The sequence below is a fragment of the Vigna unguiculata genome, chromosome 7 (assembly GCF_004118075.2).
Source record: "Vigna unguiculata cultivar IT97K-499-35 chromosome 7, ASM411807v1, whole genome shotgun sequence".
Taxonomy (NCBI): Eukaryota; Viridiplantae; Streptophyta; class Magnoliopsida; order Fabales; family Fabaceae; genus Vigna; species Vigna unguiculata.
Genome location: NC_040285.1, coordinates 22,027,020 through 22,094,876, shown reverse-complemented (window position 1 = coordinate 22,094,876; position 67,857 = coordinate 22,027,020). Strand labels below are relative to the sequence as shown.

Sequence of the window (67,857 nt, the reverse complement as noted above, 5' to 3'; positions counted from 1 at the left end):
ATTTAATTTTTATTTCATTATTTAAATATCATATATGTAATTGTAATATTAAAATATAATAATATAAATAAATGCCAACGACCCGTGCGTAGACACGAGTCTCGTACTAGTCGTAAAAGTTTAAAATTATATTCACTTGTAGATTTTTTTTCTTTTCGCATCCATACAAAATATCCCCAGCCACCTGTTTTTTGGGTCCAATTCCAATTCCTAAAGACGACACATCATCATATCCAGAAACACAATCGTTGCTTATCCATCACGGATGTAATCAGTGACAGAGACATAAAGTTTCTGAAAAGACAACGACAACAATAACAAACTATAATGCTAGATTTCTCTTTATCTTTAGTGTTGAGATAATTTCACTTTTAAATATTTGAGGAAAGAAAAAATAGATACGTATAAAAGTAGTAGCCATTATCGATTTATTTTACTAAAAATTTTCATCTTGCTATCAAATTGGGATGTCAAAAGTCAAATAAAGATATTGAGTAAAATTGTAAAGCTAATAATGAGTAGTAACAAATTTGAAATTTATTTATTAAAATATAAAAGTAAATAATATTACGATCAAAATTACTTTGTAGTCTTTATAGATAGAAGAAAAAAATATTTATCTTTTGAACTTAAAATACCAACTATTGCTGAATCTCGTTCAGGTTTAACATCAAATGTTACATAGTCAATTGTTCTTACTGATTATGTCTATTTCAGAGGCTACTACTTTTTTAATGGTTTGGTTTTTTCTACCATTTTTATTAATCTTTTTGCTTAAAGGTAGTTGGAACATTGATTCGGTTGCTAATACTCATGTAACTCATTTCTTATCAGATTTTTAATTTTATACATGCTAGTAATAAAATAATTTTATGTGTAAATTCAGGATGTGTAATTTTATGTATGTTAAAATAATAAACGTAATTTTATGTCAAGTGCTTAAATGATAGATGTAAATTTATGTTTGATGCAAATGGTCATAAGTAAATTTTAGTATGTATTTGTCTTTTTTAATGTCAAAATTTAAGTTTGTTATGACTTTAACCGTAAAGTCACTTGACATTGAAAGGTGTCATATGTGATATTAAAGGTGTCATATGTCAATGTTAATATCACGTGTCATCTCCTTAAATTTAATTGTTTGTTATGAATTAATGATTGTCCATTGATTTGATACATTTACTGATATGATTCATTACTCTTTATGGTAAATATTTGTATTAACTAAGTTGATTTGTTTCCTTTATGGATTACATATTGTATCTATAAATAGGACTCTTCCTATCAATAATAATACACAGATGAGTTGTTTTCTATTGTTTCTTTCTCTTCTCTCTTATCTACTATTCTTTCTTCTGCCTGTTATTCGCTTTATTTCATAACACGTTATCAGCACGATGCTCCAATTGAGGACTAGTGGAAGTTTTTTCTCTCCAAGGATAGTGCTCTGCGTGTCTCAATCCAGGCTCTTTCTAATCCTTTCTCAATTTATAATTTTACCTTATACTCTCCCTCTTGTGATAAGAATTGTTTGACCTTATCAATTTTCATCTCCGTCTTATTATTTATTTTTATTATGTCGATGATTATTATTAATATTATTATTTTGATGATGATGATTATTATTAATATTATTATTTTATGTGTTAGTTCTAAACACGCGAAACGTTGCAAAATTTGGATTTGTGACCCTTGATATTGTAAGGAAGAATTCCTTATATTGGATTTTAAATGTTGAAATACATTTAGATGCAATGGATAATTGGATACCATTAAATAAAGACATAAAGCATCTAAGCAACTAATTTGCTCATGCGACAAAAATATTGTGAAAAATGATTCACAAATATTATGAATTTATTTCATGCCTATGTATATGGCTGGCTGGACAAAGCAATAAAGCTTTTGATGAAAAATCATGAGATCCGCCTAATCTGCTCCATTCCCAGAAGTGAATGCAGCAATCAATATTATGAATTTATTTCATGCATTTGTATGGCTAAAAAAAGCAATGAGTTTTTGATAGAAAATCATGCAACCTGTCCAAATTGGTTCTGCTCCATTCCTAGAAGTGAATGTAGCAACATTTTATTTATATTTTCATGATCGTGATCGTGATCTTGATTATGGACATGGTTATAAAGAAATTTTCAAAGACACATTTTGTCACTAGAAGTAGCACAATAATGTGAAAAAGAAAGGAAAAGAAAAATGTGAAAATATTGACAAAAAGATGAAAGTATATATTATCATTACGGTGGTAAAGGCCATTTGAATTGTACTTATTGTACACCAAAGCATCTTACAAATAATGAGAATAACATAGAAACACACTTTGCTTATGAAGATGGTGATTCTGATTATGGCCATATGGATGCTACTCATCTTGATATTGTTATTTTCTTTGCTAAAGCAAATGGAAGCATTGATCACCTCATTGATTATGGGAGTGTTAAAAAAAAATCTCATATTGATATTTACATTTATATGAAAAACGAATGTTTGCACTAGTACCAAAAGATATGTGTCTTATTGATAGTGCAACAACTTATACAATTCTCAAGAGTAATAAATTTTTCTCTTGTTTGATAATGTGAGACATCGATGTTAGTATTATTTATAGTACTACAAATATATTTGAAGACTCTAGAAGAGCTATTATACTTCTACTAAGAAGTTGAATAGAAACTTATTAAGTTTCAATGATATTTGTCTAAATGGATATTAAATTGAGACAAACAATGAAAAAGATATGAAATATCTTTATATCTCTGTATGATTGAGTTGAAAAAGAAAGTGTATTGGAGAAATTATCAACATTCTCTTATAGTTTGTACTACAAGTTTATTAGTACAATTGAAATGCATGTCATGGTAAACCAGAAATTTACAAATCAAAATGATTGACTTATTTGACATGATCAGTTATTATGATGCGAAAAAAAAGAAGGTTGAAAAACTCATGTGGACACGTTTGAAGCGTGGTAGACCTATTGGTTCCAAAGAACTCTTGAATGAGAAAGTGAGTTAATATGCAAAATGACCTAATCGAAAAGGTTGAAATCCCAAAAGATTCTTTTGACATAATTAATGGTTCGGTTCCAAAAGAACCTCAAGTACCTGAAATGGTTGAAATGATGAGATCTCAATAAATTGTGTCATGAATCATAGAATATGGAACCAAAATAAAGTTAACATTGACGAAACTTTTACTTATAACATAGCGATGAATGTTATGAATGACAATGAGGATCAATAAGCAATGATCATTGAAGATTGTCGACGAAGAAAAAATTGGCCAAAATGAAAATATGCAAGGAAGCATAATTGTATTTGCTTACTGAACGAAAGGTTTTTGGACGTATAGTTCGCACACCTGAAGTTGTGAAACTTGTTGGGTACATATGGATTTTTGCACAAAAAATCAAATTAAAAATGATGAAATTGTTAGATACAAAGCATAATTGGTTGCTCAAGGTTATTCACAAAACCTTGTATTGATTAGTGAAAAAGCATGTTCACTAGTATTGGATGCAACAACATTGCAATATTCGATTATCTTAGTTGCACAACAAGGTTTGCATTTACATCTAATGGATGATATTACAACCTATTCGTACGGTTCTTTTGAGAATCATATTTATATGAAAATCCCTAAAGGATTTTATTTGCCCAACAAGACAAATTCTAAAGAGGGTTATTCAATAAAATTGAACATGCTCTTTTATTGATTAAAGCAAGGATGTGTGTGGTATAACCATCTTATTGAGTTCTTATTAAAATAAGGATATGGAAATGATCCTTTTTGTCCTTGTATTTATATGAAAATATTAGAAAATCAATTTTTCATAATTATTGTTTATGTAGATGACATAAACATCGTTGAAACTACTAATGAGCTCACAAGACAATTGAAAGAATTTGAGATGAATGATCTTTGAAGGGCAAAGTCTTGTTTGAAATTAGAAATTGAGTATTTAAATAAAAGTATTTTTATACATCAAGAGGCTTATATGATTAAGGTGCTTAAAATGTTCTAAATGGACAAGTCATGTCCATTTTGCACTCCAATAATTGTGAGGTCGTTAGATGTTGATAAAGACTCTTCTTAGACCTCAAGAAAATGATGAAAATCTTCTTGGTCTAGAAGCACCATATCTTAGTGTCATAGAAACACTAATGTATCTTACAAATTATACTCGATCCAATATTGCATTTGCTATAAATTTGTTAAGCAAGATATAGTTCTTCAACTACAAGAAGAAAATGGTTTGGAGTAAAACATATACTTTGTTACTTTAAGGGTACTACGAATATGAGCTTATTCCATCCAAATGATTCAGATTCAGACCAATGGGTTATGGATATGCATGTTATTTTACATATTCTTACAATGTCACAATGATTGATCACAAACAAGATGTTTGTTCACATGTGGTAGCACAATGGTTTCATGAAGGTATATGAAACAAACCATAGTAGCAACATCGTCTAATCATACAAATTACAAGGAAAGTTGTGAATATGTTTGGTTAAGGTTTATAATTCAACATGTGCAAGAAACTTGGGACTATCCCTAAGAAAGATGGAATCAACAACCATACATGAAGACAATAGTGTATTGTTCAATTGAAAGGATGATATAGATATCCAAAAATTCGTTCATCTGAAAATATGACAAGTCTATTTGTAAAGTTTTTGCCAAGAAAAACTTTTGAGCAAATGACTCACAAATTCGGACTCACCTTAATGATGTAAGTTTACGTGAGGGGGAGAAATAGAATATGTGATGAACAATATTGTATTAAAGAATACAGAATGTTGTACTCTTTTTCCTTCACTAGATTTTTTATCTCAAAGGATTTTTCCTAGTAAGGTTTTAACGAGGCACATTCTTTATCAATGGACACTCAAGGGGGAGTGTTATGAATTAATGATTGTCCATTGATTTGATACATTTACTGATATGATTCATTACTCTTTATGGTAAATATTTGTATTAACTAAGTTGATTTGTTTCCTTTATGGATTACATATTGTATCTATAAATAGGACTCTTCCTATCAATAATAATACACAGATGAGTTGTTTTCTATTGTTTCTTTCTCTTCTCTCTTATCTACTATTCTTTCTTCTGCCTGTTATTCGCTTTATTTCATAACATTGTTCATATATTTGTCTCTTTTATTTATTTCAGTCTCATTTTTTTTTTAAATGGAGCAGTGTTCTCTCAAATGTTGAAACCAAATTTATTATATGTATAATATTATATCATATTTAAATTAAAATTGATTTTTTTATTAAATACTTTTGAAATTATTTTTTAACGATATTATTGGATTTTTCATTTAAATAAAATACTTTTAATCTTATAAAAATATGGATTAATAATATAATAGTTTCAAATATTACTCTTTTTGCAAATGAAACTAAAACTAATTATTTAATAAATATAATAATATTTGTATGATAAATAAAAAAGTATTGTCTTATTTAAAAAATATAGAATAAATATTTGTTTGACTTAAAGAATATTAAAATTTAAAATGAAAATAATTTTAAAAAAATTATTTTTTATTATATGATTAAAAAATAAAAATATACAATAACTTAAATAATTAGTATCTACAAATTATATTTTAATTCTTATTATTAATTTTATCACATTAATAATAAAATTTTAATAAAAATTGTAACTAAATTATATATATATATATATATATATATATATATATATATATATATATATATATATATATATATGAATCAAATTGAATACAAAATAACAATATTTAAAACTGAATTGTGATATTAACATTGACATGTGATACCATCAGTGTCATATGATACATCACAACTCGCACGAAATGATATTTCGTAACACTAACATTGATATATGATATTATCACTGTCTTGCAATGCATCACAACGTGATATGTGGATTATTATTTTTCAAAAAAATAGAATAATTTAAGAAAAAATGATAATAAAATAACAAAATATGTGATATGTATTGAACGTTGTTAGTAACTTACAAATCAAAATAGTCTTATTAATTTAATTATTCTAAACTTGAGACTTATTGAAATAAAAATTTAAGTGAAGAACGTATTGGCCGAAATCACTTGTTTTTCTTCCGTGGATGGCTAGGTCTTGGTGGCTGTGGCTTCAAAGGCATGAAAAAGGTATTCAATATACCCGCAATTTCCAGAAAGTGTTTGTTTCATATAGACCTATAGTTATTGGTGATTGCACAAATTAAATTCAAGGAATTACTTCCTGCACCTCGTTGTTTTTCTTCCAGGACCTAACACTTTTGGAATTTAATTTTCAGAACACAAAAATAATTCTGATTTTTTTTTTCGAACAGCAACCACCGTTCCCTATCTCGGAAATCGGTAGCTTTTTGGTGAAGTGGATGAAGAAATGTGATAGGGTCAGGAAGCAACACCCTTAAATTTGCATAAAATTTAATATTCTTGGCCTTTTTTAATCAATTATTAAGACAAAAATTTAATTTAGTGGGAAAATAATATTAAACTTACAGAATTAAGTTTTTAATTAATTAACAGTATATATAAAAATGTGGTTTTTAATTGTGTTCCTTAAAAAATTTAAAGAAGAAAAAGGATATTATTCAAAAATAATCTTTTATTATATTGAGAAAAACCTTGCTTCGAGTTTTATAAGAATATGTTAATAAAAAAGGTTAATCCAATAAAAAAACTTAGAAATACATGTGAGTATGAGTCAAAAGTTGAAATATCTGTCCCAAATTTCTAACTAGTATGTGTTATTTCTTTATTATCTCTTTTTCAATAACCAGTTTATTTGAGAAAATTTTCCGGAAAAAGTAAAATCAGTTGTTTTGTGAATTAAAATTAATTTGCTAAAATTATTAAGTTTTTAAAAATATTATATAACTTTTATAGTAAACGTATTCTAACAACACTGAAAGGATACGCCATAAATAAGTAGATAAGTTTATTTTAACTTAGAAAGAAATAATTTGTTGAAAACATAAGAAAAATGCGTGAAGGGGTGGGAACAATACCGATCTTAATTTCAACATCAACACACCAATAATGGAAAGACGAATCCCATGGACCACCCGTTTTGGCACATTCGTTTCCACTTGAAACAAATGTTGTCCATGATGAGGTTGAAATCAAATGTTTCGTGAGACGATGGAAGCACCACACACATGCTTCAGCAACGCTATCATTCTCGGTTTCTTGCTTCTGAATTTGGTTTTGGGGAGAGTTATCGGTGCCGATACCTATAACAGAGATGATTTTCCGGCCGATTTTGTTTTCGGTTCAGGCACCTCTGCTTACCAGGTTCAGCCTGAATTCCTCTATATTTTTGCATCTCATTTCATCGTTTTTCTTTTATTATTCTGTTACGTTGCGGTTACAGAAATTCGGACTGTAGTGACGATTTTTAGTAGTGTTTATTTGGTATGTCCATTAATTTTAGCATATTAAAAAAGTTTTTAAATATTTTTTAATATTAAAATTAATTTTTATAAGTGTAACAATTAGGTTCATTCTTAGGGATGACAACGGGATGGGGACGGGTTTCGCTATTCCATACTCATCCCTGCATAAAAAAATCCATCCCCATTCCCATACCCAAACCCTACAGGTATCAGACTTTTGTCCCATCCCCATCCCCACCGGGTAACGGGTATAAGAGATGGCAAATAAACCCGTCCCTGTGGGTATTGCCCGAACCCGTCCCCGTTTTGACGGGGAATCCCCGCATTGACTGGGTATGGGTACGGGTATGGGGAATCCCCGACTTTTTCAGTTGGGTATGGGGATGGGTATGGGGATGTACATATACCCGCCATAATACCCGTCCCCGCCATATCTCCATTCTCGTTTAAATTATTAAAATATTCACAATTAATCAAGTAACCCCTATATATATATATATATTTTTTCTATTTTTTATTTCTTTTAATTATTTCATTTGTCATGAAACTCATTCTCATCTCCAATATATTTTTTATCTTATCATAACCTTTATGTAATTATGTTAAAATGATGTATGTTAATTAAAAAAAATTATGCCTCACATTTGAATATTTATATTATTTTTAATATTTTTATTTATTATAAATTTTTCTTTCACATGAGAATGTTTATACTCTCAATTTAGGGTAATATAAAAAAATATTTACTTATTATTATTATTAATTTTTGTTTAATTTGAAGAACTCTTTTTTTTCATTAAAATAATTTTCGTTATTTTTCAACCATTAAGTATATATGTTGATATTTGAAAAGTTTTCTTAATTCTCTAAGATATTTTTCGTCTTATCATACCTTAGTTATGCATTTGATTTGTTTTTTTTCGATAGTCTCTCAAATTATTTCTAAAACACACATTTGTTAGTTTTTTAATATTTTTATTTATTGTTTTTATTTTCATCATGTAGAATAATATTTCGATATATTCTATCTAATTATTTTTTGTTTTATAACTCATTATTAATCATAATGTAATTTTTTCACTTTAAATTCTGTTTGAAGTGGTTAAAATTATATATATATATATATATATATATATATATATATATATATATATATATATATATATATATATATATATATAATGATATTTAGGAATAGTATATGATAATTCACTACAAGAAAAACATGAAATGGTGACTGATTTTTCGTCATTAGTGGTAGTAGTTGATTTATTGTCTGAATCAATGACTAAATTAGTGACCGATTCAATGATCGAATCGGTACTTAATTTAGTGACCAATTTAATTACTAATTTATTTGTAATTTAATGACAAATTTTTTGGTCACTAATGATATTTCTATTTAATTTTAACCACTTCAAACATAATTTAATAATTAGTTCTCTAAGGTATTTTTCATCTTATCATACCTTAATTATACATTTGATTTCTTTTGTACGATTTCTTTCGATAATCTCTCAAATTATTTTTAAAACACACATTTGTTAGTTTTTTAATATTTTTATTTATTGTTTATTTTCATCATGTAGAATAATATTTCGATATATTCTATCTAATTATTTGTTATTTTATAACTCACTATTAATCATACTGTAATTTTTTTCACTTTAATTGTATAAATAACTTTTATTTACTACAATATAAAAATTTAATGTAATTGCTATGAATATTTTTTTGTCACTATCCAACATATATTGAAGTTCAAAAGATACAAAATCTATGTCAAAATTTTATTATTATGTTTATTATTTGTTCTTTGTGTCATTTTGATCAAGTGATGTATTATAGATTTTATTAGTGTATAAAAAAGAGATTCATTATAATTTAAAAAATTGAAGTAAACAAACATTTAAAATATATTTTAATTTGAATATTTGTTTTCCTTTTATTATTATGTTTATTATTTGTTTTTTGTGTCATTTTGATCAAGTGATATATTATAACTTTTATTAGTGTATAAAAAAGAGATTCATTAGAATTTAAAAAATTGAAGTAAACAAACATTTAAAATATATTTTAATTTGAATATTTGTTTTCCTTTTATATTTTTTTGAAATATTTTTTAATTTTATCAACTAAGTTCATCAATGTTGTAGTTTGCAAATTTAATAAATGTTTTGGTTCACATGAAATTTTATTTGGTATTCTAATATAAAATGTAAACAATTATAATTTATTTTAAGGTATTTGGCATCGAAGAAAATCCTCATAATATTAATATTTCATAATATTATGTTTTCTTTACCGTAATTTTTTTTCTTTTATAAAAATTAATATTAAAGTAGTTAGAACACGGGTACGGGTATGGGTACGAGATTATACCCGTTACCCGATGGGGATGGGGATGGGAAAAAGTTTGATACCCGTTGGGTTTGGGTATGGGGATGGGGATGAATTTTTTATGCGGGGATGGGTATGGGATAGCGAAACCCGTCCCCGCCCCGCCCCGTTGCCATCCCTAGGTATAATCTCGTACTCATACCCGTACTCATGTTCTAACTACTTCAATATTAATTTTTATAAAAGAAAAAAAATTACGGTAAAGAAAACATAATATTATCAAATATTCAATATTAGGAGGATGATTGTTTCTTCCATATCAAATACTTTGAAATAAATTATAATTATCTACATTATATATTAGAATACCAAATAAAATTTTATGAGAACCAAAACATTTATTAAATTTGCAAACTGCAACATTGATGAACTTAGTTGATAAAATTAAAAAATATTTCAAAAAATATAAAAGGAAAAATAAATAATCAAATTAAAATATATTTTAAATGTTTGTTTACTTCAAATTTTTAAATTCTAATGAATCTCTTTTTTATACACTAATAAAAGTTATAATACATCACTTGATCAAAATGACACATAGAACAAATAATAAACATAATAATAAAATTTTGACATAGATTTTGTATTTTTTGAACTTCAATATATGTTGGATAGTGACAAAAAAATATTCATAGCAATTACATTAAATTTTTATATTGTAGTAAATAAAAGTTATTTATACAATTAAAGTGAAAAAATTACAGCATGATTAATAATAAGTTATAAAATAACAAATAATTAGATAGAATATATCGAAATATTATTCTACATGATGAAAATAAACAATAAATAAAAATATTAAAAAACTAACGAATGTGTGTTTTAGAAATAATTTGAAAGCCTATGAAAAGAAATCGCACAAAGGAAATTCAAATGTATAATTAAGGTATGATAAGATGAAAAATATCTTAGAAAACTAATTATTAAATTATGTTTGAAGTGGTTAAAATTAAATAGAAATATCATTAGTGACCAAAAAATTTGTCATTAAATTACAAATAAATTAGTAATTAAATTGGTCACTAAATCCGATTCGATCATGGTTACTAATTTAATCATTGATTCAGACAATAAATCAACTACTACCACCAATGACAAAAAATAGTGACTAATATGGGTTACTTACTAAATCAATCATTATTTCGTAATTTTCTTGTAGTGAATTATTATATACTATTCCTAAATATCATTATATATATATATAATTTTAACCACTTCAAACATAATTTAAAGTGAAAAAATTACAGTATGATTAATAATGAGTTATAAAATAAAAAATAATTAGATAGAATATATCGAAATATTATTCTACATGATGAAAATAAAAACAATAAATAAAAATATTAAAAAATTAACAAATGTGTGTTTTAGAAATAATTTGAGAGTATCGAAATAAATCGCACAAAGGAAATCAAATGTATAATTAAGGTATGATAAGATGAAAAATATCTTAGAGAACTAAGAAAACTTTTCAAATATCAACATATATACTCAATGGTCGAAAAATAACGAAAATTATTTTAATGAAACAAAAAAGTTCTTCAAATTAAACAAAAATTAATAATAATAATAAGTAAAAAAAATTATATTACCTTAAATTGAGAGTATAAACATTCTCATGTGAAAGGAAAATATATAATAAATAAAAATATTAAAAAATAATAGAAATATTCAAATGTGAGGCATAAATTTTTTTTAATTAACATACATCATTCTAACATAATTACATAAGATTATGATAAGATAAAAAATATATTGGAAATGCGAATGAATTTCATGACAAACCAAATAATTAAAAGAAATAAAAAATAGAACACACACACACATATATATATATATATATATATATATATTAAAAGAAATAAAAAATAGAATATATATATATATATATATATATATATATATATATATATATATATATATATAGGGTTACTTTAATTAATTATGAATATTTTAATAATGGAAACGAGAATGGAGATATGGCGGGGATGGGTATTATGGCGGGGATATGTACATCCCCATACCCATCCTCATACCCAACTGAAAAAGTCGGAGATTCCCCATACCAATACCCATACCCATACCCAGTCAATGCGGGGATTCTCCGTCAAAACAGAGACAGGTTCGAGCAATACCCACGGGGACGAGTTTATTTGCCATCTCTACTCATTCCATTAGTATGGTGTTAACAGTGTTAAAGATGTGTCACATGTCATCTCTTCATTTTTTTCGATTTTTTTTTATTTTTTTTATTTGTTTTTTGAAAATTATTTATGCCACGTGTCATGTCAATATTGTGCCGCGTGTCAAGTCAGTAAGGTGACAAGTGTCAAGTTATTGTTTGAATCTCACTTTGGTCTATATATTTGTTTTTTTGATTATATTTCAGTCAATTTTTTTAATTTTCAATTCCATCCTCTCCAAATTGAGACTAAATTTAACTTTTATATAAATTTTATAATGATTTTTTTATTAAACTTTTTAATAATATTAAGTTTATTTAAATTTATATTTTACATTAAACTTTACTTATATTTTGTTTTAAAATTTTAAAATATTTATTTTAACTTGTTACAAAATTGTTTTAAATAATTTATATACAAATGTTAGAGTTGGTTTAAAAATAAAAATTTAATAAATTTAAATATAAAATTTTAAAACAATTTTGTAAAAAGTTAAAATAAATATATTTAAATTTTTTTTTTTAAAAATGGACTGAAATATAATAAAAATAACAAATATATAGACCAAATTGAGATTCATATTATAACTTGACACGTGTCACCTTACTGACTTGACACGTAACACAATATTAACGTGACACGTGACATAAATAATTTAAAAAAAATTAGTATATAAAAAATAGAACACACACACACACACATATATATATATATATATATATATATATATTAAGGATTTGACACGTGACAATTTAAAAAAAAAAAAAAAAAAACCGAGACTGACACGTGGCAAGGTACTCAACTTAACGGATGGTATTACATTGATACAGATTGAGACAAACTTAAAAGTGAAAAACTTAACGGATAGTATTACATTGATGTAGATTGAGACAAACTTAAAAGTGAATACCATTTTGAAATTTTGGAACCAATTAGAGTAATTAAGCCAATTATTTTATTTTTTAAAATGTACATAATTTAATACATAAATAATATATATATATATATATATATATTAATAAAAATAACATATAAATATATAAATATGTATACAAAATTTAAAATTAAAAACTTACGGAACCATGGCTCCCTTGGTCAGAACGTAGGTACGTCCCTGTCAGTAAGTTGAAAGGCGAAGGCGATGTGCCAGGATCACTCAGTTTTTGCACAATCCTATCCGCTTCCAATAAATGTTATCCGTGGCGCGTTGAAATTAGAAAGCGAGAGCCAAATGTGGGGTGAATCGATGGAAACACCACACACCAACGCTTTCATCCTCTCTTTCTTACTTCTAAACTTGGCTTTCGGAAGAGTTGCCGGCGCCGATACCTACAGCAGGGACGATTTCCCCGTCGATTTCATTTTCGGTTCAGGCACCTCTGCTTACCAGGTTTCTACTGAATTCCTCTTATTTGATCATTTTTTTACCTTTTTTTTTTTTATCAGCATTTTTTTTTTTTTTACCTTTCTATTATATATACGTTGCAGTAGCAAGAAATCGCTAATCTAAACGTGTTGTTGCTGTTATTATTGTAAACAGGTGGAAGGAGCTGTTAACACAGAGGGAAGAAGTAGTAGCATATGGGATACATTTACGCACGCTGGTTCCTTTCTTTCTCCTTTCACTCTTCTTTTTCCAATCTTCTTACCGATTTTATATAAATATAGATTTATTATATTTTTTCAAAATTCCGAACAATAAATCAAAATTAAACTAATATTTATACATATTTAACATGGCGGAGCATATGGGAGCCAGATGCCCTGGACACCCTAAAACTCTTAAAATTATGTGTATGTAATTTTTTTCTATAAAACATATCATTAATATTAATAGATAGTAAAATATAAAATTAAGTATAATAAAAAATGAATTTTTTTTAAGATATTTTTTTCTCTTTTGTGTTGGTCAGCTTATTTTTCATTCTCATATAATGAAGAAGAAAAAAAATTAATACTTATTCATTATTTTTTCACTCAATTGTCACCTATTTTGCTTATTCTTGAAAAAAAAAACTCTTATCTAATGTTAGTTTTAATAGTATAGTATTTTGTTTTTATTCTTATTCTTGTGTTTTCTTATTATTTTTGGATCCAACATATATATTTTTTTTTCAATGAAATCTATTAAAAACATAAGGTGGGGTAACTAATCAAATTCATTGTAGTTTTTGAGAACTGTGCTTCCTAAAGTAAAAATTTGTAAAACTTAAAATTTGATAGAAAATAAACTGCGGGGTGATGTATTTTAGAATGTTGAAATTTTGTTTAGCTTGTATTTTTTTTAATCTTTAAGGATGCATATTCGGCAAAGTTGAAAATATAATTAACTTGAGGGAATTAAAATCCAACATAATATGACAATTTAAAAGAATAAATTCATAGATATATGTTTATTTTAATTTAATTTAAAATACATCGAGATACCTTTAATAGGGTATGTATATCATCATTATTATTTTAATAAAATATTATTTATATATATATATATATATATATATATAAATTATGTGTTTTAATCGGGGTATATTACAAGAAATTATAATAACTTCCTCAAATAAATACTCATATGCAGATTTATTGAAACGTAAATGAGAGTGATGAAAAACCAGGGAACATAAATTTACTAATCTAGTTTTACATTCTCAGTTACATACCAATCATTATTCACTTAAAATTTCAGTCTCATGCAATAATTTTTAATGAACAGGATATATGCAGGGAGAAAATGGAGATGTAGCATGTGATGGGTACCACAAGTATAAAGTGAATACGCTTATCCTTAATATTTTTTTATTTGCCCGTTAGAGCATTATTCCATGTGTTGTGATTCTCGCATTTGTGGAAGATCAGAGAAGCTTGAGACACTATTTTGTTCAGCCGTTAAAGCATCACTGTAGTATCGTATGATTTGAAATGTTTTCCCTAAAATATATGTAATGCAGGAAGATGTGAAGCTAATGGTGGAAACAGGGCTTGAAGCCTATAGATTTTCCATTTCTTGGTCCAGACTGTTACCAAGTATGATACTCAACACAAACCCTTCAATTTTATTTTATATATCTATATATGTTTGTAGGGTAAAACCTTTCTCAACACTTTGAAAAAGCTTATATTTCTCCTCAGATGGTAGAGGACCCGTCAATCCCAAAGGATTACAGTACTACAACAATCTCATCAATCACCTCATCAGCAATGGTTACACTTAAATTCGGGTTTCTTAAATATCTTGCAAAGTTAACAAATTTGAAATAAATAAACAAATTTGAAATCTATTCTATAATTCTACAACTGATATAGCTGGTTGCCCTATTTCCCCGGAGCAGGAATCCAACCACATGTGACGTTACACAACTATGACCTTCCACAGGTTCTTGAAGATGAATATGGAGGATGGCTTAGTCGTGACATCATGTATGCTTCTCATCTCTTGCTCCTTATAGGCAAATTCTAACTACTCCTTTACAAATTAGTACTTTTATTAATTTTTTATTTAATAATTTTTATTTCATTACTATGTCGAATTGTTAAATTTTGAGATGGACGTAAGAGAAAATGTCAGATGTGAAATTAATTTTTTGTATGGATAAAAACTAATACATAAGTTACTTGGATGTAATTGCAGAGGAGACTTCACATACTATGCTGATGTATGTTTTAGAGAGTTTGGCGACAGAGTCTTGTATTGGACCACTGTGAACGAACCCAACGTTTTTGGCTTATGTGGTTATGATCAGGGAACCTGCCCACCTCAACGATGTTCTCCCCCATTTTGTGCTATAAAGAGTAATAGGGGCAACTCCACATATGAACCCTACTTGGCAGTTCATCATATTTTGTTAGCTCACTCTTCAGCTGTCAAATTGTACCGGAGAAAATACAGGGTATGTCACCTAATCTTACATATATATGTTTAAATGGAAAAATTTTCAGCAAATACACTTTGCACTAAACTTAAAAAGATTAGTCTACAACGTAATACATCACAAATTTTGTATTCTTTATTAGGGTGAAAAGTTTTTGAATTATTATCTCTTCAGAAATTGTTATTACCTAAAAGTTATACCTAATGTGGTTCTATGTTAATTGACCATTTCAATGTTGTTTACTAATAATGCATAAAACTTAAATTCTTAAACTTAACATCCTTATCTGATTTTCAATCTCTATATATTGACTTTTTTTCTTCTCACATCCAAACTTTGTTAGCAAAGAATGTTCTCCTTTTCTGAGAAACTAATTGAACATTGCAGAACAAACAACATGGATTTGTTGGTACCACTGTCTTCTTGTATGCGATTTCACCTCAAACAAATACAGAGAAAGACAGGGCAGCAACTGAACGAGCTCGTGACTTTTTGGTTGGTTGGTAAGCAACACACCGTAAAATTTGTTCGTTTTACTTCTTTTTTCCACTTATTCTTAAGTTGTTCCCTTAAGATAGGTGCTTATTTATGACTGAAGTTCCGTAGTTACCCTTCTCATGCTATTCTAACTTCGTAAACATTGGTTTCTTTAATTGGACATACCAATATGTCAAATAATAATAAACATGGCAGCTTTACAAGAATGCTTTACTATTACAGGGTTATGGAACCCTTGGTATATGGAGACTATCCAATTTCCATGAAGACAAATGCAGGTGTAAGAATTCCGGCCTTCACACCTCGTGAATCTGAACAACTCAAGGATTCATTTGACTTTATAGGAGTCAATTACTACACCGGCATCAATGTCACAGATAATTCTGACAGCCTTAAGAATCCACTGAGAGATTTCACCGCAGACACCGCTACAATGTTTTGTAAGTACCTTGTTAGTCTTCCTTAGTAAGAGATTAAAGAGTTAAAAATTCAAATGAGTTAGTTGAGTAGAAGTGATAAATTTGAACAGTATATTATGAAAAAAAAAGCTTATAAGCACTTAATCTTAATCTTTTTGATCATAGGTGGTAATACCCCTTACATAACCTAATGATCTATTTGATATTATGAAAAGAATAATATAAAGTTTGGCACAGTGGTACAATGATTTAACATTATAAATGTTGGGTAAACTTAAATGTAGGTTGTTATATTTAATAGTGTGGTAGAATTAAGTGTCTTAGAAGATTGCAAAGGTTAGCAATGTTTATTTACAGTAATGATTGTGACATGCAATAGAATTTATTAAGTATGGTTTAGGTAGTGGCTGTATTTAATGCATGTAGTTGGAGGGCCATATCTAAGGGCTTATAAATAATCCATGTAGAGTTATAGGCAAGCTTCGAGAGAAGAAAGCAGGTTTTGCAAGAGAGAGATCTTAGAGCTGCATTGGAAGAGTAAGATGAAAAGTGGCGACTCCAAATGAATGATGAATTTGGTGTGAAAAAGGCGTGGGAATTTGGAGGTGTTTTACCATGCTCTAATTCATGTAATAAATGTATCACAATTTTTTTAATCACTTCCATAGGAATTCCTTAAGTTGGTTGACTAGCTTTTGTTTATGATTGGGAATCTAAATTATGGGTAACTAGTCTATTGAACCATACGGTTTATGACTATTAACGAAAGGAACAAGCATGGTGTGGGCTGCATTTGGCAAAGTCGGGATGAAGGGAAGAAGATGAAAGATAAAAGAAACATTTAAAGGGAAGAAGATGAAAGACAAAAGAAACATTTAAGTTTACGGGAATTTTGTTGGATAAACTTAAATGTGACTTGTTGCGTTTAATAGTGTTAGTAGTATTAAGTGTCTTATTAGATTGCAAAGGTTAGGAGTGCGATTGTGTCATTCAATAAAGTTCATTAATTATGATCTAGGTAATGAATATATTTTATGCATGTAATTGAAGGACTATATCTAAGATTCTATAAATAGTCCATGTACTTCTCATTGTTTGGTTAAGCAAGTAATAATATTAGAGAGAAAGAGTTGTTGTCAACAATCATGACTGGCCGTTTTTCTGGTTTTGCAGCAGGAGTGGATCTGTTTTCAAATGAAGAGGTAACAATAAAATAAAAAATCACTTAAATTGGTTCTATTTTTTAATTATCCATTGTGCAAATAACTGTCTTGTCACTTTCATGATTCAGTACCCTATCATACCGTGGATTATGCTGGAAGAATTGAATAAATTCAAGCTCCTTTATGGAAATCCTCCTATATTCATTCATGAAAATGGTCTCTCTCTCCCTCTCTCTAAGATTACATATAATTGCAATGAATATTTTGTAGCAAAATCAACACTTGATGTTATACGGTTGAATATTAAGTTTTGTTTCAATCTGCTCATTCCTGCTTAAACTATTTACACATTTTATTAATATACCCGACTAACAATGTCATTGGTTAATGTCATACTGCGCTTCACTTGTATTTTTCTATATAAACCACCTTTAGACTTAGTTGTGTGGAACTTTACTCAAAATATTTTAGTACATTTGTTTCAATGTTAAACTAGAAAATCCCGCTGATGATATGCAGGTTACTCATGCGAAACATGATAAGTTTAAATGAGTTACTGATTAAATCTTGGGTTGTTAGGTCAACGGACACCAAGTAATTCGTCACTACAAGACGTGTCAAGAGTGAAATACTTGCATGGACATATTGGTGGAGTGCTTGATGCCTTGAGGTATGTTACCACTGCTCTAATTCATGTAATAAATATATAACAATTTTTTACTGTAAGTGTTCCCATAAACACCTCTGATGCGTTCTCTGGTATTCTCCATCTCCCCAAAATTTCTCAGGGACGGAATAAACATAAAGGGGTATTTTGTCTGGTCTTTTCTGGATTTGTTCGAGTTGTTGGATGGATACAAATCTAGCTATGGCCTATACTATGTTGATAGGGAAGATCCAGAGTTGAAAAGATATCCAAAGCTCTCTGCAAAATGGTACAGCCGATTTTTGAAGAATAGAAGCAGTTTTATAGTTGGAAGTGTTGAACTTGAGAAGGATCCCTCGCTCGTTTCAATTGGTCACTTATTTGAGTAATAGGTTCTTTGTTTGTTATCATGAAAATACATAACATAAGAATAAACTTGGAGAAAGCATAGAGAGAGCTGACAAGTAAAGCCCCATAGGTAATGGGGTATGATATGCCATGCTAAAGACAAGGGATTTCAAATAACAGTGTAGTGTTTGGCAGTGACATGTTTTTATGAAAAAATGGTCTAACCTATTGGTAGACCAGTAAGAGTTTTTTTTTTTTTTTTTTGAGATTTTTATTTATCTATTAGAAAAATATAATTATACCTTACTTATTGCTCATTAAGATTCTCCTTACTTTTTCAAATACATAATCCTCCAAAATAATTTAATAGATCTCTAATTTACATAATATAAAAGGTCTCTAATATTTTTAGTATATAATCATATTTCTCTCTCTATATATAATAAATTATTAATCTAATATTATTTTGTTAAATCTTTTGTGCATATTCTTTTTTGGAAACTTTGAATTTCAAAAATTATGCAAATATATAATACTCGTGAATATATATATATATATATATATATATATATATATATATATATATATATATATATATATATATATATATATATATATATATATATATATATATATAAGGAGTTGTATATGAGTATTGAATGTCATATTAAAAACTCCAAATAAATAATTGATTTAATCAAGATAACATTATTTTTGTTTACAAGTTTTTAAGTATAATTTACGAAAACAACTTATTATAATATGTTTTATGCCAGACTTAGTTGGTAGATGTTACATATATAAAATAAACAGTTAATTATCGATATAAACAAACACATACATGCATAACTAAAAAGAGAAGTATTCAGAACGATTATATCATTAATCTATATTACTTTATAAAGTTAAAAATAAGTTATTTAAATGGAACTAATGATATTGTTAGAATTGATTTAAAAATAATTAAAAAAAGTTAATTTTAATATAAATATCAGTATAATATTAATATTGATATAAATAATAAATTTTGTTTCAATTTGAATTTATTTGAAAAATGACAACATTTGTTTTATTTTTTAAGAAATTGGAATTAAATTAAATGAAAAAAATAAATTACAAAGACCAAATTTGTGACGTTCCATTTAAATAGATTAAATCTACTAAATTAAAACATCGCATAATTTTAATAATAAAGAGCAATCAGATGAACAATATACATATCAGAACATAATGCCATGAACTAAACATAAAAGCTGACCATTTAACAGTTTGCAAAAGGGGTTGCTCCTAAAGTGAGCTATTACAAAAAGGCACCATGGCCATGAAACTGCTCCTAAGAGCCACCACTAACAGGATAATCTATATTGCACCACTACTACCATCAGAACCACCTTGAACATTTCTCCCATCTGCTCCCACCAAAAGGTGATCATCGCAAAAAGAAAATAAAGCAAGAACAAACACAAAATATAAAGGGTAAGCTAGTGTAAAATAACTTTAACATGTTACAGTAGGCAAGTACTTAAAACAATCCCAAATATGCAACATAATAAGCACTCAATCATGTTATAGCAGACAAGTAGGACACTATGACTCAATTATCCGGATACATATAATAAGATCAGATTCACTGGATGCTTGCACTTGTGGTGGCCTCTACTGCTCTGCAGAGTCATTGCCAATGGGTTTCACCCTACCACACACAAGGTTAGCCTTCAAGCATCTAAGACCATTATCCTGTCAAAGACTAGAGCCTCCCGCTACTCTCACCACTTGGATCGGTTTGCTCTACATGAGACTCACTGATCCTTTAGAATTTCGGGATGCGATCCTTACTTGAATCCCCATCTTAATTGTATACACTACACACCACCATCAGATCTTCCCACGAGACTTATGGAATTACGCCTATCTCACACCAAATTCATGTTCCTCATACCATAACCACCACTTGTGATCTCAACATTAAATTCTCATGCAAGTTCTCAACCAACCAAACAGAATTCCATGTGTTACTCATGCTAACATACCAAATTTCAGTGCATATAGATCAAGGAACCAAGCATATTCATGACATATAGCTAATCCATGGATAAATCAAAGAAAACTCAATCGAATCTGCACCCCCTCTCGCCTGGGCTAGGAGCCTTCGCCCAAGCAACAACGACTGCCTCGCTTAAGCTAGGCATCCTCGCTTGAGCGAGGCCTGCAACAGTGGCACTCTGCGAGCTCTCGCTTGGGCAAAATCATCTCGCCTGGGCGAGATCATCACTCGCCCAAAACCAAAGACCCTCGCCTGGACGAGGACACGAGCATAGAGCACAACTGGTTTCCTCGAGCGCTCGCTTGGGCGAGCCACTCTCACCTGCGCGAGACGGTGTGTCGCTCAAAACAAGAGTTGTCGCCTGAGCGAGAAGCTCGAGCAGAACCAGGGCGAGTTTCAGCTACTCTCACCGAAGCGAGACGAGCTCGCTTGGGCGAGAATGACAGTACTCGCCACCGTTACTCGTATGCAGCAAAACCACCACTCAAAATAGCATACAAGAATGCAAGCAAGCCAGTTTCATACGGTCCATAATATCATTCAAGTATCCAAAATATTCAACAGACCAAAAACATAGAGAATAAACTTTAAATCGTTAAAACCTAGCTTCCCTTACCTTTTTGGATCCTAACACAAAGAGCGGTAACCCAAGCAAGAGTAATACAGTACTAGAGCAAGCTACAGAGCTGAAAACAAATACAACTAGAGTTGAGAAATGAGGTTCTAGGAGGAACCCAAGACAAAAATAAAGCTTTTAAACTTGAAAAGGAGAAGAGCAAAGTTGAAGTTCAACTTACCCGAGAGAACGAATAGCCGATATGGAAAATGGTTGATGCCTTAACAGAGCCCTTTTCTGGAGTCAAGAGTGTTTGAGGAAGGGAGACAATTTTCTAAAAAGAAGACAAGTGTAGAATGAGTGAGCTGAAAGGAGTATTGAGGTCCTCTGGTGGACTGGCCTAGGACCTACAAAAAGGTCAGGTCCAACTCTTCTAAGCTGAAAATTGGAGTTTACAAAATTAAATATAAAACAATCATATTTGAAACTGAACTCACATGTAACATTCATATTGACATATGATACATCATGAACTTGATATATGGATAACAAATTTTTTTAAAATAATTAATTAAAAAAATAAATAAAAAAAACTACATCTATTTTATCCTTTTCTATTAGTCCCTTGACTTTTTTTATATTTCTAATTCCTCCAAAATAAAATTGTATTGTTTTAATTCTTATATTGAGTGTTAAACTCTTAAATAATATTGTGAAAGATAAAATGTAATCAAAATAATATATACAGTGATGTGACATTTCATTTTTCATTTCTCATGCTCAAAATGAAAATAGTAAAGTTTTATATCACAGTTAAAAAGGCTGTGTTTTGTTTTTATTGAGAATAAAAACTAATATTGAAACTGTAAACGTTTAATATACTATTCTCTTCTAGATATTTTTTTCTTTTCCTTTTGCAACCACGAAAAAAAATATAAAACCACATTTGTTCAATTTTATTTATACTTGTATATCTTAAAATTTTCACAGATAAAAGCATTTCTATAGTTACTTATTAGTAGCATATCACTATATTTGTTCATTTTAGTTAGAATTATATTTGACGTTTTTAGTAACTTCTAGATAAGTATGTTATTTGTGAATTGTTTTTTTATTTTAAATTAATGTAACCCCTAAAAAAATCACAATTTTCCTGGGATTTTATAACCATTGTTACTTTACTTTCCTGTAGTTTCTCAAACCTTTGTTACTTACCAATGGTTTTAAACCATATTATCTTCCAATGATTTCAAACTCTCATTATTCTGTGGGGTTTTAAACTCGTGCTACGTAAGTTATTATTCTTCCGTGCTTTTTCTTGGGGATTCAAACCCCTATTAATTTCATCTATTGCTTTTTTTTAACACACATAAATCTTGAGATAGTGGAAAAAAAATGATAAAAGGTAAATATTCTCAAATTTTGGTATTTATATGCAACATTCATTAAAGGAACAAGAAACAAAGAATAAAGAACAAAGTTTACAAGTTATAGGTAAAATAGTGTAAATAATGAAGTTTAAAAGGTGAAACTAGTGAAACATTATGTTGGTTCACAATCATAGACTTAAACATAATGAAAATTAAATAACATTATTCAATTGTAGATATCAATGTTGATCATTTGTTTCTTCTCGAAAAATATTTTTCTGATCAGATACCTAATATATAAAAAATAATCACCGTTAATAACACTCAAATTACAATATAAAAAATATTAAATTAATAAAATTTAAATATTATCTGTAATGTCTAAAACATAATAAAGTCATAATACAATTCTCCTTAATAGTTTTACGCACACAAAATCATCATTGTCTTCATTTTATTGGCTTGGGATGTTAGAAACCATTTTAGAACACAAAATTTAATTAAATTAAATAATATAAAAAATCATGTCACTATTAAATAGAAAGACCCTCCATTATGGAACAATTAGGATGCACCCTTCATCTATTGTCCCTTAATGCGTATGTTTTAGTGTTGCCTTAAAAACAAATATATAGAATTGAATTCTTGTTATAGATAACTTCTATCATCTCTCCCTTTTAATTAAAAACCATTATAACAATCCTATAAGGGTTCTTTTAATTTTCTCTACAAATTTTCTTAAGGAAAAAAGAGAAAAACCTAATGGGAAGTTACACAAAATACACTAAACAAGACTTGCCGATGTACCAAGAAGCAACATGACCTCCTCTAATATTAGTATTAGCCAGTATTCAACAAAATTGGTTGGTTTATAACAAGATAAGACTTGCATGTAACCAATCATTTACAACAAGTCTTAGTTTTAAATTAAAAAACAAATGCATTATGATCAAAAGGAGGTGAACTTGGAGATTTCCCGCTATATGAATGAGCATTGAAGCTAAATACTTTAGATGGACAACATTAGTTCAAATTTGACATTTTACTTCGCCTTATAGCCCTTGGTTATAGTGGAATCGAAGCCTATAAGGAGGCAGTGACATTTTTTCAATTTCGTCCAACTATATTGCCTTGGGTAAACTAAAAATCGGTGCAGTAAGGGATTTTAGACCTCTGTTACAAAAGAATTGAAGCCTATAAGACAACCCGATAACCCTAATTTCAAAAATGCCACCAACGTCAGTATTATTGGTCCCGTATTTTAATGGACCGAGACAATAAAAGGCTTTAGGCCTCGGTTATTAATTGAACCGAGGCCATTAAGCATGTTATAATTCCCAATTTGCGAAGAACCCTATTCATCATCTCCCACAATTTCTTCCCTCTGCACGAACATTTGCATTCTCTTCTCTCTTCATGAACGTTTACTGCTCTGCCACCACTAATTCTCTTCTCTCTGCACCAACCTCCAATTTCTGGTCTCCGACGAGCTTCACGAACAATTGTGCCCTAAGTTGCCATCTCCAGCATCCCATCGTTCCCTGAATTCGTCGAGAGCGTACGCCAGTTCGTCCACGACCTCGATTTCGCCTGCGCTGTCGTCCAGGGGCATATTCTTGTCGCCGGCGGGGGGTCGCGCCATACGATGTTTGGGGCTGTTGGGACTAGGATTCGGTCGGTTGAGCGGTACGAGGTGGGGAGAGACCGGTGGGTGGCGATGGATCCGCTGCCCGGGTTTCGGGCCGGTTGTGTGGGGTTTGTTGGCGGGGAGGGAGGGAGTTCTGGGTGGTGGGTACGGCGCGTCGCGGACCATATCCAGGGTTTTTCTGGTGGATGAGTATTACAGGGATGCAGTGGTGATGGGATTTGAGGGTGGGGCGTGGCGGAAGGTTGGGGATGCGTGGGGGATGGGGAGAGAGTGAGGGTTGGGAAGATTGTGGTGGTGGATGATGATGGATGTCCCACACTTTTCATGCTTGATGGGAATGAGATTTTGAGGTACTTTTCGGCTTCTGGCAAATCGAAGGGTTATGCATTCATCCTTTTCAAGCACAGGGATGATGCTCGCAAGGCACTGAAAAATCCATAGAAGAAATGTCAAATTTGGTTTCGAATGAATTTTGAGTTTGCATTCTATCATCAGATTGAATTCGGGAGGCGCGTTTCTGGATTGGTTGTAACGTTCCAAGTATATGGCTTCGGTTCAACCATAACTGAGGTAGAAAGAGGGTGTTTTTGCTTCGGTTGATACTTGGGACTAAAAGTTACCCCTTTTTGCCTCATCCCAATATGTCTTAGTTTTGGAACTGGGACAAAATATTGAAAATAATCGAGACCAAAAGTCCTTATTACACTGGTGCAAAGATCCAAATCTAAACCCTAATAGATCCAAAATGTTCTCGGCTTCTGAAAGCATAATCTAAAGAATCATTAATTGATATTTTTTTTGGATAAAATGATGAGGGTAATACATATGTTTGAATTTTTTTCATACAAAGAACACAAAAATAATTTAATTAAAATAGCACTAAGTGTGGTTTACAATTTTAGATTTCATTAGAATTATAGTTACACTATTGTCACTCGCTTCATCAATTTAAAATGTTCTCCTCTACTAACTTCTGTGGCCACAATTTTTTCTTGTAAAATTGAAGAGAAAGTATATTGTAAATGGGTTAAAATGGTGATTAAAACAATGAGTTAAAAGTGAGTTAAAAAAATGAGTTAAAATATCATTTTTCCATTGCAAATAAAGCAAGAAATTATAACATAAGGTTTACATGAAATATTTCTGACAAACAATGTCCATGTGATAGCACTCAATTGTATCAATATTTTTTTTAAAAATAATTTATCACGGCTTGTAAAGTGAAGATAACAGTTTGGTGAAAAGTTTCTCAAAGTTTGTTAATAAAAACTTTTTCAAAGTATCAAAATTCATGAAAAAAATAACATGTTATGATTGATTAGGATATGATATTGCGATAAGAGAATTTTTTTCGTTAACGGAAAGGAAATCCTGATACATGTGACAATTTTCTTCTCAGATCCAAATACGATTTTCTTACTTTATCGTGTAATGTCATTCTAAAAGAAAAATGATCTTTTGACAAAAAGTATTTTGACAAAGTTGACAAACTTTCCTTAAATAGAATTAAAATATATTATTTTTTATTTTTAACCAAAATAAAGTAATAAAATAATTTTTTTTACCCAAATTAGTAGTTTGTCAAAAAAGTTTGTAAGAAAAACTTTGTTAACATATCATTTTCCATTCTAAAATTATCTAAAGGAAGTAACTTCTAAAAATATCTTGAATTATTGGATCCAAGTTGACAGGACTTTACAAAATAAAAAAATTGTATTATGCTGAAGATAACTTGAGTGAATCTCATAAGTCATTATAAACATTATAGGATTTTAGTATAGTCAATTTACCAAATCATACAACTTCAATACATTATGCAAAGCAAAGAATTTGTATTAAATTTTGACAATTTCAATATGGAATCCATAAAAGGTTAATACAATCAACAATTAAAAAACATAAAAATACATGAGACGAAAGTCAAAATATTCGTTCAAATTAAGATTGAGCAACGGCTGATTTGGGTCGGATTATGTCCCAACACGGCTTATCCAACATAATCTGAATTTATCATTTCAAATCCGTAGCCAACTATTTCAATGATCGATTTAGTCGATTTCAAATAATTTCAAATACGAGCGACTTGGGATGGATAACGAGTTATCCAAAATTAACGTTACAAAAAACAAAACACGTCACCAACCAGAAAAGAAAGCATTGTTGGTGTTCCACAAACGTAACCACCATTGGAGTTACATAACAAGCTACGTTCGAATCCACAGCACCAACAACCCAGACTGCCAACGTGACAACACAGATCAAACTTCCAACCATGCAGATCTACATTGCAGTACAACCACCACGACAATGGATGTAGCCACCGCAAATCTGCATGACATCTCCACCCACGCATGTAGATTTGCATCACATTGTATACACCACGCCACCGCATCAAACCTCCACCCACCCATGCCACCACCACAACCTCCACATATCTGCATCGCATCTCCACCTACTAACGTAGATTTGCATCGCAACACAACCACTACGATGCCGTATCAAACCTCCACCCACGCAGCCAACCATTTGGATCGAAATATATAAAAAGATGAGGAAGAATGAAAAAGGATTTGGGGCTGCTAGGATTTTTGAAAGTGTTTTAGTCTTAAAATGCACGACGAATTGAGTTGGGTATCTGCAAATATTTTTTTTTATACTCGCATCCGACCATTTAAACCCATTTAACTTGTTTCATTTTACTCATCATTATCTAAAACTGTACAGAACCAACCTATCTCTTATTTTTCAATGCAGTTTGGATAAATGTGACTCCTAATTCAAATTTCTCACTAATATGTGTTCTTTCTTTATCGTGTCTTTTTCAATCATTTTATCTATCGTACTTTTAATTTATTTAAGAAATTTTCCTAAAAAAATAAAATTAGTTGTTTTGTGAATTAAAATTAATTTTCTAAAATTATCAACTTTTAAAATATATTGCATAATTTTAATATTAAATATATAAAGAATTCACCGTAAATGGTTACTTAAGTTTATTTTAATTTAGGAGAAAATAATTTATTTTAGAAATACTAGTGAAAACATGTATGTGTATTTATTTATTTTTATGATAGTAAAAAATAATAAAATTAATAGGGTAAAATTAATAAAATAGTAATTTTAATTTAAAAGTTAAAATTGATAAAAAAATATAGACATAAAAATGAGATATCCTTTTTTTATTTAGGTAAAGAAAGAAGTTTCAAACATGAGAAAAATAAGTAAAGGTGATGGAAATAAACAACCACTCGTATTTTTGAGACATTGTTTATTTTGAAACATTTTAGCTCCATGATTTTGTTCTTAAAACTTGAAAGGTGAAAAAAGATAATGACCTCGACTTTATTGAATATATCGGATAAAAAACATAATTAACCCAATTTAGTTTCAACTTCAGAAACTCAGTAAGTGAGAAAAAAAAAAAGACGTAAAAGTGATGGGAAGAGTACAATTTTAGTTTCAATAAATACAACTCAGTAAGTTGAAAGGCGGAGGCGATTGAGCGGGACCACTCAGTTTTGGCACAATCCTATCAGCTTCCAATAAATGTTATCCATGGCGCGTCGAAACTAGAAAGCGAGCGCCAAAAGCGATGGAAACACCACACACATGCTTCACCAACGCTTTCATCCTCTCTTTCTTACTTCTAAACTTGGCTTTCGGAAGAGTTGCCGGCGCCGATACCTACAGCAGGGACGATTTCCCCGTCGATTTCATTTTCGGTTCAGGCACCTCTGCTTACCAGGTTTCTACTGAATTCCTCTTATTTGATCATTTTTTTACCTTTTTTTTTTTTTATCAGCATTTTTTTTTTTTTTACCTTTCTATTATATATACGTTGCAGTAGCAAGAAATCGCTAATCTAAACGTGTTGTTGCTGTTATTATTGTAAACAGGTGGAAGGAGCTGTTAACACAGAGGGAAGAAGTAGTAGCATATGGGATACATTTACGCACGCTGGTTCCTTTCTTTCTCCTTTCACTCTTCTTTTTCCAATCTTCTTACCGATTTTATATAAATATAGATTTATTATATTTTTTCAAAATTCCGAACAATAAATCAAAATTAAACTAATATTTATACATATTTAACATGGCGAAGCATATGGGAGCCAGATGCCCTGGACACCCTAAAACTCTTAAAATTATGTGTATGTAATTTTTTTTTTCTAAAACATATCATTAATATTAATAGATAGTAAAATATAAAATTAAGTATAATAAAAAATGATTTTTTTTAAGATATTTCTTTTTTTTTCCTTTTGAGTTGGTCAGCTTATTTTTCATTCTCACAAAATGAAGAAGAAAAAAAATTAAATACTTATTCATTATTTTTTCACTCAATTGTCACCTATTTTGCTTATTCTTGAAAAAAAAAACTCTTATCTAATGTTAGTTTTAATAGTATAGTATTTTGTTTTTATTCTTATTCTTGTGTTTTCTTATTATTTTTGGATCCAACATATATATATTTTTTCAATGAAATCTATTAAAAACATAAGGTGGGTTAACTAATCAAATTCATTGTAGTTTTTGAGAACTGTGCTTCCTAAAGTAAAAATTTGTAAAACTTAAAATTTGATAGAAAATAAACTGCGGGGTGATGTATTTTAGAATGTTGAAATTTTGTTTAGCTTGTATTTCTTTTTAATCTTTAAGGATGCATATTCGGCAAAGTTGAAAATATAATTAACTTGAGGGAATTAAAATCCAACATAATATGACAATTTAAAAGAATAAATTCATAGATATATGTTTATTTTAATTTAATTTAAAATACATCGAGATACCTTTAATAGGGTATGTATATCATCATTATTATTTTAATAAAATATTATTTATATATATATATATATATATATATATATATATATATATATATATATATATATATAAATTATGTGTTTTAATCGGGGTTTATTACAAGAAATTATAATAACTTACTCAAATAAATACTCATACGCAAATTTATTGAAACGTCAACGAGAGTGATGAAAAACCAGGGAACAGAAATTTACTAATCTAGTTTTGCATTCTCAATTACATACCAATCATTATTCACTTAAAATTTCAGTCTCATGAAATAATTTTTAATGAACAGGATATATGCAGGGAGAAAATGGAGATGTAGCATGTGATGGGTACCACAAGTATAAAGTGAATACGCTTATCCTTAATATTTTTTTATTTACCCGTCATAGCATTATTCATTGTGTTGTGGTTCTCCCATTTCTGGGATATTAGAGAATGTTGAGGCATAAACTGCTCAAATAATAGAAGTTTAGTCATTGTTTTGTTCAACTGTTAAAGCGTCACTGTAGCACCGTTTGATTTTAATTGTTTTATGAAATGCAGGAAGATGTGAGGCTAATGGTGGAAACAGGACTTGAAGCCTATAGATTCTCCATCTCTTGGTCCAGACTGTTACCAAGTACGATACTCAACACAAACCCTTGAATTTTATTTTATATATCTATATATGTTTGTAGGGTAAAACCTTTCTCGACACTTTGAAAAAGCTTATGTTTCTCCACAGATGGTAGAGGACCCGTCAATCCCAAAGGATTACAGTACTACAACAATCTCATCAATCACCTCGTCAGCAATGGTTACACTTAAATTCGGGTTTCTTAAATATCTGGCAAAGTTAACAAATTTGAAATCTATTCTATAATTCTACAACTGATATAGCTGGTTGCCCTATTTCCCCGGAGCAGGAATCCAACCACATGTGACGTTACACAACTATGACCTTCCACAGGTTCTTGAAGATCAATATGGAGGATGGCTTAGTCGCGACATCATGTATGCTTCTCATCTCTTGCTCCTTATAGGGAAATTCTAACTACTCCTTTACAAATTAGTACTTTTACTAATTTTTTATTTAATAATTTTTATTTTATTTCTATGTCGAATTGTTAAATTTTTGTATCGATAAAAGCTAATACATAAGTTACTTGGATGTAAATGCAGAAGAGATTTCACATACTATGCTGATGTATGTTTTAGAGAGTTTGGCGACAGAGTCTTGTACTGGACGACTGTGAACGAACCCAACGTTTTTGGCATAGGTGGTTATGATCAGGGAGTTAGTCCACCTCAACGATGTTCTCCCCCATTTTGTGCTATAAAGAGTAATAAGGGCAACTCCACATATGAACCCTACTTGGCAGTTCATCATATTTTGTTAGCTCACTCTTCAGTTGTCAAATTGTACCGGAGAAAATACAGGGTATGTCACCTAATCTTACATATTGATGTTTAAATGGAAAAGTTTTCAGCAAATACACTTTGCACTGAACTTAAAAAGATTAGTCTACAACTTAATACATCACAAATTTTGTATTCGTTATTAGGGTGAAAAGTTTTTGAATTATTATCTCTTCAGAAATTGTTATTACCTAAAAGTTATACGTTCTATGTTAATTGACCATTTCAATGTTGTTTACTAATAATGCATAAAACTTAAATTCTTAAACTTAACATCCTTATCTGATTTTCAATCTCTATATATTGACTTCTTTTCTTCTCACACCCAAACTTTGTTGGCAAAGAATGCTCTCCTTTTATGAGAAACTCACGTAACATTGCAGAACAAACAACATGGATTTGTTGGTACCACTGTCTTCTTGTATGCGGTTTCACCTCAAACAAATACAGAGAAAGACAGGGCAGCAACTGAACGAGCTCGTGACTTTTTAGTTGGTTGGTAAGCAACACAACCTAAAATTTGTTTGTTTTACTTCTTTTTTCCACTTATTCTTAAGTTGTTTCCTTAAGATAGGTGCTTATTTATGACTGAAGTTCCGTCGTTACCCTTCTCATGCTATTCTAACTTCTTAAAGATTGGTTTCTTTAATTGGACATACCAATATGTCAAATAACAATAAACATGGCAGCTTTACAAGAATGCTTTACTATTGCAGGGTTATGGAACCCTTGCTATATGGAGACTATCCAATTTCCATGAAGACAAATGCAGGTGTAAGAATTCCGGCCTTCACACCTCGTGAATCTGAACAACTCAAGGGTTCATTTGACTTTATAGGAGTCAATTACTACACCCACGTCAATATCACAGACAATTCTGACAGCCTAAAGAATCAACTGAGAGATTACTCCGCAGACAGGGCTGCAATGATTTGTAAGTACCTTGTTAGGCTTACTTAGTAAGAGATTAAAGAGTTAAAAATTCAAATGAGTTAGTTTAGTAGAAGTGATAAATTTTTACAGTATATTATGAAAAAAAGAAAGCACTTAATCTTAATCTTTTAGATCATAGGTGGTAATACCCCTTACATAACCTAATGATCTATTTGATATTATAGAAAGAATAACATAAAGTTGGGCACAGTTGTAGAATGATTTAACATTATAAATGTTGGGTAAACTTAAATGTAGGTTGTTATATTTAATAGTGTTGGTAGAATTAAGTGTCTTAGAAGATTGCAAAGGTTAGCAATGTTTATAGTAATGATTGTGACATGCAATAGAATTTATTAAGTATGGTTTAGGTAGTGGCTGTATTTAATGCATGTAGTTGGAGGGCCATATCTAAGGGCCTATAAATAATCCTACTTCTCATTGTGTGGTACAACATGTCATAATATTAGAGAGTATTCTAGAAAGACTTGTTGTCAACAAATTGGCATCTGAGGGCTTAAGTAAGAGTGTTTGAGAGCTACAAAGTTTGAGCGAGATGAACAACCTTGCAAACTGCTTGCCCTTGCCTAAGTTATCAAAAGGCGTCAGTTGTGACAATTGGGGTTTGCAAATGATGACCCTTCTTGGTTCTCAAGAAGTATGGGAAGTAGTTGAAAATGGGCACCAAGAACCAAAAGATATTGAAGAACAGACGATTATTAACTTACTGTGTTAAGAGTTACGCGAGTGAAGGACAAAGGAACCATGTACATGTTGTACCGAGCTGTGATGAGTCCAACTTTGAGATGATAGCAAATGATAAATCTTCAAAAGAAGCATTAGATATATTGGAGAAGGCATATAAAGGAGATAATTGTGTGAAGCAAGTCAAAATTCAAAATCTCAAAGAGGAGCTTGAATGTATGAGGATGAAAAAGGCCGAAGGAGTTGCTAGGTTTCGTGTTAAGACCGTGGTGAACCAACTTGGAAGGAATGGAGTAATGTTGCCCACTTGCCGAGTGGTGGAGAAAATCTTAAGGTTGTTAGCCGACGACTTTGAGAATATAGTATGCGCTTGAGGAGTCCAAGGACTTGTCAATGGTCTCGATTGAAGAGCTTCTTGTCGGGTTGCTTGAGGCACATGAGCAATGGAAAAGGAAGAAGAAAGAGGAGTCTCTCGATCAAGCACTTCAAGCTAAGGCAAGACAACCATTAAGGGAGAAACTCAAAACACTCAAGGGAGAGGACGATACCAAGAAGGTGTTAGGAACAAGGCAACAAAAGAAAGGATAAAGGAGAGAAAAATAAATGACACAAAAATTTAACGTGACTCAGCGTACAATGTGTATGCCTACCTTCACGACTACACTAGAAAGTATTTTTATTTTGGTGTGTATCAAGCTTTACAAAGGGTCTCTTATATATCAAAATAGAGAACCACATCCCACAATCTTAAGCAATGTGAGACTAAATCAAGCACCATAATAATAATAGAAGGTATGAGAAGCAGTCTTGGTGACAGAAGTCGTGGGTAGGAAGAAGAGAATGAACAATGCGGTCAACAAATTTTGCGTGGCCAAGGATGAGATCTGTGGAGAGGAGGTTGGTCGAGCAACTCAGGCGTTGAGTGCTTCAAGTGTCGCAAGTATGGCCATTATGCAAAGGAGTGCAAATCGATTAAGTGCTTCAAATGTGATAAGGTCGGGCATTTCGCAAAAGATTGTCGATCTACAAATGAAAGAGAAGAGATGGGATGTAGTTCGGGGGTCGAGCACAAGCAAGTGGAAAATTCGGCAAGAAGGTTGATTATCATAAGTCAGTCGAGTAGCATGGATAGAGGTCAATAAAACATGCAGATAACCCGAAAAGGGATATAGAGAACTCGGTGGAGCATGTGGAGAGCTCGATGGTGCATGAGGTAAGCTCAATTAGCTTAGTGAGGCGTCTACATAGCTTGATTAAGTCAATGGAGCAAGTGAACGTCTCAAAAAGCTTAGTGGGGAGCCTAGGTAGCTCGATAAAGCATGTAGATAGATCGATAAGTTGGTGGAGGAAGTGGGAAGCTCGGATAGCTCAGTGTTGTATTTGTACAGCTCGGATAGCTCAGGGTTGTATTTGACGTAGATGAGCTCGTTATCCAAAGGTTAAAGCTTGCAAGATGCATAAGTGAGCTTAGAGAGAAGAAATCAAGTTTTGCATAAGTGATGCCTGAAACTTAAACAATAAGTGTTAAGTTTACAAGTTGTGTGCCGAGAAAGATCTTAGAGCTGCATTGGAGGAGTAAGATGAGAAGTGGCAACTTAAAATAGATGATAAATTTGGTGTGAAGAAGGCGTGGGAATTTAGAGGTATCTTACCATTGCTCTAATTCATGTAATAAATATATAACAATTTGTTTAAGGAGAATGCTAACCAATGTCTTGGTTAAGAAATAATTAATGTGTATTGGTTGTGACATCCCATTTCTAATAGAGTAACCTACTAAAATTTCGCATCACATAATTATAATATAAAAGAGCACACGACATGAAGCATACATGTACTAACTATTACAGTTATCCATAGTATACTTAGATTAAAAGTTTAGACACGCCACGATGCCATAGTATCCATTTTTAATATTCATCTTCTACCGATTACGGGTTTTATCCACGGATACTTGTGGGTACGGATTTTTTTGACATCCCTAGCAGAGTTGCTGCTTAAGAGTTGAAGGGAGAAGAGGGAACTGTTTTTCTATAAAGGTGACAGAATGAAGAGTAAGTGGCTGTGAGAGGGGTTTTAGGGGTCCAAAGTGGGCTGATTCTTGGGCCCTCAAAAAGGCTTAGCCCAACCCCCTTACAGAACAAAGTGTAAAAAGAAAAATGGGTCTCACATTGGTTCCATCATTTTTAAATTGAAAGCTAGAATAATTAATTCTATTAATTAAAATAATATAAATGCATATAACAAATCTTATAAAGACAAAAATATCCTTTCAAATCTCTAAGCAATAAAAATAAGTATATTGGAAACTCAATAAAATCTCACGCTTTAATTGTTTTTTTGTTTTTTTAAAGTTTTTAGATGTTTAACACTGTTTTTTGTTTGGGAATCTAAATTATGGGTAACTAGTCTATTGAATTATAATGTTTATGACTATTAATGAAAGGAACAAAGACGGTGTGGGTTGCATTTGGCAAAGTCGGGATGAAGGGAAGAAGATGAAAGATAGAAGAAACATTTAAGTTTACGGGAGATTTTGATAGGTAGACTTAAATGTGAGTTGTTGCATTTAATAGTGTTGGTAGAATTAAGTAGGAAAATTATGTTTTGACAAAGTTTTATTAACAAACTTTTCACAAAGTACAGTGGCAATACTTTAATGGATGAAATAAAGATTTGATATGACTTAGAAAGAGAAGAAAAATGTTTAGTGTGTGTTAGTCAAACTTTGTAAAAAAAAGTTTGTCAAAGAATCATAGTCCAATTAAATATCTTATTTGATTGCAAAAGTTAGGAGTGCTTCTAGTAATGATTATGCCATTCAATAAAATTCATTAATTATGGTTTAGACGGTGGATATCCATGTACTTCTCATTGTTTGATTAAGCAAGTCATATATTAGAGACATATTAGAGAGTATTCTAGAAAGAGTTTTTGTCAACTGTAATGACTTGCCGTTTTTTTGGTTTTGCAGTAGGAATGGATCTGTTTTCAAATAAAGAGGTAACAATAAAATAAAAAATCACTTAAATTGGTTCTGGTTTTAGATTATCTATTGTGCAAATAACTGTCTTTTCACTTTCATGATTCAGTTCCCTATCACACCGTGGATTATGCTGGAAGAATTGAATAAATTCAAGCTCCTTTATGGAAATCCTCCTATATTCATTCATGAAAATGGTCTCTCCTCCCTCTCTCTCTCTCTAAGATTACGTATAATTGCAATGAATATTTTGTAGCAAAATCAACAATTGATGTTATACTGATTGAATATCAAGCTTGGTTTCATAGTTCTGTTGTTGTAGAGAAATAAACTCGATTACATTAGGCAGTTTTGTTTCAATCTGCTCATTCCTGCTTACACTCTTTACGCACTTTATTAATAACAATGTCATTGGTTAATGGCATACTGCGCTTCACTTGTATTTTTCTATATAAACCACCTTTAGACTTAGTTGTGTGGAACTTTACTCAACATATTTTAGTACATTTGTTTCAATGTTAAACTAGAAAATCCCGCTGATGATATGCAGGTTACTCATGCGAAACATGATAAGTTTAAATGAGTTACTGATTAAATCTTGGGTTGTTAGGTCAACGGACACCAAGCAATTCGTCACTACAAGACGTGTCAAGAGTGAAATACTTGCATGGACATATTGGTGGAGTGCTTGATGCCTTGAGGTATGTTACCACTGCTCTAATTCATGTAATAAATATATAACAATTTTTTACTGTAAGTGTTCGCATAAACACCTCTGATGCGTTCTCTGGTATTCTCCATCTCCCCAAAATTTCTCAGGGACGGAATAAACATAAAGGGATATTTTGTCTGGTCTTTTTTGGATTTGTTCGAGTTGTTGGATGGATACAAATCTAGCTATGGCTTATACTATGTTGATAGGGAAGATCCAGAGTTGAAAAGATATCCAAAGCTCTCTGCAAAATGGTACAGCCGATTTTTGAAGAATAGAAGCAGTTCTATAGTTGGAAGTGTTGAACTTGAGAAGGATCCCTCACTCGTTTCAATTGGCCACTTATTTGAGTAAGAGGTTCTTTGTTTGTTATCATGAAAATACATAACATAAGAATAAACTTGGAGAAAGCATAGAGAGAGCTGGCAAGTAAAGTCCCATAGGTAATGGGGTATGATATGCCATGTTAGAGACAACGAGATTTCAAATAACAGTGTAGTTTTTGGCATGTGTTTTTATGAAACAATGGTCTAACCTATTCCTAGACAAGTAACAGTTTTGTTTTTTTTTTTTTGAGATTTGTATTTACCTATTATAAAAATATAATTATACTTTAATTATTGCATATTGAAGATTCTCCTTATTTTTTCAAATACATAATCATCCAAAATAATTTAATAGAGCTCTACTTTACATAATATAAAAGGTCTCTAATATTTATATATATTAAGTCTCTATTCATTTAAGTTCGTATCTCTCTAGTTCTGAATTTGGAAAGAAAAAAAAAAAAATGCTCGGATCAATAATTCCGTGACTTTATTTTCAGAAAAAAAAAATTATGTAAAGTTATTTAAAAAGAATTTTCAATTCGTTCACATGTGGTTGTCCATTGAACATTGGATAAAATGCGAAGAAGGGTAAAGAACACACCTTTGACTTGATTTAACTGATTCGATAATAACTAAGGAGAATATATGAATGCAATCAAAAAACAAGTTCCTCTTGGAACATATCTTTTTTTTTTCTCATATTTTCACAATCTCTACAAATTTCCAACACACATAATATTTGATAATGTAATTATATAATCTCTAATATCTCATATTGTAATATGATTTATAAAGTTTCATAAAGTCTGCATCCTAATAAAATTCGCATCAAACTCTCAATATCAAAATACGGAGCGAACGAATGCTTAATATATATAATAAATTACTAATCTAATATTACTTTATTAAATCTTTGGTGCATATTTTTTTTTATACTTTGAATTTCAAATATTATGCAAATACATATTACTCGTGAACATATATATATATATATATATATATATATATATATATTAGTATATGAGTACTAAATGTGATATTAAAAACTCCAAACAAATAATTGATATAATTCGTCTAATATAACATTATTTTTGTTTACAAGTTTTTAACCATAATTTACAAAAACAACTTATTAAAATATGTTTTATGGCAAACTTAATCGGTAGATGTTAATATAAACAGTTAATTATCAATATAAACACGTACATGACTAAAAGAGAAGTATTCAGAATTACTATATTATTAATTTAATTTTTTTTATAAAAATATAAGTAATTTATTTAAATCTATAACAATATATAAAGAAAATTTTCTCTTTTGTGTCCACTTCTTTTAATTCCTATTTCATCCTTTCTAATATAATAAGTTATTTATAATTTTTAAAATAATTTAATATGTAACCGTTATTTTATCGTTTATTTTTTTCTGCAACAACATCATTTTATTACTGTTCTTTTCGTGATGTTATTTATCTTCATTGGACAAAACAAAAAGGTATTTTCCATTGTTCCTTTTCATTTATGATTATCTCTATTGAATATCCAATTGTCCAATTTTATGATTACTGGCTTTTCATGTTTTTTTACTGTTTCTTATGTTTCAATTTTTTTTTCCTATTCTTTTTGAATTTATTATGGTGAATAAGTAATCAACCAAGATGTTGTCCACAAGTTCGGAAAAATTCCTCTAGTGGGAACGATGAGAAATGAAATTTAAATCTTTTAACAAAAATACTTATAATCTCACTATTAATTTTCTGTGGGAATCTTCATGGTTGTTTTATGATAGATTGCGTGAAGGAGGCGGAGACATGTGCAACGGTGAGGGATATTTTTTATTGTTAGGGTTTGTTTATAATTTTTTATGAATTTAATAAATTTTATAGGAAACCATGAGCGACAGAAGAAAGTGTAAGGCTAGATTTGATGTGCAATTTGCATACTGTTCGCATGGTGTTTGTTTAATGACTTCAAGCCTTTCCACCGGTTCAAGCATTTAATCGGGAAGAGAAATCCATCAGGCACACCAAATCTCATTATAAATTTATTTTTATTTTAAATTATTTTATAACTTTACAACAGAAATACTTTTCCTTATCAATATTTCTAACTGTTTTGCATATTATAACTGTTTTTAACTTTTTATTATTTAATAACTTTACAACCAGCATATTTTTCATTATAAGGTTAAGAGTTTACGAGATAAATATTTTTTATTTAAAATAATTTTTACTTATGAATTTTACGTCATAAATTTTATAACTTTACGTTATCAATATTTTTCATTATATGTTTTTAAAATTTTTCATTCTTTTTTAAGTTTACAAGATAAATATTTTTCATTATAAATATTTTTAATTTTAATCACTTTATAGATTTACAAGATTAATATTTATAATTTTTAATTATACATCAATAATTTTAATTTTTAATCATTTTATAGGTTTACCTTATAAGTGTAACATCTCACTTAATAGTCCTTTCAGCTATTAAACAAAACATCATATTATGATAGAGCAAAGCAGATCGACAGAAAGGCATACAAAAGTTTAATACAGTCATCCCAAAAATAATCTGTTTTCAATCCTTGTACTACTATCAGAAGCAGACTTAAGGAAAAAATACGACTTATACATTCCAAAATGCTCTATTCTAAAAGCACAAGTCCACAAACAAAGGAACACTAGGAGTCACTGATCAGGTCCGGTCCGAGGGAGACGTACCATCACCTGTATTCTTCTCTGCTCACACCAAGTAGTAGGTGGTCATCGCAAAAGAAGATATTCAAGGAAAAACATGCCAAGCAAGAAGGGTAAGCTAACAACTCACATAAAGAGCGGTGAAGTCACATAAAAAAATAATATATATATATATATATATATATATATATATAAAATAAACAAACAAATTTTACACACATTGTAAATTAAACTAAGTCGCTACTACAATACACACAAGTACCCGACTCTAACTCAATATCCGGATTATGTAAGCAAATTGGATCTCTTGGTAGCTTGCACCTGTGAAGGTTCCTAAACTCTGCAGAGTTTAGGCTCAAGGGGTTATCACCCAACCACTCCCAAGGTAAGTCCCCTTTGCGTCTATGACTGATCGGGTCCATAGACTAGGACCTCCTGCTACTCCTCACGACATAACCCACTACGCTCTACATGAGTCTTAATGGATTATTGGAGCGTCAGGATGCTAACCAAAAACGAGTCCTTAAATGCTTACACACACTAAGTACCTTTCCTAGGAATTCCCATGAAATCCTAGTTCATCTCATCCCTTCACAATTCTCATTTCACCAACTTTCATCATACAGTTATATGCATACACTACAAATCATCAACATCCAACATACTATAAGCAAACATTATCTATTTTCCATCCATTCAACCATCATTCATTTAAAACAGGGAAGAAAACATAACTCTGCAGCACAATTCCCTAAGCTAGCGAATCTCGCCTAGGCCAAGAAGTAGTCTCGCTTAGGCGGGCTACCCTCGCCTGGGCGAGACCCTTTACAGTGGGCAACTCGAACACCTGAGTGAGTTCTCGCTCAGGCCAGGTTGGTTCGCTTAGACGAGGAGATATCTCGCTCAGGCGACCCCAGCTCGCCTAGGCGAGACCTCGCGCAACAATCAGAGGCAATTCCCTTACATTCTCGCTTAGGCGAGAGTCACTCGCCTAGGCAAAATTATCAGGTTTTCCACACTGTTCTACACATGCAAAGTTACGAAATTCATACCACAATCCAATTACGCATCATAAGCAGTTCAAACATGAAATTAAGCTAAGAATCATCCCCTCCAAACATACCAAGCCCCTAATTACTTGAAAGTTTAGATAATAGTTAGCTTCCCTTACCTCTTTTGTTAAGATTTGAGCTTGGTGGGGTTGAAATGGGCACCAAGGAAGCAGAGGTCTCAAATTAACCTAGAGATTCAATACCATGACATAGAAAAGATGGAATCTTATAATTAACTCCGAATTCAGGGATGAGCAGATGAACTCTAGCAAAAATTGAACCAAAATGGAAAATTGGAACCTACCGAGGAGGGTGGGAGCTGAGGGATGAAGCACTAGAGGGTCCAGCTGAGTCTGATCCTCCAGAATCTGGTCACAAAGAATACAGGGAACTGGTGAGGGAATTGAGTAACTAGTAAAAACAGGAGGGGAGAACTTGGCAGCAGGGAGGGAAAGTGGAAGTTGTGTTCTCTGATGGTTTTTGAGAGTGAGAAAAGGTAGTTTTTAATTCTAAGGGGTTTCACAATAAGTATTTCAAAATTTTAATAATTTTACAAGTTTACAACATAAATATTCTTTAGTATAAGTTTTTTAAATTTTACATTATTTTTAAATTTTACAAAATAAATAATTTTCATTATAAGTAGTTTTATTTTTTAATCACTTTATAATTTTACAATATTAATGTTAATAATTTTTGGCTTAATTCATCTTTTGATCTTTTAATTATGATATTTGGTTTATTTTGGTCCCTTAATTTTTTTAAGGTTCATTTGTAATCATTTTATAAGTTTACTTGATAAATATTTCTATTTTTTAATAAGTTTTTAAGTTTATTACAGAAATATTTTTTATTATAAGTTTTTAATTTTTGAAGTTTACAGTGTAAATATTTTTCATTATTATTTGTAATTTTTAATCACTTTATAAGTTTACAACATTAATATTTTTAATTTTTAATTACACATCAATATTTTTAATTTTTAATCATTTTATAAGTTTACCCGATAAGTATTTCTAATTTTTTATTAAGTTATAAGTTTACAACATAAATATTTTTCACTAGAACTGTTTTTAACTTTAAATTATTTAATAACTTTACGATAAAGATATTTTTTATTATAACTTTCATAGTTTATAAGATGAATATTTTTCATTCGAAATATTTTTAAATTTTTATTAATATATAAGTTTACATGAATTTTTTTTATAAATATTTTTCATTATAACTATTTTTAATTTTTATTGACTTTATAAGTTTCCAAGATTAATATTTTTTATTTTTAATTACACAACAATGTTTTTAATTTTTAATCATTTTATAAGTTTACACAACATCACTACAACATCACTTTATTTTATCATATTATAATTCAATTTTTTTTATAACTTAGCAATTTTGTATTTAGTGTTTTTTTAGAACTTAACAATTTTTAAACATGTTGTATTATTTGAAAATTGACAAATTACTTTTTTTAATTACAAATATTTTTTTTTTCTTCAGTAACTTGCTAACCAGCCTGTCATCATATGTATTTGCTACTCTTCATTGTTACATCAAATCAAATTTTATAGTCTTTCTACTCACATATTTAAGTACTTCTTTCTATATCATTATCTTCCTTTAATTTTATTTGTTGTACATATTATGTACTACTTTCATTGTCCTTCTTTTCATTCATTACTTTCTTCCAAGTAAAAGATTTTTAAATTTATATTAATTTTGGATTTATTATTTATTATTTTTGGTTTAAATAAACAACATTCCTAAATGGAAAATATTCCTTCTAACAAATCAAAATCAGAACAACAAAGACAAAGATGGAGAATAAATGTTGCAAATAGAAGATGTAGAATGACTTCCGAACAAAAACTTATTGAACAATATAAAATAAAGAAAAATAATCCTGAAAGCACAACCAACATCGTCCAAATAAAAATAATAAAAATAATTATAAATAAGAGTCACAATAATAGAATGCAATATCTGTGTTGTCGGTCAATAACTAATGCAGGTAACATCACATTTTTCCTCATCACTACTGTATGTCATTGGCCGAGAATGTCCTTCCGAATATCCTCACATTCTTTTTAGTTATTTCCTTTAAACTATATATTTGATTTAAATAAAATTTAACTTATTTTTAAAATATTAGTTATTCTTTTTAGTTATTTAATCCATGTTATTTACTTACCATTTTATGAAATATTTTCATATTTTCATTTATTATGCTCCATGCTTTCACATAACAGGTATTACTCATGCACCGCAAAGATTTGAAGAATATAATGTATATGAAGCATTGTCAAGTACTTCACATGTCAGTAACATAGATTGTGGTCAGTACACTATATCCTTTGTATTATGTATAACAATAAAAAAACGTATATAAACAATAATGTATTATAACAATCTTAAAAATATTTCATAAATAATTACATTTACTTACGCTTAAACGAAAAAATTATATCTAACTCTATACACAAAAGTAGAATACAACTTATTTGTTTAGGTTTAAACCCACCTCATCACTATTGTATGTCATTAGCCGAGAAAATCCTTCTGAGTATGCTTACATTCTTTTTAGTTCTTTCCTGTAAAATATATACTTGATTTAAATACAATTTATCTTATTTTTTAAATATTAGGTTATGATTTTACCCCGCAAAGGTTTCCATGACGTAATGATAACGAAGCAGGACCAAGTAATACGCACATTATTGACACTAAACATGGTTAGTCAACTTTATTCATCAATATTTAATCCATGTTATTTACTTTCCATGTCACAAAATATTTTCATTTTTTTTATTTATTATTCTAGGATGCGTAATTATGATTTTGATATAATTTATTACAATGTTGAATAATAAAACACTTTTAAGTTGTCGTTCATTTTCGCAGTTAGTTCCTTTTTTTATTTTTTGTCTGTGTATCAAGATATAATTATTCTTTTTTACGATCTATCATGGTTTTTAATTGGCTCTTTATTTAATACAGTGATATTGGTTATTTATTATGCACTTTTTTTCATTGATTTAACACTACTCAGGTTATGGTTTTCCTGCATAAAGATTGGAAGGATGATGTAATGATAATGAAGTAGGACAAAGTAATACACACGTCAGTACCATTCAACATGGTTAGTAAACTATTTCCATTAATAGTTAATATTCATTTTGGTACCATTGAACCTGATTAGTATCCTTTTTCTACCATAATTAATACATGTTGTGCTATAATAATGCACTTTTAATACTTTTGCAATTTATAATACTATATTATTTATTATTCTTCCAATTTATCACAATAATGTAGATATGCTACATAGATTCCCCGAACACATAATAGTATTAGAAATTTTTCAAATACGGTTTCGTTGCTCAAATTTGAACTGCCTACACCAACTACATGTCCACATTGTCATGCACGATTATTTTATCATGAATCACGCGATATGTGTTGCTCTGGTGGCAAAGTGTTACTTCCACGTGTCCCTCCTCCACATGAGCTGCTTCAAATATTTTCAGATAAAACATCTGAAAGTAGACATTTTAGACAACATATAAGAAGTTACAATCATGTCTTTTCATTCACTTCTCTTGGTGTTCATATGGATGAAACTATAGTAGCAAATGGTCGTGGTATATATACTTTTCGTGCTGAAGGTGAAATCTATGATAGGATAAGAGGATTTTATCCAAATGATGGGTCCAGACCCCGGTTTTTGCAATTGTACATTTATGACACTGAACATGAATTACAAAATAGAATGTTGAAAAGCCCTCAACTTCATCAAATTATTGTTCATAAATTGCAACAAATATTACACCGGTGCAATCCTTTTGTGCATGTATTTCGACAACTTGCTCAAGAACCAAATATTCAGATATGTTCTTAACTCATTAAAGAGCGCCCTGCGAATCAACCACAATATAATATTTCAATTGCATCTCAAGTAGCAATTGTATACAGGTCCTAGACATCAATATTTATTTGGCCTCTGAATTAAGAAATGGTTAAGGATGTAAATGTATGATACTTTCATTTACTAATTTTTTTCTACATCATGTATGTAGTAAATATATATTTCAGTTTTTTAACGAATGTATATTTATAGATACCTACTAAAATAGTTTGTATATTTATAGAAAACTACCATTGACTCCATCACATATAGCTCATTAACCCAAAATCTTGATCAAATGTATTAAATATTAGTTGATACACAATCTTACGAATTAGTAATTTACTGCTTTCTTTTTCAACCAATCTACGTAGTATATCCATCATAAATTGTCATTGATTATTCTTAATATTATACATATAGCTACGTAAAAAAAGCCAACACACAGGCACGACAGCGCATGTGTTTTCGCTAGTGAAATTAATAATATTATTAGAATCGGTTTCAGAATAATTAAAAAAATTAATAAAAAAGATTATTTTTAATATAAATATTAATATAATATTAATGTAAATAATAAATTTAGTTTTAATTTTAAAAAATGATAATATTTGTTTTATTTGTAATTTTAATTAAAACTGAATTGAATGAAAAAGATAAAATACAAAAACCAAATTAAATATAAGACATCATATAATACTAATATTGACATGTAACTAGTCATGAATCTGACACGTTGGACAATAAAATTTTTTTAAAAGAAAATTAATTAAGAAAAAAAAGAAACTAATTGAAAATTATTTCAACATTTTAAAGTTGATTGAAATAAAAATTCAGAGATCGACTTAAAACTTTCAACTAAAGTAGTCCGGGGGCACGCTGAAATCACTTGTTTTCTTCCCTTGATGGCTACGTCTCGGTGGTTGTGGCCTCAAAGGCATGAAAGGGGTATGCAATATCCACAATATTCCAGAAAGTATTTCTTCCATTTAGACTGATAGGGATTGGTGATTGCACTAATTAAATTTGCATAAATCCAATATTCTTGGCCTTTTTCAATCAATTATTAGGACAAAAATTTAATTTAGTGGGCAAATAATATTAAACGTACTGAATTAAGTTTTTATTAATTAACAGTATATATTAAAATGGGATTTTTAATTGTGCTAAAAGAAATTTAAAGAAAAAGGACATTGTTCAAAAAATAATCTTTTATTATATAAGAAAAGTCTTGCTACGAGTTTTATAAGAATATTAGTTAAAAACTAATAAAAGTTACTTGTTTGTTTACGTATTATCTCTTTTTCAACCATTTTATCTATGGTATTTTTAATACGCAATAATCAGTTTATTTGAGAAAATTATCGGGAAAAAATAAAATCAGTTGTTTTACTAAATAAAATTAATTAACTAAAAATTATTGACTTTTTAAAATATTTTTTTATAAACATATTTTAACACTATTGAAAGGCTTCGCAATAAATGATAAATTTTTATTTTAGTTTAGGAAGAAAAATATTGTTTTAGGATATATATATATATATATATATATATATATATATATATATATATATATATATATATATATATATATATATATATATAAAGGGAGAAGATTCAAACATAAGAAAAAGGCTCGAAGGTGTAGGAACAATACCAATCTTAATTTCAACATCCACACATCAATAAATTGAAAGACGAAGCCCATGGACCCCTCCGTTTTGGCACATTCGTTTCCACTTGAAATAAATGTTGTCCATGATGAGGTTGAAATCAAATGTTTGGTGAAACGATGGAAGCACCACACACATGCTTCAGCAACGCTATCATTCTCGGTTTCTTGCTTCTGAATTTGGTTTTGGGGAGAGGTATCGGTGCCGATACCTATAACAGAGATGATTTTCCGGCCGATTTTGTTTTCGGTTCAGGCACCTCTGCTTACCAGGTTCAGCCTGAATTCCTCTATATTTTTTCATCTCATTTCATCGTTTTTCTTTTATTATTCTGTTATGTTGCGATTACAGAAATTCGGACTGTAGTGACGATTTTTAGTAGTGTTTATTTGGTATGTCCATTACTTTTAGCATATTAAAAAAGATTTTAAATATTTAACAATATTGAAATTAATTTTTATAATTGTATTTTGACATTACAACGAAAAGATAACACCATAAAAGAGAATCCAAATTAATCTGTAAATGTGTTATTGTTATTATTGTAAACAGGTGGAAGGAGCTCCTAATGAAGACGGAAGAAGTGATAGCATATGGGATACCTTTGCCCACGCTGGTTCCTTTGCTTCACTCTACATTCTTTCTTCTTCGCATCTTCTTACCAATTTTATATAAATCTAGATTTTTCATATTTTTGGAAATTGCGCACAATAAATCGAAATTAAGCGAATACTACCGTATAATTGTTTTTTTATTATTGTAAAGTTTAAGAAAATATTAAGACTCGATTAAAATATTAAGAAAATATTAAGACTCCAAAATATTAAGGCCAAAGGGAAACCCAAATTATTAAGCCAAATGTTTTAATGTTTGTGTTTTGTTACTATATGGACTCAAAGTTATCTAAAACTCTCACAAAATTGAAATTAACAATGTAAAATTATCAAAATTTTGAAAATGAAATGTTTCTGCTTAGTGCCATTAGAGACACTTTTTGGCAACATAGGTGATGGAAGTATTATTTAATAAGAAAATGATTTAACTGGTAACTTTCGCGTTTTTAAGTATTTTATGTACTAAGACTAATACAATGCAGCAAATGCATTCCATTTTGGGAAACGTCAAAACTATCTTTTCTAGATTCCAAACTTTCTCTGAATTAATGCAATCTCACGAATCTATAATTTGGAGTTTATTAGAATTAACTGATGTAATAAGAGAATTTAAATTACGTCAAACTCAACATAATATAAAAAAAAATGTGTTGACGACGAAAAAGAATACAAAGAAACAAATAGGAATAGGAGGACGGGGGAAGAAGAGAGGTGTTGATAAGAACTAAAACTTTAAAAATATTAAATCAACCTGCATAGTTTTACTTCAACCTTCAATGTAATGCAAGGTAAGACATTAAATAAGAATTTGTTGCCACGGTTATATCTTCTTAAAGGCATAAAGTTTGTAATATTTTATTACTTGAATTTGCCTATAAAAGACCATGAGCTGCACACATCTACAACATTGAAGAATCAAAATTCAGAGAATAAAATATTGACTCACAATTCTCTCCTCCTCCTCCTTTTCCATGTGTGTGGTTTCATTTTTATAACTTTAATAGCAGATTACATCCTCTTAAGAAAAAGCATTTATCATATCATACATAGATTTACTGTGAGACGTGAATGAGTGATGAAAAACCAGGGAACATAAATTTACTAATCTAGTTTTGCATTCTCAATTACATACCAATCATTATTCACTTAAAAATTCAGTCTCACGCAATAATTTTTAATGAACAGGATATATGCGTGGAGAAAATGGAGATGTAGCATGTGATGGGTACCACAAGTATAAAGTGAATACGCTTATCCTTGATATTTTTTTATTTGCCCGTTATAGCATTATTCAGTGTGTTGCGATTCTCCCATTTCTGGGAGATTAGAGAACATTGAGGCATAAGCTGCTCAAATAATAGAGATTTAGCCACTGTTTTGTTCAACTGTTAAAGCGTCACTGAAGTACCGTTTGATTTTAATTGTTTTATGAAATGCAGGAAGATGTGAGGCTAATGGTGGAAACAGGACTTGAAGCCTATAGATTTTCCATTTCTTGGTCCAGACTGTTACCAAGTATCATACTCAACACAAACCCTTCAATTTTATATATATATCAACACTTTTCAAAAAGCTTATGTTTTTCCTCAGACGGAAGAGGAGCCGTTAATCCCAAAGGATTGCAGTACTATAACAATCTCATCAATCAGCTCATCAGCAATGGTTATACTTAATTTTGGGTCTCTTAATTAGCTTGCAAAATTAGCCATGCATTGATTTCACTCCAACCAAATAAATAAACAAATTTGAAATCTCTTTAAGTTCTACAACTGATATAGTTACCCTATTTCCCTGGAGCAGGAATCCAACCACATGTGACGTTACACAACTATGACCTTCCACAGGTTCTTGAAGATGAATATGGAGGATGGGTTAGTCGTGACATCATGTACGCTTCTGATCTCTTGCACCTTATAGGGAAATTCTTCTAACTACTCTAACAATGGGTGTGTGCGTTCGCTTTTGCTTGCATACAAATTACTACTCTTATTCCACATCTACTTTGATTAATTTTTTTATTTAATGATTTTTAATTTATATTTTATTATTATGTCGAATTGTTAAATTGTCAGACGGAAGTAAGAGAAAATGTCAGATGTCCAATTAATTTTTTCTATTGATAAATAGTAATAGATAAGTTACTTGGATGTAAATGCAGAAGAGACTTCACATACTATGCTGATGTATGTTTTAGAGAGTTTGGCGACAGAGTCTTGTATTGGACCACTGTGAACGAACCCAACATTTTTGCCTTAGGTGGTTATGATCAGGGAACCTGCCCACCTCAACGATGTTCTCCCCCATTTTGTGCTATAAAGAGTAATAGAGGCAACTCCACATATGAACCCTACTTGGCAGTTCATCATATTTTGTTAGCTCACTCTTCAGCTGCCAGATTGTACCGGAGAAAATACTTGGTATATCACCTAATCTTACATATCCATGTTAATGGCAAAATCTTCAACAAATATACTTTGCACTAAACTTAAAAAGATTTGTCTATAATGTAATTCTTCTCAAATTTTGTAATCGCTATCAGTGCGAAGTGTTTTTAAATTATTATCTCTTAACAAAGTGTTATTATCTAAAAGTTATACAATGTGGTTTTGGATTAATTGGCCATTTCAACTTAAATTCTTAAACTTATAATCTTTGTCTGATTTTCAATCTCTATATTGACTTTGTTTCATCTCAGATCCAAACTTTGTTGGCAAAGAATGTTCTTTTTCTAAGAAACTCGTGTAACATTGCAGAACAAACAACATGGATTTGTTGGTATCTCTATCTTCGTGTTTGGACTTTTACCACAAACAAATACAGAGAAAGACAGGGCAGCAACTCAACGAGCTCGTGACTTTTTGGTTGGTTGGTAAGCAACTATCCCTAAAATTGGTTTGTTTTACTTCTTTCTTCCACTTATTCTTAAGTTGTTCCCTTAAGATAGATGCTTATTTATAACTGAAGTTCTATCGCATGCTATTCTATCTTCTTAAAGACTGTTTTCTTTAATTGGACATACCAATACATGTGTCCAAGAATAATAAACTTGACAATTTTACAAGTATGCTTTGATATTGCAGGGTTATGGAACCCTTGCAGTATGGAGACTATCCAATTTCCATGAAGAAAAACGCTGGTGTAAGAATTCCGGCCTTCACAACTCGTGAATCTGAACAACTCAAGGGTTCATTTGACTTTATAGGAGTCATTCACTACACCAGTGTCAATATCACAGACAATTCTGACGTCCTTAAGAATCAACTGAGAGATTACGCCGCAGACTGGGCTGCAATGATTTGTAAGTACTTCATTAGGCTTACGAATAGTGAATTTAGTAAGAGATTAAAGAGGTAAAAATGCAAATATGTAGAAGGGATAAATTTGTACGGTATATTATGAAAAAGAATAATTATAAGCACTTAGTCTTAATTTTTTAATCATGAACGGTATCATTACATACGGGTTTGTTCAACTTGTGAACTTTCACATCATTTACCATTTCACTCTAATGTAATAATACCCCTTACATAGCCTAATGATCTATTTGATATTATAAAAATAATAATAATAAAAAGTTGATAACGTTACATTATAATGACTTGTCGTTTTTCTGATCTTGCAGTAGGATCGCATGTATATACAAATGAAGAGGTATCAATAAAATAAAATGTCACATAAATTGGTTCTATTTTTTAGATTATCCGTTGTGCAAATAACTGACTTTTCGCCTTACATGATTCAGTATCCTATCACACCGTGGATTATGCTGGAAGAATTGAATAAATTCAAGCTCCTTTATGGAAATCCTCCTATATTCATTCATGAAAATGGTCTCTCTCTCCCTCTCTCTCTAAGATTCCGTATAATTGCAATGAATATTTTTTAGTAAAATCAACCCTTGATGTTATACGGATTGAATATTAAGCTCGGGGTCATAGTTCTATTGTTCTAAACAAAGCAACTTGATTACATTAGGCATTTTTGTTTCGATCATGCTCATTCCTGCTTATACTGTTTACCTAAATGCGACTAACAATGCCATTGGTTAATGGCATAGTGCGGTTAAATTATTTTCCTACAAAAACCACCTTTAAACTTAGTTGTATGGAACTTTACTACAAAACTTTATTACATATGTATTAATGGTAGACTAGGAAATCCTGTTGATGAAATCTAGGTTGCTCTTGTGAAACATGATAAGTTCAAATGATTGAATGAGTTACTGATTAAATTTTGGGTTGTTAGGTCAACGGACAGCAAGCAATTCGTCACTACAAGATGTGTCAAGGGTGAAATACTTGCATGAGTATATTGGTGGAGTGCTTGATGGCCTGAGGTATGTTACCCCTGCTCTAATTCATGTAATAAATATATCACAATCTTTTTAATCACTTCCACAGGAATTCCTTAAGTTGCTTTTGTTTATGACTGCAGAGTCAAAGTTGTGGATAACTGATCTATTGAAGTATATTGTTTATAACTAATCTTGAGAAGTGACTCATGTCGAGAATTTATCAAACATACCCAGAACACACACCGACAAGCAAAAGAACAAAAATACTTGAACTAGAAAAAACAAAGTAGTTATTATTAGATTGTAATACAGTGGTTTATTTTCTGTAAGTGTTCCCATAACCACTTCTGATGCGTTTTCTGATATTCTGCATTACTCCAAAATTTCTCAGAGATGGAGTAAACATAAAGGGGTATTTTGTCTGGTCTTTCCTGGATTTGTTCGAGTTGTTGGATGGATACAAAGCTAGCTTTGGCCTATACTATGTTGATAGGGATGATCCAGAGTTGAAGAGACACCCAAAGCTCTCTGCAAAATGGTACAGCCGATTTTTGAAGAATATAAACAGTTCTATAGTTGGAAGTGTTGAACTTGAGAAGGATCCCTCACTCGTTTCAATTGGCCACTTACTTGAGTAGGTTGTTTGTTTGTTTGTTATCATGAAAAAGTCATTACATAGAGGTGGTATTAGTATGATTATTTTCCCTTAAATACATAACATAAGAATAAACTTGGAGAAAGCCTAAATACCTCGGCAAATCTCAATTCAGATTGCAAAAGAAGGATAGAGAGAGCTGACAAGTAAAGCATTCTCATGACAAAAATGAAAATAGAAAATTTTGATATTATAAAGTAGGCTTGACCTTTTCTCTAAATAATAAAAAAAAAACAAAATCGACATATTGTAGAGATAATGCAGAATTAAATACGAAAGTACTATCCTTATGAATTAGTATTTATTATTTGTATGATTGTTTTAAAATATTTTCTTATTTTGTTTTCAAATTGCCAATAAAAGGCAAAAATTTGTAAAAGTCCATCCAGTAAAAGTTTAAAGTACTATTTTTGTTTCTTTTTGCAACCAGGAAAGAATATACAACCACCTGTTTTTTATCCAATTCGAACTCCAAAGAGACAACATATCATCATATTCAGAAACACCATCCACAAGATGAAGTCATTTATACTTCTACGTCTTAAAATTTCCACAGATAAAATATTTTCATCATTACTTATCCATCAGTCTCACAGATGCAGTTGGTGATGCAGCCACAAAGTGTTTGGAAAGACAAAGTCCTTATCCAAACGACAACAAATTTCTTTTTAAAAAATAATAGTAATAAAAAGATGGTGAATGAGGACAAAAAGAAAGAACAAGATCATTAAACATTGACATGGCGAACCTAAGAATGGGAGAGAGAACGAGTGAGAAAATCTAAAGTCATATTACTTTCAGATCCAATTTTCATACACCGTCAACTATGTTATTGCATCGGAGTAAAAACAAGAAAATAAATGAAAATATTTATCTTTGATGAAATTGAAGTATAACCCATACAAACTTAGAAACGTGATGATGTACAAATAAATATTTGAAAACACAGATATATCATATTCAAATAAAGTATTTTAAATTACCATTTATTACGATAATTATACATTATTGTATATGTTATTTCTCATTAGTTAACTGATTTGAAAAATTAAATTATTTATTATAAATAAAAGTTGAATTATTTATTAGGTTAAAATATCTTTTTTTTTCCAATTTTCGTCAACTTTTTTCAAATAGGTCTCAATTTTCGGGGGTGCTCAAATAGGTCCTAATTTTTGTCAATTTGATTCAATTAGGTCTTAATTGGGTAACTCTGTTTAAATTGGTAACGTTTCACTGTACAATTGGCTTTTCTTTGCTATGTGTTCCATTACTAATCCTACGTGGCGGTGTTTTCTTTATAATAAGATGGTTAATTACAGGCTTAAGCATATGACGTTTTAAATTAAATGCAAAGAAGGAAAATTTTTTAAAAAAAGTAAAAGGTTTAAAAAGTGTTAGGGTTTATAAAAAGTCGAACATGCCATGCTCTTTCTCGTGTGTGACCTTGCTCATACTTGGAACGTTTAAGCTTTAATGCAGCTATATCTCAGACCCAATCTTCTTCTTCATACTGTAATAACTGTATGCAACGTAGTGTTCCCTCTTCTCGGACCCAAGCTTTAAGACCCATTTATGATTGTGGAGAAGTTGCAGTTCTCAGGACAACAAGAACTCCGAGAAATGTGGGTAGAAAGTTCTGAGGTTGTGCTAACTACAAGGTAAGATTGATTTAATTGTTATTCTTCTGGGTATGTCAGATTTGATGAATCTTTTATTTATTTTCTACTCCTCAACAATGCCAAAGTGAAGCTGGTGTTTGTTGCAATTTTTTCAAATGGTGGTATGAAGACGTTGATGAAGAAAAAGATGTTATTATCGTCAACCAAAACATGAAGATAGAAGATCTCGATAATGTAGTTAGGGCTCTGACGAAATGGTTTAATGTATTAGCAGTAGTGGTTTGTATTGTTGGGTTGATAAACATGGTGGTGTTGGCCCTGATGCTGAAAAATTGACAGAAAATGGTTGTAATTGTGAAGCTAATGATGTACAAACCTTTCCAAAATTATGAATGAATTAAGTAATTTATGTTCAATCAGGTCCTTACTTTTGTTAGTTATGTTCAATTAGGTCCCTACTTTTGTTATTTATGTTCAATTAGGTCTTAAAATTTAAAAATGATGTTTAATTAGGTTCTATACTAGATAAAGTTTTCTTGTTTAATAATGTTCCCAATAGACCAGATCACATTGTAAGTAGTAAAATAATGTCAATAGTAATAAAATTGTGATTGATAAATAACAAAATCCTGATAATTCAAATCAAACAAGTTGTTCTCGTTCACCATAATCTTGATTTATCCAACTTACAAAATGAAATAGTCTATGATCCAAATAATCCAAAAATGGCTAATCAATCGTACAAAATAACAACCATGAAAGTACAAAATTAAACACCAAAATACATCTACATTAAAAGCTATATTAAACTAGGTTTTCAGACTGCACAATTGGTGGTTCTTGAGATGGTTGGGTTGGTTGTGGAAGAGCAAAAGTTGGTTCTTGAGATGGCTGGGTTGCTTGTGGAGGAGCATCAGTTGGTTGTGAGGAATGTACTTGTGTAGGCACTTATGGGCAATGTTTTCTATTGTGCCCCAGTTCACGACAAACTTTGCATCTTTTTCTATGGCCACCTTTTCGTAATTGCGTGTCATCTTTCCTCAACTCCCATTGTTTCAGCCTTCTATTTTTCCTTGGTCTCCCAGGCATAATCCTTTTATATGGAGGCATGACATCTGGGAAATCAGTGGTGGGCCACATGTTTTGTCCATTGATAGGGAAGATAATGGAGTTGTACATCTCTTCATAACTTGATTTCCTGAAACATAGAGGGATATAATCTTTTGCATTCAAGTTCAAGAACCTGATGGCAGCAAGTGCATGGCAGCATGAGATGCCAATTATCATCCACTTTCTGCAGCTGCAATCTTGGGTGTCTAGGTTGACAGCATACTTGTCACCTACCACTGAAAGGTGTGAAACTTCAAATACTTTCCCCCCTGCAGAACTACATCAGAATTCATATACACATATCAGGTTCTACATCAACACTGAAATGGTTATACATCAACAACACATAAATAAGTCATACCTTGGGATCCAGTATCTAGTTTTTTTGGATTCTTCTTGTAGCCTGGTGTTTATTTTAGGACAAATCTGCCCCTCCATTTTTTCCACCTTCTCTCTTTTAGATTGCCACCTCTTCATCCTGTATATTTGTATGTCTTCCAACATTGAGATAACAGGTTTGCTCCTAGCATCAACACGAATATTATTAAATACCTTTGTCATGTTGTTTACAATTGTGCAGTGACAACATTCCTGGTGAATCTTGATCTGGACCAAAATTTATGTATTCACAAAAATTAATTATGATTAGTCAGTTTTTATATAAAACAGTATAAAAAAATGAGATATGAATACAAACCTAGGTGTTATAGCAATGAGGTACTTGAAAGCATCCTCATTTTCCTTTTTATATCTCTCATTACCCTTTCCCATGCCATAGGGTGTGTCACAGTTGTTGCCTTCCACATTAAGTTCTTCAACTTCTGACCAGCAAAGCGTTTTTTGAAATTGGAGTACAGATGCCTTATACAAAATTATTGCTCTACACCAGGTAATAACTCCTGAATCGCAAGCAATAGGTCCTGTTTACAAAGCAAAAATATGAAGAAAAATGAATACAACATATGCCTCAAAAATGTTGAATATGAAGAAAAATAATACAATGAACAGAACATGCATACCTTTTGTTGATCGGACATAAATGTACATGCCTCCACATACTTCAGTTTCGCCTAGATCATCCACTAGGATTTCCAAAAACCATTTCCAAGTCTCTTTGTTCTTTACCTCCACAATGGCATATGCAAGAGGGAGCATCTGGTCGTTAGCATCCCTCGCCACTGCAGTTAGCAACTCGCCCCCATATTTCCCTTTCAGGAAGCAATCATCTAACCCAATAAAGGGGCAATAAACCACAAAAGCATCTTTGCATGCTTTGAAACATGTGTAAAAACTACTAAATATTGATTCACCTTGCATTTCATCCACTTTGACTTTCATTGTGCTACCAGGATTGCATCTCAAAATTTCATATGCATAGTCATGTATTCTTCGAAATTTTTCTTTGAATACCCTTCCACTTGGTCTAAAGCTAAGGACTTTGCCCTACGAGCCATAGCCACTGAAATACTTGTATTCCACTTCCTCAACCCTTTCTCTCGCACATCCTTAATCTTGAATTTAGGATTTTCAATTAAAGATTTTTCTACCTTCTTACTAAGCCATTTTGCACTCATAATCTTAAGTTTGAACTCCCTAGAACAAATATGCCTATCAACCACTTTTCTTAATTGCCATGTCTTGCGTAAAGGAATATATGCAGTATATGCAAACCATTCACATTTTTCTTGTGCCCCCATACATTTCACTCTCACTCTTTGTTTATCATTTTTAACCCATCTTATATTTCTACCAGAATGAACTGCATAAGTTATTATGGCTTGTTGCAAATGTTCCTTGTCTATGAAATTTGTGCCTACATCCCATTTATAGTCAGCCATGGAATTTTGCATGACAAATGTCCCAAAAGGACCACAGCTGCTCCCTTCATCACCTGAATTGTCATCAACACAACCCTCATCATCACTTTCATTAAGGCTAACCAGCTCATCTGATTGCCATTCATCTCCTGTTGTCTCTCTATCAGAAATTTGAAAACTACAATCTTCCTCATTGTCGCTATATTCCTCTTCCTCACTTTCTTTCTCTTTTTCAGTATGCTCCACTTGGTCAGAGTCTTGCTCATTATGCACCTAACATTGCACCTCCACACTCCCTTCAAACAAATTGTGATCACCATTGTCCAAACTGATATGGACATCAACAAGTCCCTCAACATCTACTTGGTGTACTTCATCCTCCACCTTATGGTGAACCTCGTCTTGAACTCCTTCTTCACCCCTCACATCAGTTTCCTTAACTTGAGGCAAATGATTCCTCAAGTGAGATTGCACCTCACATTCACTTAAACAATCACCCCCCATCTGCACTTCAACCTCAACCTCAACCTCATGAACCTGCTTATTAACCTCCTCGACAACCTGGATATGAACCTCCTCGTTAACCTTCGCATTAACCTCTTCATTAAGCTTCTCATTAACCTTGTCCACATCATCATTTATATGACTGCTCTCTCCACTCTCTAAGTCATCCCCACACAGAAAACCTTGTTTATACTTTAAATCATTTTCCACAACTTCTGCTTCAGAAACACCATGCACAACAAATATGTGAACTTGGCCATAGTGCTTGGCACATGCATCATGTTTATTGCACCTTTGTCATCAACCAACATATACATGGCATTCTCAATTGCATACCATAATTTCTTAACATTAACATAGCCCATTTCCCTTATTTCCCCTGTCACCTCAAAATAACTCCACCTGTCTGGGTCATAGGCCCAAACAGTGGTTTCCCAACCTATGTAATTAACTAGACCACGTTGTTTAAAAAGTCCACCATGGTGGACCACAATTTCGAAACTTTCATCACACATCTCACACCACTATTCAAATTACTGACAGACCTATCTGGCAGATATGAAAAAAAATTGTAAAACAAGGTCCACGAAAACATTTAATATCGCATAAAATATTTGAACGAAACACACAGGGTCCACGAACACACAGGGACCACAACTTTGAAAGAAACATAACCGACACCGACAAAGCACGCACACAACCCCAATCCACTAGCAAAGATATTCACTAAATTAGGGAAAAGGAATGGGACACTCCAACGAAAACGACAATGGCATACAATAGCAGACAATGACAACACAAACACACAATCAAACAAACATAATCGCAATCGAAAATAACACCAACCCAATCGCAAACCAGAAAAAATCCAATCGCAAAAACGAAAAACACAAACGCAAACAGAAACCTAACCTGTCTTCGATGTCTTCGATGAATTGATGATGATCCTGATAGCAATGGCAGACGCAAAATGAAGCTACCTTGCTTTCTTTCTTTCCCCATATTCGAACAAACATAACCTAAATCTCCAATTTTCTCAGCACAAACCTAACCCAATTCGAACAAACATTTTAACCCCTTTTACTTTTAATCTGCGTTGCAATTTTTTTTAATTTTCCTTTAAATCCCTTTTACTTTTTTTTTAATTTTCCTTCTTTGCATTTAATTTAAAATGTAATATGTTTAAGCCTGTAATTAACCATCTGATTATAAAGAAAACATTGTCACATAGTATTAGTAATGAAACACTTAGCAAAGAAAAGCCAACTGTACAGTGAAATGTTACCAATTTAAACGGTGTTACCCAATTAGGACCTAATTGAATCAAATTGACAAAATTTAGGACTTATTTGAACACTTCCGAAAATTGGGACCTATTTGAAAAAAGTTGACGAAAATTGAGACAAAAATGGTATTTAAACCTAATTATTATAGGTAATATATAATGACTTTTCTTCATACATCATCATTTATTTGTTTAATCTATTTCAAACTTAACACATACATATAATATAACCATTATAAACAAATATTTAATAATAATTTAAATTCATATATATATATATATAATAATTTTGATAATTTTTTAATTATTTATTACTTTAATTATTATTATTATTTAAAATATAATATTTAAAATTAATCAATTATTTAGAATTTTTTTTATTATTAAATATAATTAAAAAAATATCCGTGCGGGTACAAATACCAATATTTTACACTTGAGTCTATTATCTTGACTTCGTTTCAACTATGAAAGGTTAATGCCTTAATGAGAAGAATGACTCGTATATTAATGAATAAGAAGATAAAAAAGAAAAACTAATTATAATCCATTCAAACTTATACATAATATTTAAGAAAGAATGACTCGTATAATAAGAAGATAAAAAAAAAAAACTAATTATAATCAATTCAAACTTATCTATAATATTTAATAATTAATCTTTCAAAATACGTAAATACTTAGAACATCAAATATACTTATAAATGACCAGACACCAAAATTATAAACTTAAATATTTTAGTGCATTTACTCCGGTACATCAACGATACCAAAAGCTTTCAGTAGGAAATAAAAAATAAAAAAGCCTTACTTTTAACAGATTAAAGGAACCATCCCAATAAATTGAACCAATTTTGCTATCTCCATTTGCATATATCAGAATTCACAAGTACATCTACTGTCCCAAAATCCTCACATCCCGATCACGATCCCTCCACTGATCAAGAAATAAACAAAACCAAATTGCTCATAGAAACTTTCAAGCTAGTAGCCCAGGAAAGAACTAATGAAACATATTTACTTCAATAACTTATTGTGTACAAAACAAAGCGGAAGTATTTTATGATTTCAATCTTTAGTAGTAAAGTCTATTACATCATAAGAACAAGTATGACATAGTCATAGAAGAAGCACAGCTCCGAAATTCAGTGAGTATTATCATTTTTCCTTTGTCTGTAAGTATTATGTTTATTGTTGTATCACAGACACAGGCAATGTAGATCAATGTTTGATTTTTGGCTTCTTCACTATCATCACCGTGCAGTGAGCATGATGAGCACAATAGTCACTCACACTCCCTAAAACAGCCCTGCAAAAGTTAACAAAGAAAACCTAATTCACAAGCTTCTACAGGAAGAATATACACAAAATTATTAGATAGTTTCAAACCATGATTTTAACCCATCTACCACATATAATCAGGTTTTTCAATTTACCAAAAAAAAAAAATTAACAAAGTTAAAGTGTCATCTAAAACTGTTTTAGATCCCGGTGATATGAGGAAGTTCTCATATCAGAATTTATGTTATTGGTATTGGAAATTTAAGAAATTTGAGCTATAAATATATGAGGTTAAGATCTTATATGAACTCAAATCTCATTCTCCCACCCATTATTACATCACATGGCAACTAAATATACCAAAACTGCAGAGAGCAAGTACCTTTTTATAGCTCCATAACCGTGACTACCCACAACCAATATTGCTGCACGATACTTTTCCACAGCATCACAAAGAACATTTCTAGGATCACCTTCCACCACCTCTGCTGTGACATCCTCTACCTGAGGAATAATCCGATCTTACCAATGATGATAACTGATAAAGAATAAATCCAACATACAGTCATAAGTGATAAGAGAAAGTTAAGAATGAAATTACAGATTTTTCGATGCAAAGTTGTTTAGCGGAATCAACGACTCTGGCGGCAATCTTTCTCAAATCGGAATCTACAATAGGCAATATCTCAGCGGCACCTACATACACTAAGGAAGGGGTTCTGAATTGGATTAAACAAAGGTGAGAGAGTGAAGTAAGTAACAGAAGAGACGTACCAGGTCCAGCGAGACCCACAGCAGAAGTGGCGGTAGGCCTGGAGTGGACGAGAACCAGCTTGAAAATTGGGCTCGGAAAGAAGTGATCAAGGGTCCACTTGAGAGCGTACGTGCTCTGTTCACTATCATCTATTCCTATCACCACCACTTGTTTCTCTGACGACCCTGCCATCTCAAAAACCACCGCAGCTCAAACAAATACCCCTCTCTTATTCTCACTTCCCTCTGCAACCCCAGTTATTTATAAACCCATCCAAACCCACTTGTCAATTATTGAATCGTTGCTTAATCGTGAAACCCTTGTCTGAAAACGACGTAGGCGCAGCTTCTCGTCCCTTGCGGATACTGTAGGATAAAAAAGGGACCACCAATACAATTCAGTAAAGTTTATTACTTTATTTATGTATTTATTATTTAGCCCCTTTTTTTTATATTTCAAATTTTAAATATCAATACATTTCGTAGCCAGTAAATACTCCCCTTCGTTGTTGTCAAAACTCATATGATAATCATAGAACATCCATTCATTGAATCTGATTCCTACATTATAAGATTTAAATTGTTTGGGATAGCGTAAGATACTTTTTCTTCTTCTTTTGGTATGTGGCGTAAGATTTTTCTAAATACCGAACAGTTACTTCTTATCACGAAAGTACTTAAAATCTTAGTATTTTTTTAGTTATTACTAATTCTTTATTTTTAAATAATTACTAGTTAATATCAAGATATGGAGAGTGTATTGGGAATAAAATAAAATAAAAATAAATAAGAAACTGAAATGATTGGATGTATGAAATGTTTGTAATGGTTTATTTGGTGATTAAATACCCGAAGAACGGTTTATTTGGTGAAGCATGTGATGTGGGTCATATGATGTCACGGGATAGGTGTGAGACAAGAGAAAGCAAATCTGTGTGCGGCAACTTTAAAACGTGATCCAGTGGTAACCAACATTGTTCTATACGTAATTTTAACTTTTTTTTTATTAAATAGTTACTTAAATTAAATACAGTTAGATTTAATTTAATATGCTACGGTTTGATTTATATTAATATTTTATGATTTTTATTATTTTTTTAATTTTAATCTGAACTAACCTGTCGTTTTAGTGAGAAAAAACAAAATAAATAAACACTTTTTAATCATTTTGAATAAAAAGTCGTTAGTCTTTCCCTGAGCCTCCCTCAGTGGCTACCTGGCCGGAACAAGGAGCAGTCCTTGATGTAGGAACTGGGCAGCATATTTGGGCCCCACACTTACTTTTTAATTCTGTAGTTATACATGACTCAACTCAACCACAAATATATAAAACACAGAATATTTTAGGATTATATTAATGATGGTAACATTATTTCATAAATTCATAATATTTAATTTAAAACTTTGTGTTTTGTTTATGCCATTTTTTGTTAAATTAAAAAATTTAGTTTTTATTTAAAGATGTGTGATATTTAGTTCATTCTTTATTTCAATATCGATAACAGAAATGTTATTCTAGGTTAAATTTGAACGTGAAAATTTATATTCGTATGTTTTTAAAATTAAAATTTTAATTTATAAATTTGAAAATACATTAATCAAAACTAAACTTAATTATTAAACACTTTTTTTATTATTAAGTTAAATTTTAATTTATTGACACTAAGTTATTGAGGAATTTTGAATTTGAAGGAATGCGTCAATTTCGTCACGTTGTTGTTTGATTTGTGCGGTCAAACCATTGGATAATAGAATTAGAAAAGAGGAGGAGTGACACCATATTGTTGTTTGTGGTGATGATTGTTGTTTTTTCGGTTGAATACTATAGGAAATTGATAATGTTAAAGGATTTTTCTTGGCAAAAAAAAATCTCTTTTAATAAACGTGATCACCTTAAATATTTACAATAATATGATATCATCGTAATCTACATTGTCACGGAAGACTTTCTTAACAAAAAAAGTTAACATATGAATATAATAATAGAAATGATTAAATTGAGTATTTATATCTACGCATATGGTTTTCTCATTTTGTTCACAATTATTTGTTTGTACTTTACACTTTGTAATTTAATTATTTATTATTTTAACAGTTATTTTGTTTTTTTATTCATCAGCATTTATTCTATTCTCTTTTCTCCATTTATTTTTCTATCAATATAAATTTATATTATATATTAACTTAATAATATTACAATATCATCACCTACTAACATAATATCATACATATTTACAAAATATATACACATAAACACAATAATGCCTGTATTTATACTAGTTTTATATAAAATGGACTGAACTATGAAAAATTAAATTAAATAATTAGATTAAATAAATATCACATAAAAAAAATATATAAAATTTTAAAAAATTAATATTCTTAATTTTGATACACTAATATATTTTTATTATATATATATATATATATATATATATATATACCTTTTTGTTTATTAATTGTGAGGTTTTTAACACGTTTTTTTAATTTCTAAGATAAAAAGTAAAAAAATAAAAGTTTCTCAAAATATATGTAATATTACAATTAAAATTTATAATAAAAAGGCTTTTGATGATGTAAAAATTGTTTAAATTTGTATAACCAATAATATATATATATATATATATATATACTAACTAGATTACATTTTATTATAATTTTTTAGAAATATAACATTTAGTGGAGAAAACATGAAAAAAAAAAGTTATAAATTGGCTATAATCATTTTAAATTTTCTCATCTTTATCTAAAGTGAGACTCCTATTCAAATTTTAACATGTCTAATTTACACATAGAACTTGATTAGTTTATGTTAGGATCGGCTCAGATAAAGTAAGTAAAACACTCATTTTAGGTCTTTAATAAAAAAATGTCTTAATTTTTTTTTATTAGTAATATTTTTCTATTAAATTAATTATAAAATTATATTTAAAAAAGTACCTTAAAAAAATTTGTTCTACTCATATATCTATGTTAAATTAATTATAAAATTATGTTTAATAAAAAAAGCTTCAAAAAATGTTTTATTACTAATATAAATGTATTAAATTAATTATAAGTTTATGTTTGAGAATAAAATAAAATAAAATAACTATTAGTATATCTATTAGTATATGCTAATTTTTGTTGGTATTAAAAATGATAATAAGTGAGTTAAAACCTTTATTAGTAGATTATAATTTTATTTACAAATAAGAGAATGGTTAGTTATTAAAACCTTTATTATCTTATAATCAATTTAGATTATATTTTCTTCTTTTATCTCTTTATCTTTCTGTGACTTCTTTTGTCTCTCCTTACTTTCATCTCTTTTAAGAGTCATTCGTTTAGGGTTTTGATAAATTAAATTTTTTGAATCTCATATTGTTCGTGTGTACCAATTTTTTCATCCTTATTTATGGTTAGTATGTTTTTCTTTCTATTTGTGTTGTAGTTGTTTTCATTCTATTTAAAAATTTGTATTAGAATTAGAAATGTGATTCTTTTGTCCTTTTTTTTGTTTTTTGGTACTTTTTGATTTACGAGTTTTAAGTTTTTTTTACATATATCTTGACGAGGAATTGTAATTTTTCTACAAAAATATTAATTAGATAAGGGTTTAGTCTTTTCGTGAATAATAAATTAATTGGAGTATAATTCAAAGTTAGATTTCCTGTAGAAAGGTAATTTAAGTTTAGGAAAAAAAACTTACTATCGAGTTGGGAAGAACAATAATTTTTTTAACTATTTTTATTAATGATTAATCTTAAAATAAATTCTAAAAGTTTGTGAAAAAAGTTGAGGCTTGGGAAAGAGAAAAAGACTTCAAAATACTACGAGTCTCCTATCAATTTTACTCTCTTGACAACCAGAACTAGTTTATTCTTTTAACTCATTCGATATATACTTATCTTTAGTAGTGTTTTATATATTGTAATTTTTTATTTCATATAAAAATATAAAGATATGTTAACTAAAAAATTTGATTTATTTTCAAAATTAAAAATATAAGACAAATTATAGGTTTGGAAAATGATAAACCCAATTGATATTATTAATTATAAAAAAAGAATATATTTTTTTCCAAATGGATATATAGCTTACATAATAATGTTAACAATTTCAGTGTCAGTTGTTTCAATCGAAGGAGTTTTTCAAAGCTAACAATAATAAAAACTTATTTAAGATCAACAATGTCTCAAAAAATATTAAATGGATTAGCCATATTATCATCTATTGAAAAAACAATGTAAAATAAAATTAATTATGATAATTTCATAAATAATTTTGCATCAAAAAAAGTTCAAAAAAAAGTTTTAAATAAAAGGCCTCATTTTTTAAGTTTGTTTTAAGCCTCTCAAACTCTTGAGCCGCCCGTGGTTTATGCCATATGGAAGACACAAAGCAATGTGTAAGCTTTGCTTCAAATTTATTAAGAAGCATATGTGTGAAAAATAATCAAATAATAATAATAAGATAGAGATAGATGATGATTGATAAAGTCAAATAATTCTTATAATAAAAAATAAAAATATAAGATAAAATTATAAATGAGGAAATGATTAGAAAGAGTTTGGGTCGAGGCATGTAGAATGTTGTCCTTGGAGGGAAAACACTCCTAGTTCACAAGGCAAGACAAAATATTATATATTTTTCTCCCAAAATACAATAACTTATCATCTTGATCGAGTGTAGTAGGGGATATTTGAAGCTTATGAACATCAATATTTTAAAAGACAATATAGAATAGAAGACAAAAAATAACTTTATGTAAAGTGTTATTTTGTCATGCATTTTTCGCCTTGAAGTAGGTAGTATTTATAAATACAATAGAGTATAATAGAATTTTTTTAATAAATCTAATTAAATAAAATAATAAGTATTAATAAAGTTAAAAGAGATAACATTTACCCATAAATTTAATAGTTCATACAAACCTCAATAGTTTTAGGATAACTTATTTATTTAAAAATTATATTATATTTCTAACCATCCCCATATAATTTAAAAAATAAAATAAAACAAAATATATCATCTTTCAAAACAAAATACTTGTATTTTAGTGTAAAAAACCTTCCGAGTTCGAACCTTACATGTAGTGCTTATAAACTTCCCACATGACAAAATGTAGAAACTTAATTCTCTTGAGCTACTCCCCCTATAATAGGGTATTTAGTAAATAATAGATACAATATCGATGTTTATTGTAGGTTCTAATTAAGCAATGGTTGCACGTTGCAACCTTATGCAAGTATCTTGTTTCATAAGTGTCACTTAGAGACTTATCCATGTCTCACAATGATGGTCCCACGTCACACTCACTAGGTAAATGGCTAAAAGGTGGTTTATGACTCAGACCCTGAAATAATTGTATTTCCACAATTTATAATACACATTTCATCAAATTAATTGGTGTACTTTAGTTAGCAACAACTTCATTATTACTCATTGAATGTCATGGATGTCTATTGTTGCAACTAATTTATGAATTTTAATGTCATTCTCCTTGACTGCTCAAGTACTTGTTGATGCATCAACTCTTTTCTAAGGGGATTGGCAATGTTTTTTCTTTTAACTTGACAAAGTAAAAATTAATAAGAATACCTTGAGTAAATATGAGTTTCTAATAAATTTATGTTCGAGCCTTCTTTTTTACATTAACATTTTTGTTATAAATTTTATATATAGCAACTTAATGGTCACAATGCTTTGAAAGGTATATGTTTATTCAATGATGGTAAATCATATACAAAGTAAAAAAAAAAAAAAAACTTGCATGCTTTGAAAGGTATATGTTTATTCAATGATGGTAAATCATATACAAAGTAAAAAAAAAAAAAAAAAACTTGCCTCAATTGTAGCATTATTTACATTAATCATCTTTGCTTCCATGGTAAATCATGAAACATTTTTTTTAACATATTTCATGATATTGCACCACCCAAAGTAAAAACACAGCTAATAGTTGATTTTGTGTAACTACAATCAAAATCCAATTTGCATTAATATATCTTTCAATAATCTCAACAAATTTCAATTAATGAATGTTATAATTAGAAGAGTTACAAATAATAATAGTATTCTAAGAAATTTCAATAACTTCAAAATAAATAACCCAGAACTTCTTTTTCTTATTATTAAGAAGTATATTAGTGTTTGCAAGACATCTCACACTTCTGGCTTTTTTTTTCATAACTTAAGAGGATTTTTACCACAATCTTTATAAGAAATGCTAGTTGAGAATATGACAAAACAAAATATAAAGTTTCACATCACATATTTTTATATGAATAAGAGCTTGTAGCATTAGCTTTACCATTTAAAACAACTTTTTTTTGTTACACCATTAAATTGATATTGTATGGAGATATTACTTAATGAATATAGTGAATAATACCGTGAGTTTCACAAAAATCACTCATTTCCAATGATCGTGATTATCAAACTCGCGAATTAACTCATTTGAGTTTACTTTCCCACTCACCCTGGACGAGTTAACTCAGAAGCAAACTTGATTTTGGAGCAAACTCGGTAGACTCGTTGTGAACTCGCGAGTGTGCAACCGATTAGACAAGTTCAAAGGGATTTTTCTTTAAACCCAAAATGACCTAATTTCTACTCGCGTTATAGGGTTCGCGTTTGTGTTCTTCGTGATCGTAGGTTGTTGGTCGTGGTTGTTGTGTCTTTGGTGGCTACTTTTGCAGTCGTGTTCGTGGGTTTTCAGATTGTCTTTTTTTGTGATTGCCTTCTCTTTGCTCACTGTCTTTGTTTCGATCGTCACTATCATCTTTATCATGTATGGCTCCTCCCATTGCCTTTCGCTGGTGGATTTTTAAATTTAGGGTCGATGGTAGAGATCGAGGCAATATGTTTAATTGATCCATTTTCTATCTACTACGCATGAGGTTATTTAATGAGTTTTAGGTTTTTATTGTTCCATTCTTGTCATTTGGATCTCTACTCAAGTTCAAGAACCTTTTGTGTTTTTATAAAACTCAAATATGGTATAATTAATTAAAGTTATTATAAAAGAATAATAACATCAAAAAATATAAAAAAAAATTAAAATATAAAATATGATAAAATAATAACAATAATAATATTTCAGTAAAAGTATATAAAACATTATTTATAACAACATATAATATTGAATTATTATATTATTTATAAATATTTTTTTTTTCAAAGTAAACTCGACTTTCACACGAGTTTATATAACTCTTGAATTTGATAACTTTGTTAAATATATATATATATATATATATATATATATATATATATATATTATTTTTCTTTTTAATTGATTTTGTACATAAAAATATGAAATTTGAATAGTCTCTTAGGAAACTTCTCGTACAATTTTATGAATGAACGAAATTAAAAACACCTCAAAACAAATTTATGGATAGCATAAAAAACTTTGTGTACAATCCTCTGAACAAATTATAAACACTTCAAACAAATTTATGGATAACATAAAGAACTCTTTGTACAACCATTTGTACAATTTTATGGACAAAATAACAAACTCTTTGTACAAAATTGTTTTTTATTATTAGCACAAACATTAGTCTCAGAGTCTAGTTTAAGTTAAAAACATAATTTAACTCAAGATTAATACATGGTACCTTTTAGATGAAAAATCATATGTAACACTTATATTATATTAATAGTATTAGCTTCAAGTTTGGAATTGAACTAAAACTTTTGAACACGTTTTTCTGTAGTAAAAGAATTCCTTTCAATTTTATGTAATAATTAAAATTTTCAAATTCATGAATCTAATAACAATTATATTTATTTTTAGTTATTTTAAATTAAAATATTTTCAAGATAAACTCTTTTTTTTTTTCAGATACATATTTTTAATTCAAGTTTTTCCATATACATATTTTTTAAATGTTATGAAACAAAATACTTAAAGTATGACATAACATATCTCTATAACAAAGATCATGAAAAATTTTAGAAATCACATAAAATATTCAATGAGTCACCACTAGTGCAAAATGGGTCTTTAACATCACCATTTTAACGTCAACTCAGTAAACAACCAACATAAAAAATAAATAGTGGCATTTTTGTAAATAAAACACCAAAAATGATGTCGGCCCCCTGAACCCCGATGTCAATTGTGGAAATGACGTCGACTCAAGAACCC

The 67,857-nt window shown here is 30.0% G+C and overlaps 5 protein-coding genes across 8 annotated transcripts; 3 read left to right on the top strand and 2 right to left on the bottom strand.

Moving 5' to 3' along the window:
* The first annotated feature begins 7,176 nt into the window (after window positions 1-7,176).
* On the top strand, window positions 7,177-19,157 carry LOC114191795 (hydroxyisourate hydrolase-like). The gene is made up of 14 exons (XM_028081189.1): window positions 7,177-7,339; window positions 13,123-13,413; window positions 13,564-13,627; window positions 14,734-14,789; window positions 14,969-15,044; window positions 15,150-15,221; window positions 15,350-15,437; window positions 15,649-15,907; window positions 16,277-16,392; window positions 16,610-16,827; window positions 17,980-18,008; window positions 18,098-18,185; window positions 18,549-18,639; window positions 18,758-19,157. The coding sequence occupies exons 2-14, from the start codon at window positions 13,165-13,167 to the stop codon at window positions 19,002-19,004; spliced, it is 1,653 nt and encodes a 550-aa protein (XP_027936990.1). The 5' UTR covers window positions 7,177-7,339; window positions 13,123-13,164; the 3' UTR covers window positions 19,005-19,157.
* Window positions 19,158-28,075: 8,918 nt separating this feature from the next.
* LOC114191798 (hydroxyisourate hydrolase-like) lies at window positions 28,076-36,695 on the top strand. The gene is made up of 13 exons (XM_028081195.1): window positions 28,076-28,326; window positions 28,478-28,541; window positions 29,682-29,737; window positions 29,936-30,011; window positions 30,117-30,188; window positions 30,298-30,385; window positions 30,554-30,812; window positions 31,174-31,289; window positions 31,507-31,724; window positions 35,403-35,431; window positions 35,521-35,608; window positions 36,022-36,112; window positions 36,231-36,695. The coding sequence occupies exons 1-13, from the start codon at window positions 28,174-28,176 to the stop codon at window positions 36,475-36,477; spliced, it is 1,557 nt and encodes a 518-aa protein (XP_027936996.1). The 5' UTR covers window positions 28,076-28,173; the 3' UTR covers window positions 36,478-36,695.
* Window positions 36,696-45,838: 9,143 nt separating this feature from the next.
* LOC114191797 (hydroxyisourate hydrolase-like) lies at window positions 45,839-51,566 on the top strand. Of its 2 annotated transcripts, none has more exons than XM_028081194.1 (13): window positions 45,839-46,054; window positions 46,335-46,398; window positions 47,582-47,637; window positions 47,836-47,911; window positions 47,987-48,058; window positions 48,197-48,284; window positions 48,555-48,813; window positions 49,150-49,265; window positions 49,477-49,694; window positions 50,019-50,047; window positions 50,139-50,226; window positions 50,642-50,732; window positions 50,831-51,075. In XM_028081194.1, exons 1-13 carry the CDS (start codon window positions 45,887-45,889, stop codon window positions 50,850-50,852), a joined length of 1,347 nt encoding a protein of 448 aa, XP_027936995.1. In that variant the 5' UTR covers window positions 45,839-45,886; the 3' UTR covers window positions 50,853-51,075. The 2 variants fall into 2 exon arrangements, with proteins under 2 accessions (XP_027936995.1, XP_027936993.1); XM_028081192.1 differs by lacking the exon at window positions 50,831-51,075 and adding an exon at window positions 51,082-51,566 and having other exon boundaries at window positions 45,844-46,054.
* Window positions 51,567-53,676: 2,110 nt separating this feature from the next.
* Window positions 53,677-54,584, bottom strand: LOC114189747. The gene is made up of 2 exons (XM_028078418.1): window positions 54,439-54,584; window positions 53,677-54,354 (listed from the first exon to the last, which is right to left on the bottom strand). Exons 1-2 carry the CDS (start codon window positions 54,579-54,581, stop codon window positions 53,916-53,918), a joined length of 582 nt encoding a protein of 193 aa, XP_027934219.1. The 5' UTR covers window positions 54,582-54,584; the 3' UTR covers window positions 53,677-53,915.
* A 3,938-nt stretch (window positions 54,585-58,522) lies between these two features.
* Window positions 58,523-60,026, bottom strand: LOC114192794 (universal stress protein PHOS32-like). Of its 3 annotated transcripts, none has more exons than XM_028082610.1 (4): window positions 59,739-60,026; window positions 59,566-59,669; window positions 59,347-59,468; window positions 58,523-58,992 (listed from the first exon to the last, which is right to left on the bottom strand). In XM_028082610.1, the coding sequence occupies exons 1-4, from the start codon at window positions 59,908-59,910 to the stop codon at window positions 58,905-58,907; spliced, it is 486 nt and encodes a 161-aa protein (XP_027938411.1). In that variant the 5' UTR covers window positions 59,911-60,026; the 3' UTR covers window positions 58,523-58,904. The 3 variants fall into 3 exon arrangements, with proteins under 3 accessions (XP_027938411.1, XP_027938412.1, XP_027938413.1); XM_028082611.1 differs by having other exon boundaries at window positions 59,566-59,660; window positions 59,739-60,008; XM_028082612.1 differs by having other exon boundaries at window positions 59,566-59,633; window positions 59,739-59,972.
* Window positions 60,027-67,857: the final 7,831 nt, after the last annotated feature.

Excerpts from the sequence above, each read along its gene's own strand:
- LOC114192794 (XM_028082610.1), bottom strand. The coding sequence starts at position 59,910 with ATGGCAGGGTCGTCAGAGAAACAAGTGGTGGTGATAGGAATAGATGAT. Across the intron at positions 59,670-59,738 it reads TGTGGGTCTCGCTGGACCTG|TGTATGTAGGTGCCGCTGAG; the intron begins GTACGTCTCTTC and ends CCCCTTCCTTAG. Across the intron at positions 59,469-59,565 it reads AACTTTGCATCGAAAAATCT|GTAGAGGATGTCACAGCAGA; the intron begins GTAATTTCATTC and ends ATTATTCCTCAG.
- LOC114191797 (XM_028081192.1), top strand. The coding sequence starts at position 45,887 with ATGTTTGGTGAAACGATGGAAGCACCACACACATGCTTCAGCAACGCT. Across the intron at positions 46,399-47,581 it reads GGATACCTTTGCCCACGCTG|GATATATGCGTGGAGAAAAT; the intron begins GTTCCTTTGCTT and ends TTTAATGAACAG. Across the intron at positions 48,814-49,149 it reads TGTACCGGAGAAAATACTTG|AACAAACAACATGGATTTGT; the intron begins GTATATCACCTA and ends GTAACATTGCAG.
- LOC114189747 (XM_028078418.1), bottom strand. The coding sequence starts at position 54,581 with ATGTTGGAAGACATACAAATATACAGGATGAAGAGGTGGCAATCTAAA. Across the intron at positions 54,355-54,438 it reads ACTAGATACTGGATCCCAAG|TTCTGCAGGGGGGAAAGTAT; the intron begins GTATGACTTATT and ends ATTCTGATGTAG.
- LOC114191795 (XM_028081189.1), top strand. The coding sequence starts at position 13,165 with ATGTGCCAGGATCACTCAGTTTTTGCACAATCCTATCCGCTTCCAATA. Across the intron at positions 18,186-18,548 it reads TATATTCATTCATGAAAATG|GTCAACGGACACCAAGTAAT; the intron begins GTCTCTCTCTCC and ends TTGGGTTGTTAG. Across the intron at positions 18,640-18,757 it reads GGAGTGCTTGATGCCTTGAG|GGACGGAATAAACATAAAGG; the intron begins GTATGTTACCAC and ends AAAATTTCTCAG.
- LOC114191798 (XM_028081195.1), top strand. The coding sequence starts at position 28,174 with ATGGAAACACCACACACATGCTTCACCAACGCTTTCATCCTCTCTTTC. Across the intron at positions 31,290-31,506 it reads CGTGACTTTTTAGTTGGTTG|GGTTATGGAACCCTTGCTAT; the intron begins GTAAGCAACACA and ends TTACTATTGCAG. Across the intron at positions 35,432-35,520 it reads ATCTGTTTTCAAATAAAGAG|TTCCCTATCACACCGTGGAT; the intron begins GTAACAATAAAA and ends TTCATGATTCAG.